The 60,619-nt window shown below is 37.5% G+C and overlaps 1 protein-coding gene across 5 annotated transcripts; it reads right to left on the bottom strand.

The window, feature by feature from the left end:
• Positions 1 to 4,397: 4,397 nt before the first annotated feature.
• On the bottom strand, positions 4,398 to 59,797 carry SHPRH (SNF2 histone linker PHD RING helicase). 5 transcript variants are annotated; one of them, XM_032682910.1, is made up of 31 exons: positions 59,691 to 59,797; positions 56,696 to 57,365; positions 56,188 to 56,317; positions 54,719 to 54,820; positions 49,231 to 49,449; positions 48,831 to 48,909; positions 47,907 to 48,057; positions 46,045 to 46,150; positions 45,277 to 45,533; positions 43,260 to 43,955; positions 40,485 to 40,736; positions 39,600 to 39,678; positions 37,501 to 37,664; positions 37,154 to 37,410; positions 34,445 to 34,566; positions 31,873 to 31,961; positions 30,011 to 30,100; positions 27,674 to 27,781; positions 26,519 to 26,661; positions 23,494 to 23,667; positions 23,107 to 23,169; positions 20,635 to 20,860; positions 18,585 to 18,728; positions 17,191 to 17,292; positions 16,300 to 16,371; positions 14,367 to 14,555; positions 10,896 to 10,988; positions 10,276 to 10,362; positions 9,663 to 9,841; positions 7,499 to 7,561; positions 4,398 to 6,323 (listed from the first exon to the last, which is right to left on the bottom strand). In XM_032682910.1, the coding sequence occupies exons 2-31, from the start codon at positions 57,332 to 57,334 to the stop codon at positions 6,227 to 6,229; spliced, it is 5,172 nt and encodes a 1,723-aa protein (XP_032538801.1). In that variant the 5' UTR covers positions 57,335 to 57,365; positions 59,691 to 59,797; the 3' UTR covers positions 4,398 to 6,226. The 5 variants fall into 5 exon arrangements, with proteins under 5 accessions (XP_032538801.1, XP_032538800.1, XP_032538802.1 ...); XM_032682909.1 differs by having other exon boundaries at positions 4,399 to 6,323; positions 7,499 to 7,579; positions 59,691 to 59,796; XM_032682911.1 differs by lacking the exon at positions 54,719 to 54,820 and having other exon boundaries at positions 4,399 to 6,323; positions 7,499 to 7,579; positions 59,691 to 59,794.
• Between the last annotated feature and the right edge of the window lie 822 nt (positions 59,798 to 60,619).

The following is a 60,619-nucleotide window of genomic DNA, read 5'->3' on the forward strand; positions in this document are numbered from 1 at the left end:
ACTAACAAGTCTGTAGTTCCCTGGGTCTTCCTTTATGTCCATCTTGTAAACTGGAACAACATTAGCTAGCTTCCAGTCAGCAGAAACCCTCCCAGATGTTTGGTAGATGATCAAGAGGAGTTCTTCCAAACCATATGCCAGCTCCTTCAGAATGCTGGGATGAATCCCATCAGGCCACATGGACTTGTGAACATTCAGCTGGTCTCCTAAAGTTTCAGCATCCATAAAAGGAATGTCACTGTCCCCACATTTGTGGTCCTCTGTTTCAGGAGACTCCAAGACTGCCAGGGCAGAACTCCATCATGATTAACAAGGAAGGTAGTCTAGATTTTCTTCCTTAACCAAATGACATAGTCAAGAGAAAGTCTGACCAATGATGAGAACCTGTTAGCATAGGGAGGGGACAATTCACAGCAATACGGACTGAATTTTACTAGCGCATTAACCCCCACAGGTAGGATGGAAGGAAAAGTGGCATAAAAATCTCCACAACTATCTAGGCCAGCCCACACCAACAATGTACATTTTGAGACACCCTGTAAGCAGTCAGACCTTAACACTTGGTAGAATTTGAAAAGGTAATTTCTAGCTGATGTGAAGGTTGCCATCAAACCAAGACATGTTACATCACGGAAAACGGACACCTGTTCCGAAACTGATCAAAATTTGATGTGTGTCCAGTTGAATTAATCGGGCTGGGCACTCACTTGTGTCAGTTCTATAAATACACGAAGCAAAGGAACTTGGAAGTTAAGCCCTGGAAGGCTGACATCTCATACAAAGAAGGAAACCAAGCCAGAGCATGGAGCCAAGCCAGAGGTTTACAGATATCTCACAATTCAATTGTCTAAGGAGAGTTATTCTAGTACTTGGAAACCCTACATCATTTACTTCTGCCCCAGATGACTTAATTCCTTAACGACACTTCAAAGCTATGAGTTCAACTAACTGTCCTCTTTACACAGTGTATGGCTGTAGAATATGTGGAGTGACTACCTGGGACTCGGGACACTGAATCAGTAGTTACCTATTCCCTCCTCCTCCTCTGAAGAGGAGAAGACAGTGGATGCAGCATGATTTGTGACAATGGTTCAGGTGCACTTTACGTAAATTCCCAAACCTATAGACTTGGCTAGTAAAAACTTGTAAGCCTCACTGATTACTCAGTAATTAGATTACTGCATCCTTTTTATATGTCAGATGTATAATATAAAACTAGAAATATAAAAGTTAATAGACTAAAATTCAACATCTGCTTCTACAGTGGTGAATAAAAGTGGTAAATGAAAATATTACAGATATAAAAAAGAATTTATACTAGGCTAAAATTCCCTTTACCTCACTTTTCCTGTGATACAGTAAGCTAGTTTTACTCTAGCTATTTCACTCTACTGCCACTGACTAACACAAATATTCTTTGTAACAAACTGAGCGAGATGGGGGTGGGTGGAGGGTGTGACAAGATGACTGACACAGAAAAATGGAAACACACAGACAGAGAGGGAGAGGTAGGGACATCTTGAACCTTATTTTTTCTCCGTTCTGAAATTCCTTTAATCTACATTCATAGCATATAATCTTGTAAAGACCTCACTTGTTTCAAGCAATCAAAAAAGGAAGAAAAATCACAGGCACAGTGGCTTTGTAAGTAGCCTTTTAGTGTATAGAAAAGCTTAAAATACAGATTTCAAGCACTAAGTCTTTAGATTAAGCTTCAGAAACAGGCTTTATTTACATCTAGAAACCCCCCCAGATTTCTAGGTTTTCCTTTAGAAACTCATCTAATTGCTTACCTTGAGAGGTATAAATTTCAAGGTTAATTTTTTCTTACGTTGGTCACAAGATTGACCAATACTGACCTTTTTCTCTCCAATTTAACTGAAACACAGTTCTAACTAAACAAATAATTCTGACTCCTAAAAAAGTTAACGCAGTCATAAGGACTGTAAAAGATAGTGGCAAAGAGCTGTTAACTGGTATTCAGTTACTAATCCAGACAGAATCTTACAGGAGGATGTATGTTTAATTATGGTTTTAACCGGAAACAACTATGGACTTTTTGTCTATGTAGGACCCCACTCACAGACAACTCTAATACATCTACAGACATTGGCAGACATGTGGTTTGGAAGGCCTATCTCATAAAAAGCATGAACTCTTATGTGCACTCCTTAGTATACAACTTGGAATATGCAAGAGAAGACTGAGGTAATATTCTTTTGTAGTATCTGACCTACATGAAAATGGGAGTGTGCTGGACTTTGATTAGTACGCTAAAAAGTTACCTAACAGGTCAAGATGAAAACCTTTTCCTGGCATAGCCTGATTTAGAGAACAAGGAGGATCTTAACTTACAAATTCATTTAAAGATCCACACTGAAATTCACAGAATTCAATTTAACACCCGAAGTTTAACACCTTATTTTCCAACACAATGATATTGCGTGGTTCAAGGAAGTTTACTATTTGCAGACACCAAAACAACAGCTCTGTTTTACAAAGCACTGAACTAAACAGGGAGAAAACCTGTCCTAAAACCCTCACCAACTACAGTCAAAAAAACTTTCAACATTTTTTGTCATAGAACTGAAAGAGATGAAAGGTCAACACTGAGGTCTTCGTAATCAGCTGAAGCCTCATTTTTAAAGGAGTGACTTCACTGGATAAATACTGGCACCTCAGATCATGTTTACATGTTTTAACAGGAGAACACATGAGAATCTGGTACATGACTCTTGGGTATGTCCACACAAATGTTATTTAAACACTGCAGTCAGTATTTATAGATTTCAGTCTTCTGTGAAAAATACCATTTCTATGAGTATGTCGGAAGCATTACAACACGGCAAACTGTTCTCAGCTAAGATACTGTCTTTTTAAAGAGTGTTCTGATAGAGAGCAAAACCATGACAGCACCATGAAATCTAGCTTACTGTGATTTGATAAGAGAAAAGCACTGCAGATGTACAAGCTGCACCCTTAGCAGGAAAGAAAAAAAAAGAATTCATCTCATGAGAAGTCCCGTAAGAAGTCTGAAAGAAAAACCTTTGTCAAAGAAACTAAATGTTGGAAAGGATGGCAAAAAGCATTTAGTCTCTTTATTTAGCATTATGTGAAACTTGAAGAATCTGTTTTACTGTTGACACTGGCTATATGCTCCAACAGTTCAACCTTCCAGTTTCAACAGGTGCTTTGACATGACTTTGTACACACTTTAATGTAATACTTCCAGAGCTCTAGGTCCTGGTGCTCCAGGGCAGTCAGGAGAGCACCTAGAATCAGATCTCAGTCATTCCATGCTGTTGTATGAGTATAAAAAAAATAAGCCAGGACTTAAGACTCACGCAGTGCTTGATGTGAAGATACGCTTTTGGTTAGGAATTCAAAAACTACATGTTTATAAATAAACAATGAAACCATTGTCTTTATATAAATAAGTCAAAAACTTGAAGAGCTTGGGAAGCAGATATTTTTCAGTTTGCCTCTCTTTCTTCACCTTCACTGACAACTATTCTTCCCACATGTAGTTAATTAAAGTGGGAGCTATGAATGTAAACACTATGTGCTTCCACAGTTTTTAACACAGATATATAATTTCTCAGAGTGAACAGCAGCTTCTTGTGCAATCACACTGTCATACAATATCAAAATTATCTGAAGATGATGAGGAAACTGGAATATTGCTGCTCTCAGAGTTCCTGGAATGTCTGTACAGCAAGATTGCCAGTACACTGTAAAATAATTTAGGCTGGAAGGGATCCCTGGAGGTCATCTGGTCCAACACACCACTTATAGCAGGACCAACTTCGAAGGTGGATCAGGTTGCTCAGGGTTATTTGAGTTCCCAGTATGTTCAAGGATGTAGATGTCTCAGTTTCTGTGTACACTGTTTAATCAATCTCATCTAAAGAAAGTCTACTATCTATTCTATTTGCCTTGCTGCAAACTGTAATCTGCAAAAAAAAAAAAAAAATCAATAACCTACAAAACCAAATGTACATACAGAATTGTAGTGTGGTTTGGCTTGGAAGGGACCAAACCACTGCCATGGGCAGGGACACTTTCCACTAGACCAAAGTCCCATCTAACCTGGCCTTGAACGCTTCCAGGGATGGAGAGTCCTTGACCTCTTTCAGCAAACTGTTCCAGTGCCTGACCACCCTCAAAGTAAAGAATTTTTTCCTAATATTCAGTATAAACCTGTCCTCCTTCAGCCATTCCCCCTTGTCCTATCACTGCATGCCCCTGTCAAAAGTCTGTCTCCAGCTCTTTTGCAGGCCCCCTTTGAGTACTGGAAGGCTGCTCTAGGGTCACCCAAGAGCCTTCTCTTCTCCAGGCTGAACAACACCAACTCTTTCAGCCTGCCTTCACAGGAGAGGTGCTCAAGCCACGTAATCAACTTAGTGGCCCTCCTCTGGACTGGCTCCAACAGGCCCATGTCCTTTCTGTGCTGGGGGTCCCACAACTGGATGCAGAACTCCAGGAGAGGTCTCATCAGAGCAGAGTAGAGGGGCAGAATCACCTCCCTCGACCTGCTGGACACACTGCTTCTGATGCAGCCCAGGATGCGGTTGGCTTTCTGGGCTAAGCCAACTAGCACATATTACAAATATGGGAAACAGATACATTGTCTGTAAAGTTACTCAAATAGTCTTTAGAAAAAAGTATCCAATTGGTCCAGAAGGCCAACAGAATATAAATGCGAAAACCCCACTTCTTGATACAGTATTATTCTTGCAAATTCCATTCACCTCTGTTGTCAGAAGCAGAAAACTTGCCTGTCATGTGGATAGGCTTAATACCTGACTGTGCAGCTCAAATGCTGGTATGACTGAAAACAAAACTCAAGAAGCTCAATAACTATAGAAATCTATGACGAATCAGCTGACATGATTAGAGTAAAAATTCTACAATGAGATTTCTTACAGGACTAATTTTAATTTCCACCTCAAGTAAGATTTTTAAAATATACAAAATACATTGCCTACTGAAACAGTAAATATTGTAATTTGAGGGACATAGCCTGTTGCTTATGCTCACTCTCTAAACACAAACTTGTGTTTAACATCAACTATGTAACTGAGCTTGCTTCTGTAACATCTTCAGAAACAAATGTTATATAAGTGTGAATCCATAACCTATGTCAAAAGGCTTAAAATTTATCTTGCCTACTTTTAGCAGTCTAAAAGTTAGCCTGCATTTGTTTTCCAAACTATCTGCTGTTAACAGAGATAGCGTAGAGTGATCTCGCATATCAGGACGAAGCTCCACAAAGTTCCACTGTTTATCTCACTTAGACCAGGCACCTAAGAATTAGACTGCCTACCTTAATTTCATCTATTTTATATATTTAAATTGCTGTATCTTTAAGGGGGAGAACTAGACAAAAATATCATAGTGAGAAAATGCAGACAAGCACATCATATGATTCCAAAGTGATCAGCGGCTTAACCAATTAATTTTTTGAAAATTCTGTAACAAATGCCTTTTTTTTAAACAGAGCACTAAATTAGTCACAGCTTCAAGTGAAAACATGTACAGCAAGTTCAAGTCTTTAACTGATCACCAGACCAACATATATACAAAAAGCATAATTTAATTATCATCTTTTTGCAATAAGTAAGCATTAACAATGAAATATTTAACTGTCACAAGTCTTTATGAATATCTAAAAGCCTAATACAAATATCCAAATTATTAGTAAAGATTAGTCATTTGAAGTTTTAACAATAAGACATTTAGTAACTCTGCATTAAATCTAACAAGCCCTTTCTAGAAGAATATTAATTTACACTCATTCTTTCTAACAACTCTTTGTACAGTAAAAAAAATTAGATTTGTATTTTTCTGCTTCCCTTTCCCACCCAACCACCCACATAGTTTTGCTCTCAGATAGAGCTACTAGCCAATCAAACCTGATGGTAAAAATCCTCTCAACCAAGGGTCCAAGATCTCAGTTTTAGCATCCAGCTCAAATGCTCTTTGGGAATAAAATCCATGTTTTTGTATAATGTGCAAAGTGCAACTTTTCTCCAGTGCCACCAGAAGTGTGTGCTGCTATGAGCTTCACCAAAGAATAAACCAGTAACAATTAAGACTTTTCAATTTCCAATCACTCTGTAACAAATGTTAGATGATGTTTACAGGAATGATAGATCAAGTGGATTATATCCTGGTGCTTATTAGGTCAGGTACTTTCTGATTTCATTAGGCCAAACCAATGTTTTTACTCAAGTTCTTCAGTTTCCTCTGTAAAAAGGTCAGCCAAATCTGCCACTGTCAACACCGAGGCTTCTGACTGTTTCATGGAAGAGCTCGTGTGACTGTGGGAAAAAAATTGCATGCAGGCATCAGAGAAAGAATCAATGTCAGTAACAAGCTGTGTGCACTGGAGACAGACCACACAGCTCAGAGTCAATAACTGCTCAGCTTTGAAACTCATCAGGAAAACCATGTACACTGATCAGCCACTGCTCTTGTACGTTCTAAGTAAGATACAAAGTCCATCTACTGTCCTTAACAGTAGTCAACACCAAACACTGCAAATGCAGCAAAAGCAGAACATAGGATAATCTGCTGTGCCCTTTTAACATTTAAGGGACTGTCTTCAGCTTCCATGCATAATGTTTAATATTACTTTCAAAACATTAGTTCTCATGGGATCATTCAACCACTGTACATTTATCCAAATTTTATATGTAAAATAGTGCTACTTCACAGATACGGAAACTGAATAAATCATTCTTCCAAAGCTAAAACTGAAATCTTTCGTAAGTACAACCAAAGATGTGCACATCCATTTTTAGTTTCATAATCTCTAACCAGCAAAATTTCCCTAAACTAAGGCCTCCTCCTAAATTTATCATGCGTATAAAATATATAAAAGGTACAAACCTCTTACACTTTCTGCATAAAGAACACCCTTTTTAGTCCAGGCCCAGTCCATCGTTGCTTATAGATTTCGGAAGGATAAACACAGTGAAAACTACTCCTGTGTCTACACAGCAGCCTGACCTATAAGCTAGCATCTGGGCAGTGCCTGAACAGACTGCAAAACCAACCAATGCGACAGAGCACCGTGGGACTAACTTGGTAGAACTTAAACGTAACGAAAGGAAGAATCCATGTCCTATATTAGAGCTTACAACACATGCCGTTGCTCCAGTGGCAGGCTTAGTATTACTCCATCAATTGCAATGTTTTTATACTCATGGAAGTATGTAAAGTGAAAAGACGAATCATAACACATAATTTATTAATTGGGCTTTTATAAGATAAAACGTAACCAAAATACTTTCCAGAGAATTAAAATACCTTAAGCTTCAAGTTACTGGAACCAGGTTAAAATTTTTCAAGTCTTAAAACTTTTTTGCCAATTTGAAGAACAGCTGAGTTTTATATACAAAGATATGCATGCCTAACTATAATAAAAGTATGGTTGAGAACCACCTTTTCATTTTCAGTGTAATAATGATGTTTTAAAAAATTCAACACATACCTTCTATCTACAGTTTTCAGCATAGTCTGCATTCTCTCTTCTATTGTTGCTTTTATCAGGAACCTGTGAACAATGGTAGATCTGAATGTGTTTAAAAAAAGAAAACAAGACCATAAGTGAGCAGAAGTTATACTGTTATTGATGAAGTTCATAACCATATTTTGTCTCACACTAATTCTTGTAAGAATGTTGAAAAAATGCCTCTATTTTAAGAAAGAAATCTTAAAGGTGATTAACAACTTCCACTGACATTTCAGGGTGTTTAGTGCCTCCCTGAGCACACTCACTTGGCTGACCACATACTAAATGAATATAAGCTGTATTACCTAAAATCCTAATGCAGATGCTGGGCAAAGTTCTGCTTTCTGTGTCCTTACTACAAATAAACCCTCCTCAAGAGCCTAAAGAAATTACTTTGGCCCACTGGTGATATACAATGTTCATCCTGCATTGCCACAAGTTGTTCCAAGAGACAAGAGCTCAGTGTGATGGATTATCAAAGCTGATTTCCAGAGTTTTAACAACATTATTTTTGAAGACAGCAAAATATTATAAATTTTTTTTTAAAAAGTCAGTAATTGTAGTCAGTAAACACGGAACTGTAAACACTGGTAAAACAAAAACAAAAATGTCAATAAACGTAACACAAAATGACAACTCCATTTATGAAATAAAATTTCAGAAAGAAAGCAGTAATAAAAAAAACCTGACAGGCACAAGAAAGTGAAATGGAAAAGAGTCAGCTCCAAAGATAAAAATGAAAAATCATCCCAGGCTCCCCAGTATAAACATTTTTCGAGACAAGAGCCCTTGAAAGTGCTTAGACGGTTTTCATATCTTCAGCTGAAACTTTGGCAGACAACATTTCACAGAAGAATGCAGGGGGAATACTTTGGGATTCATAGGCAAAGGTCTACCCCAAAAAAAGAGAAGTAAATAAGAACTCAACTAAAGTGGTAATAGTTGCGTACAGGAGTATTCCCTTATGCTCACTGTACTTAGAACACAGCCCTTTTTCAAATAAGCCTTGCTGAAGTCTTAATTCTTAAAAAGTACAGCACATTCTCGCTGCTTTTATTGCAAGGCTTTTGCCAGACCTTTTGTGCCAGCATCATGTAAAATTACAATCCAGGCTGTTGCAATCAGTCTTCCCTATGGCCTCACAGTTAATTCAAAATCTTTACCAACACACACAAATATCCACCTGTTCATAAACATTCTTTCACATACATGTTTCTTCATGTCCTCTCTTTGCCTTTATTTCCAGAACACAAAACCCACTATTATTCTAGAATATTATTATTCCAGAATTGACTCCAGCTATTTTTCTCCTTGATGTTCCAGGGTTTTAATTTTTTTTTCAAGTGACATGAGACCTAATGAAAAGCATATACATCTTATATGTTCAGGGCAAACGTTCCAAAACCTTTGTTAAGTCTTCACTACTACACGTGTAAAATCAACAACATTGAAACAAACAAGAGATATGCAAACTCATTAACATCTTCAAAGAGATCTAGATGGGAATGAGGGCAGAACTGTGATTCAAAAAACTAATCAGTTGTAAAGTGAGTGTGCTATAACACTCTTTTTGGAAAAAAACCCAAACAAACAACCCCCCAAAACAAGCAAACAGAAAACCCCCAACAATTTACGTGGCTCCTTATCTGGAGCTGAGAATGACCAGTTAGAAGGACCCTCTCAAGGAAACTCAGGCCATGCCTGAACTTACCCTCATAATATAAAGGATGAGTTGCTTGGACATGCAAAGCTAAAACATTTCTGGACATGTTTGCAAGCAGAGCTTCAAAGTTAAAAACTAAGGCATCAATGGCACACATAAAACAGGGCACCAGCTGAACAAGGTTTTTCAGAATTTCAGACTCAAGAGCTTACACTCTTCCTAAATGGCCCAAATGCAATTTGTTTCTTCATCTTACCCCTGCAGCACAAAACAACTCCCTAAAATACACAGTGAATTTTCAGCAAACATTTTTTAATTTAATCTTTCTGTCCCTTTTATGATTATCTTTAAAACCAGGGTTCCTATGAATAACCCCATCTCCAAAACTGAGAAGTTTGGCGAACTAGATTTATTCTGATTACAGTATGCAGATCTGTTCTGGACCATATCTAAACCATTTGACATAATTTTAAATCTTACTTTGTTTGGCCAATACGATGTACTCTGCCAATAGCCTGTAGCTCATGTGCTGGATTCAGAATGGGTTCCACAAGCAGAACGTGAGTTGCTTCGATGATGTTTAGTCCATTGGAACCAGTGTGAAGAGGCAGCAGCAAAATATTGATGTTGGGATCATATTTAAATGCAGAAAGATTTTCCTAAAAGGCAAACATCACAGCAGTGGGACAAAAGTTCCTCAATGAAGAGTGTGGAGGATATGACTATATTTTCTAGAAATTATAGCAGCTAATACAGGCTCCAGAGAAATAATGTTCATCCCGGAACAGATACTCAACAGATATCAGGAAGGCATGAACTTCTCGCAACACTGATCAGTGTGTCATCCTTAACAGACAGGCCAATGCTTCTTTCTCAAAAGTGAATGTACAGTTTAGCTTCAAAAGCTTTAAACTGGGGCTTTTTGTGATTATGATTTTTAGAATTAATGAGTTAGAGATCCAAGCTCTTGCCAAATAAATTTGCTGCTCTTTTAGTTTCTCAAATGAAGCAATGAAGTAAAAGGATCAAATTAACTTCTATGAACTATGATTTTCCCACTGAAAATAATTAAGTAAAAATATCCTTTATGTACCTGAAATTTACTAATTCCATTGATCTGAGAAAAAATCATGTTGTTGTCATACAAAGCTTTTGAAATTATATCCAATACATCTTGCCACTGTAAAAAAAAAAAACGAAACAAAAACACACAACAATAAAAGTAACTCAACATTACAAACAGCAATGACAACTAAAAAATACTAATTAACTTCCGTAAGAGAGGATAGATTAAAAACCTTTTCAAAATACTAGCATTTTTGCAATTAAAAAAAAAGAAATAATTGTGTGCTAGGAACCAAATCTTACATAAAACTAAGTAAGACATGTAATTAAAAAGATCAGCTGGAATAAAAGAAATTGGCAGCCATCATAAAAACAGTTTTACAATGTATCAAAAATATCTGCACATTACATTTAAAAATATCTAGAATTTCCAACACTCCCATACAAAACTGTGTTTGCCCTTTAAAGAAATAAGCTTTTACATCTGCTGACTATGATCGTTGTTCATGACTTGCCCTACAAATTCTCAAAACAATCAAGTGGCTGTAGAGAGTGATTCAGTATTTTGGGCTAAACTAATTCCTGTAAATATTATGAATGCTTTAAACTCACACACACAAAGACAAGACAGAAAATGATGATTAATACCGTTGAGAAAACTAAGGATTTAGCCCCTGGATCTTTAAATTGAATTCTCTTCAGTGTTCGGACCACAGCTTCCACTTTGGTGGAGTGACTTCCCTTTGAAAAGTGAAAGAAGAGCATTAGTAAAGTAGGATAGTAAACAACTTCCATATTCATGGCTTTATTAAATGATGTTATATTAGGTCTCTTACATATCCTACTCAAATTTAAAAACTGTAAAGGAGGAAGGGCAGGTTAAGTAGCACTGAACTCTTTTTACCTCTCCCTTATAATGCACTGCTATAGGATCAGCAGTGTATTACAGCATGTGCAGCACACTGAACAGTGAAGCTATGTGAGGCAGAACAGACAGCCCAAGCAATGCAGTTGCACCAAACATGCTCATTAGGCCTCCTGTGTCTTAACTTAGTGGCACAGTCTTTAGAGAATCTTCCAAATGCACATTTAAATTTCCCTACCTTCACACTTCTTGAAAACTGACTATGAAAAAAACCTGAATGTTTTTTCTGTCGCTTTTGTTTCTCATTCTGGCAACACCAAACTTATGTTCAGTACTATAAAGTTTGTTAATTATACTTAAAATAATAAGAAAAGTGTAAATATAAATAATTTTTGAAGAATTGTGCACTGCAATGAAAACATCTTCATATTCTGCATTCAGAAGTATTTCAGTGCTTAATTAATCCAATACTATATTCTACTTCTTGTCCACTTTGATTTATGTACTCTTCCCTTTCCCCTTAGCCTATAATTTCTTACTAGTTCCTACATGCATAGTAATTTCAAGCTGTGCTAGATTCAGCTGGACAAATACTGTTTTATTTCTGTCTGCACCTGTCTTTTGAACATTGAATTAACCATGTTGGCTTCCAACAATGACAGATCAAATTTACTGAAGTCACGCTGCTTGCAGAATTGGCTGGGAAGGATGTCAGCAGCCTAGGCACAAGCTGGGAACCAAGGCTGGGTTGCTTGATCATTCACACTTTAGGCAGATAAATGAATGCTCCAGAAATACATGTAAAAGACTTTGTGCAGACTGTTTTACCAAAGGCTGCAATAAGCAGTACCATTTTATTTCCCAGGGTCTTCCATAGGGATTCCAGACACAGAAATAATAGAAATGTCTATGTCACAGACATAGAAATAAGCCAGCTTTCTTCCATGTAATTTCTTTTGCATCTGATAGACATTAACACTGTTTCCAAAGTCAGATGGACAATTAATGTTGGCAGGTGTTATGATCTAAAAGGATGACACATTTGCAGCCCTAGGGCAGCTGCCTGCCAATCATAAATACCTATAGTTAGGAGAGAGTTAGAGACTAACTTTTAGTACTTCCTGTATAATTCTAGGGTCATTTATGTGCTTTTCCAATACCATTCATCTCTGATTCAGATGACAGTTCTGGCTAATCTGCTCTGTCTTTTCCTCAGAGATTGGTTTTAGACCTTATCACAGGTCCTATTTTTCCCTGCTATAACAGATAGTAGCTTTAGCCACTGTTGTTCATTTTTCCACCCTCCAGATTCCTGTGACTCAGGTGTCACACAGGTGACTTTGTACCAGATCAGTAAGAGGAACTATGGCAAAGAAAAGAACAGCACAATGATCAAAGTGGTCACAGTCTTTTTGCTTTATTTTTTAAACAGGAGAACTAAGTGTGCAAAGTTCTTTGTTCCTTTGCTTACATTATATTAGACAAACCATATTACTTATTGAACTAACAGTTGACTAAAGCTTTGGTTCACAACACACAAAAATTTCAATTTTGTTCTCAATTTTCATGGAGAGATGAAACTGACAAAAGTACCCTTGCTGTTATAAGTCCTTAGTTTTCAGTCTCTCTTAAAAAAAGTTATCCCACTCATTACTCCTATACCATCAGTCTGTCTTTTTGATGAATATCGAGATGAATATTTATAAAGAAATTAGGTATGAGTTATGGAACAACACACATTAGAACCAAAACTACCCTCTAACAAAGGGTCTCAGATGACAGGCTAGCAATATCCACTGTAATACTGACCAGACACGGGAAACTTTCACAGAACCAAAACACACAGAGATGTCAGTAATCTCTCAGTATAAAATGCTCCCATTTACAGTAGTCCTTTTGCATTTAAGGCATTAACTTAAGATGGTTAGTATTGGTACAATAAACAGTATGATGCAAAGAAAGAGACAGTGAATACTGAAAGAGACTGGAGGGATTAAGAAAGCTCAGATTAAAATAAAAACACTGAATAAATCACACACTTTTCGTATAAATACTGATAAAGTTATTGATCTTAACCTCAGTATTCTATAGAAACCATGCTAATTTATTCTTTGTTAACTGTTCATAAAGGAATATGAGGTAGAAATTTTTATTTTTAACAAAGCTACTTGTTTTGATAGTACATGAAGCTACAGCATAAATTTCTAATTTTTCATGAACTAAGAATGATCCTTATCATGTGAATTCACAAAGAATTCATATTTTTGCTTTTTTTCAAAGTTTTTGATGCAGAAATACTTCAAGAAAAAATTACAACCCTGTATGCAGGACAGCAGATGACAGGTTCCTTCTGTGTTCTATTTATGAAATTTTGTTATTCTAGTTATTTTATTTTTTAATGTGATTTATGAAACATATTTGGAATTTTGTTAGAAACAGAGTGATATCTCTAAACTCAGAGGAAATAATATGTAAAAAGCCTTGCATGAAGTGAGGTTCTAAGCAGCAGCACTTCAAAAATACAGCCTATTTACTCCCCCTGGTGCTACATACTGTCAACTACTTCAAATCTCATCATTTTAGTTAGGAAGCATCTACTCATAAAATGGAATTCCATTTGTCCCGAGAGGTTGAAATTACTAGTGTGAATGTGGTAGCAACTGTCTTCGATACAGGCCAGTGACCCTAGAAAACCTGCAAGATTTGAAGAGACTTGCACAGATATCACTGAAGTCTGTCAGTACAACTAGTTATTACTTTTAACTACTCTAATCAGATTAGATTGGTATATCCAGCTGTATTATAATCATATTTTAATTAAAGACAGCAGTACCATTTAAATCAAAATATTACCAATATGTCCTTTACCTTTGCATTTTAGTCTTCTATTTTTTCCACAGCTGCAATAACCACAGGGTTTTTTTTTGTTTAACACTATTCTATAACATACTCATGCAAAACAAAAATGTACCTATGCACTATGTCAGTATTGCTAAAGACTCATGGAGATGCTGCCTCTTCCTCCACCCCTGCCTTTAACACAACGAAAACCCCCCGTTAACAAGAAAAGTAGATAAAACAGTGCAATCAGGACTGAATTCCTCCACATTTGTGTCTAGAAGTTTTGTCATTACACATCCTATTTATAAAACTATCCAGTACACTTGTCTGCCTAAGTGCAGGATGCAAAAAAAAAAGACAACAAATATGCACTGCTGAAAGTTTGGACCACACAGCTCCTATAAACAACACACCTTTACAGGAATATCATCCTCCTGATTTGCAGCTTCTGCAGTAAAGACATACGATATTTCTTTGTGGGATGTTGTCTGCCTGCAGATGGCACACTTAATTGAGCTCCGGCGGGTGCCAACGCTGTACTGTTGGATGATGATGGCTATACACTCGTTACAAAAGCAATGTCCACATGTCAGCACTGCCCACTGTGTAGGAAATGAAAAAAAAAACCAAAAACCAACACAACACAGTATCAGTTTTGGACCAATTCAAAAGAAAACCAGTGTACTAATATATGATAAATTACATTTTCATAGAGAAATTGCTTTATTTTTATGACACTCATCAGATTAAAAATTGAAGAATTTTAGAATTTTTAGCATCCCAGCTGCTAAAAAACCTGAATTTCCAAGTTTTTCAGCACAGAAAGATTCATGACCCACAGAAATTTTCTGCATTTATTGTTCAATTTTTGCATTTTCTCAGTTTTGAACTTCAGTAAAGACATTACAGTCTTTCATTTCTATGAATGATGATTCTTAATGCCTAGGTTAAGCATGCAGATTAAATATTTATACAATTTTTAAAAAATTACAAAAATGTTAGCATTGGCCTCCTTTAAAAGTCTTTACCTATGCATTTATATTAGGCTGGTCTTTATTAAGTAAGTTGTAAATAAAGTGCTTTAATTTTTCCCTACTGTTAAGTCCTAGACAACAACTTTTGAACAGAGTGGCTTAATCTCTTTTAGACAGAATGCATTTTAAACAACAGATTGCATTGCAGAAGCTGTTCTCCTTTGTGAGCCTAGAACATCTACGTGTCAGCTACGACATTCTGTAACAGAGAAGCAATTTGTAGACCAGTGGTTTTGCACCCAGAAATAGTACCTGACACTGTACTAGTCTGCTCAATAGGCCATTCTAAGAGGAAAAATAAAACAGCTTTCACTGGACCAAGTAGCAGAGGGAATTGACTAAACAACTGATTATCAAGCAGAAGGTCTTTTAAGCTTCATGAAGTTCTTTTAATCATGCAGAAACAGGACATAAAGTATTTTAAAAGTTCCTTGCAACATGAAGGCTGCTACTATCTAAAGCAGCAGTCTCGCTATTAAGAAAAGATAAAGAAAGTTAAAAGAAAAGACTATTTTCCCTTTCAGTGAGCTCCCTCCAGCTCCAAGATAAAGCATAATGGCAGTGAACAGGACAAACAGGTGTTCTCTGTAAAAACCTGTACTACCCTTGGAAGAAAAGCACAGAGGGGATTTTGGAAACATAGTAGGACACCAGTTCACGCTTACAGATGTCTATGAAGTGGACAGAAGCTAAACCACTTTAAAATAGTTACCTAAAAAAAAAGAGACAATTTAGTTTGACTGTACAGGAGTCCTTTCATCCTTTTACCAAATGCATGGCAAGTCAAGTTTAAACTACAGTTTTGTATTTTATGACATAGATTAAGTCCCACTTAAATTTCAACTCCCACAGTTCAGCAGGTAAGTGGTGGGGAAAGAAATACAAATTGCCAGTCTTTAATCTATTGGATTTTACTACTGTTTAAGTAGAAATAAAAAATACTGTCAATAAGAGCAGTTACAGTAAAATAGAACAGTATACTACAAAAAGCTTATCTATTTCTTCAATCTATTGGCTTCTAAATGGCAAACAAATGTTTCTGACAAAAGTATAACTTCAGGGTTATAAAACAATCAGGAACTCACATTTTTGGAACAGTTAAGCACTGATGCCAAAAGCTAAAGGCAGTAGTGGTGCTTGTATCTGAGCAAGACATTACGTCACGGGGAGAGTCTGGTTAGTACATTACAGGAAAGGGCTTATTTCCTCTGTTTCAATATAATGTTAATTTTAAATCAGATGCTGAAAATTTGCTGACTCAGCTGTAGGTAAAGATGTTCTAAAGCTAAAACCTGCTGACAAAGTATCTTACCTGTCTTCCCAGTTGACGAGCACAGATTGGACACGGTTCTGGGTTAATTCCCCCAGTAGTTTTATCCTGAGACTATAAAGTAGAAGAAAAATATCAACTTTGTGTTTCAACAAATAAGAAGTTATTCTATGCTTAAAACAAGCTTCTAGAAAAAATGAATAATGAAGTCCTTAAAAAGAAACCCTACTGTGTGAACAAATTAAAAATATATTAATGAATAAAGCACATCTTGAGAAATTAAAAAAATATGCAACTGATGGTAAGTAAAAGGAGTACTTTTCATTCTGCAGTCCTTCATATAGCAGCTGGAGTTCTACAACAACTCTGAAAAAACCCAGTAAAATACAAGCTTCAAATAAGAAACTCCTCATATTTTTTATCAGCTTCATATGTTGTAGAAACAATTAAATCCTTGCTTCATCTATGTTACTTAAACATAAATGTACTTACTTGAACACTATGACTAAAATAACATATAATACATGGGGTTTGTCTGACTTTTTTTACACTTATTTAACCTCCTGACATGATTGTCCTGTTTAAGAAGGTAATCTCTTTGTAAAATAGCAAAGGTAAGTGGAAAGTTAAATCATTTTATAAAGCCTCTACTAAACATGGCCCATTAATTTTAATGAAAATTTTAAGCATTTCCAATGAGTTCATAGTTTTTTCAGTGTGTAATAGCAAATAACCAAAATATATAATGGAATAAGTAATTTTATGACTACACAGTAACATAAAGAACACGCTGAATTTCAGTATGCAATGAATCTTCACAGAAAATACAATTTCTTTAAGACGGAAGTTTTAAATAAAAATAACGGTAGGTTTCTTCCACTGGGTAAACAGAGTAGATCATTTGGGTAAAGACCGTGGAATCATTAATCTTACTTTCTCCAGATTAGTGAGATATAGAAGTTGTCCCAATTTCTTCTGAAGCTGTGATTTGGCAACAGCCTTGTCATTCAGAAGTTTCACTCGATTTTGCTCTACCTAAGAAAACAGTATTAAACACGTATTAACAAAGGAAAAAAAATAGTAAATTTTTACAATAAGGCTTAAATTAATTTTTTGGTGAAATTTAACTGAATAATTTACTGGGGACAGACAGAAGAACAGCTCATGGTGTAAATTTAAGATGTGCTTCTCCCCAAGCAAAAATGATTATCTATTCCTTTCCTGCACTCAGTATGAAGACAGCACTGTGAATGGGCTGAGACCCAGGCGGTACAGAAAATTGTTTTTTATCATTTTATTTGCATTATTGTTTCTTTACAGAGACAAAATCAAATTAAAAGCACTTATTTTTTTATAACTTTCTTTTGAATTGATCATCTATCTTCTTACAGCCATATATATCCTAGACTCAACTGCTCATTCCAAAAACAATGTGTAAGAAAAAATTATTTTCTTTATACTTCTCAGAAGTTTCCCCTTTTCATTTAACTTATACAAAGACACAAACATAAAACTGGCTTCTTTTTAGATTAATTACAGCTGATAGTGGAGTAGTTATTAATACTGCAGAAGAGGCAGGCACCTGAAGGATGAAAGGCAAAGCAATGGGTGTTTCTTTTGTGACTGCATATACATACATAAATCTTAAAACTTTGTGACATATTTGTTAAGCAAAGTGCTCTGTTTTAAAAATCGTTTCAACACACAGAAGAAATATCTATTTCCTTACAGAAAGAAGTACTTTTATCTAACACTCAATCTCACGGAAAAAAAGTACAAAATGTTTCTAGTGAAAACATATTTCTATTAGTGCAAAAAAAATATAAAAACTAAGAGTTTAAATCAACCCAGTATTTTCTCTATCATCATGAACAGAAATTCTCTCAGATGTAGCTCAGAAATTCTGGAGCATACTGAAATACTGACAAAAAGTTTTGTCTTCTAGGTGTTCACTGCTGTTTTATAGGTCCTTGTGGAAAGTAGCAATATGGGTAAGGAATCAGGTCAATCTAATTTTCCACCAGCTTGGAAAACTGGACAATTGTATTGGAAGGCACCAGAGCTATTTACCTTCTGCTTGAAGGACAGCAGGCTTTTGGAAAAATGCCACTCTGTCAGAAGGCCAACAAAAATATATCAAAATAAGAGTTACAATCTCAAAAAGGTCCATATACTGATATAGGACCTGTAAACTCCACCAACCCTTTCTGAAATTGAATGAGAGGCATATATTATACACCTTATACATAGATCACGGTACGGATTTTATTTTTGTAGGAGGTAGGTTCTTTCAGAAAAAACACATTCTTTCCTGCCCAGTACTTTACCTCATGTGGTTCTATGATGTGGAGAACTGGTGGATTTGGTTTTGGCTCATCAGGATGACGCACTCTCAGTCTTTCCGTAGCCATTGCCAGTTCATCAATAGCAGACACATGATCCCTAAGTACCATCCAATATTCATGAAGTAACTGTAAGAAAACCCCAAACAAATCAACAGCAGAACTGAGTTGAGTTCCTCTTATGTGATTGTGCCATACAATGGAAAATGTGAGAATTTTTTGGAGGAAGGGGTAATATTTCTTTGCATTATTCACCCACCACAACAACAAATCACAAAGGAAAACAAACAGTATAGACATTATCCTGCCGGCTATCTTTTCCAACCTCTTTGTATAAACAACTATAAACAGCTGTCTCTCATTTCTTCTACAACTATTAGTATTACAATAACTAATGCAACTTAACAGTCAGAAACAAATCTCTTACAAGACTAAACAAATGCTGAATAAAATAAGGCTTATTTCACAGAGTATCATCCTTGTAGCTTAATGTAGATTAGAGTAGTACAGACCATTCAATCAGCATTTCCAAGTATATTACAGATGGAATCATAATGACACCATTTTATTCTCATCGGCATATTAGTCTCATCTTTTTTTTCCTCATGTAAAGGCACATGAAGGGACTGTGTCCTTTCTTGCAGCAGAAACTTTCCAACACATAGCAATGCCTTGGTAACTGGTGTCCTCCTCCTTTTGTCAACTCTTACAAGCCGAGGACACAAAGAACAAAGCATGGGAACAGTCATGAGAATGGTCATTATTCTCCAATCAGCATTTTGGTACCATAAGCAAGTGACCTAACTTTGTGAGAGCAGCACAACCCTATTAGGCATTTAATAACTTTAACTACCAGACACCTAAATGCTGATTGAGACATCATTTTGTTTATAAAGTTTTTGCACTGTATTACACTGTAAACTAGCAATTTTTTAAGGCAGATCCAGATTAAGTTTTACTCCTAATGAGCACTACCAATTTGAGGAAGTAGGTGATCCATAACCAAGTTTGTTGAAAAACAAAGACAGACCGAATATCATTTGTTAATCTAAGATACAAAAAATAAATCACTCCATAGAGTATCTTCTCCTGCTCTTCTATAGATTAAAGCTAATAACAAATGCTTAAATTCTTGGATAGTAATAAGCATCTTTGCTTTTTCAAAACCTCCTAGGAAAAAGCAAGTTAGGTAACTTGTTGATTTCCTAGAATCATGAAACAGCAGACCTGGGAGATAGATCACATGGGCATAAACTCACCAGAACAGGAATTTATGCTGATGTCAGACCACACAAAAACCCACAAACAAAAAACACCAAAACGCCAACATTCCAGAAGAAAGTACAAAAGAATCAATAAACCTGGCACTAGTGTACCAAGTGTGTTCTACTGAACCTGATGTCCGTTCAGTTAATTGAAAATGAGGAGAAACGTTCAAGAGAAAACGTTTGATTACATCTAAGCTATAAGACAGGATGAGAGCCTTGTGTGTAATAGCTCTTCCCCCATCTCCATCACCAGTATGTATTCAAAGCAAGAAAACACAGAAACACAGGGATGGATAAAGAAAGGTGCAGAACAATTCTGTAGTTCTCTCTGATCCAAACAGGAAAGTATTATTTCAGGTTACATTATGTAGTAAACGAGATCCAGGAAATAAAGCAATAGTGAAAGTACATCTGTAGTTAGCACAAGACTGAAGATAAACTGAATTACAGAATGGAATAACACTGGATTTGCTGAGTCTTGCAACATTCTGACTTAAGTAAACAGATGAACACAATAATATCTGTATACTGTCTTAATAGGTGCAATTATATTGCTTAGTAATTTGATTAGTTGCCAGTATAGCTTTTAGAAACTCAAATCATATATAAACCGTTTTGAATCAAATCCTGTAATAAGCACTGTGGAAAAGCTTGGTGTAGGCAAAGCCTAATTTCAGGCATACAATTTAGATGTGTTAATATTCAGCTTCAACTTGTTTATAACAAATTAAATGACAACTGTTTTGTCACCATCTCATTTACTGTACCTTATATTCCTTTTTCCATGCTTCAAAGAGTTCCAGGAATATGCTCCCTTCTTCAGTTAGCCTAACATCCATTCGGTGAGCTTTGGCAAAGGAGAGAAGAGCTTTCAAGGCACGTTCGGTTTCACTGGTTGCCCACAGTCCTCTACTTGTAGTGGGCAAACGGTCATCAACAAGCCCCTCTTGGTCTTCTATCATCTCCTCGAATATTGCCATTTGGCCTTTAACACTTAAAAACAAACCCAGGACAGTATTTATCACTGATTTTGTACTTACACGTTCATTTCTACTTATTCATCATCTATTTCAGCCTTCTAGTAGTTGATTAAAGGATAATGCAAACCAAACAAGGATAAACAGCTGTCTGACTACCTAACGCCTCAAAAGGTTGCTTTGAACAGAGTGATCTCAGTATCAGCAACAAAACCACTATAAGGCCATTTTTGTCAGCTCAAAATCATCCCCAGCTTTTGTAAAGGCTTAAGCATCTAAATTATCTTTCAGGAGTTATTCATGTCATATTCATTTAAGAAAAAAAAAAATCAATTCTGGCCTTTTATACAAGCGAGACCTGCAGTTAAACTCTGACACAAAATTTGCTGTGTATTGCACTATTTAAGAACACTACAGCTTCCCATTTCCCTCCTTGACAAATAATGCTGATTTAGAAACGTGTTTCCTGATTCCAGCAATCACGAGGTAACAGAGCTCCCACTAGTAAAGACTTTTCAAAATGTTTTCTCATTGACCTCAAGACTTTTGAATCCAATTTTGACATTGTGAGGAATATGAGAGACAAAAGTAAAAGAGAAAGCATGCAAAGGACTGTAATCTATGCCTCTCAGTACTGTCCACCATGCATACTTCTCATACCACATGCTGGTGTCACCCTTCTTTCAGCTGCATTCCTGTCTGAGATCTCCTTTCTCATTGTAACATTGAATGAGGATGGTATTATACCACTTGCAACTGGACTGCAAATAAATATTTGCACAAAGAAGAATATGTATTTGTCATAGTTTGAGATTGCCCCCCCTGGAAGCTGGGAGGCCCAGAGGTGACTGGGTGCCAGGGCAGTCTTCCCTGGAGGGCCAATCACCATTCGTCTTGTTCGCTCCTGCTGAAAAATCATATACACACAACCGGCAGAAGCGGTTGGCAATCAGCCTGTGTCTGCTGCTGTGTGTGGGTGTAGAAGGCCAGGGGTGGCAGGGCCTCCTTCTTCCCCCTCCAGGGTGGGGAGGGGGGCCCTGCATCCCCACAACTCTACCTAAGCCAGGGTTGGAGGCAGCACTGGAGTGTGTGTTGTGAAGGAAGGGATTCACAACACCTGAAGGTAAGAGGGAGAGAGAAGGGCAAGCTCCTTGCGAGGAGGCCAGGCCCTCTTTTCCCCTGCCTTTCCAGTCAGACTGCAGAGCTTGGGACAGTTCGTAACTGGACTGAACACCTGTAGCAAAAGCTGAGCGGGAACTTTTTCCCCTCTCACTGTTAAGTGGGAGTGGATGTGAGGCCTAGTATTTTGAAGCTGAGCCAAAAGAGACAGGTTGATAACAAAAGCAGCTCAGTGCCAGGGGGAGAAAAAACCCCAGGCGAAACTGGAGAGGGACCAGAGGCAGGCCCAGAGGATGTCCTGCTGTGATTTAAATGCAGGACAACCAAAAACACGGAGGAGGAATGAAATTCCAGGACACGTACATTTGATAAGTTGACTACACTACAGCAGCCTACAAACGAAGGTATGAGAGAGAGAATGACACAGCAGAGACTGACACAGAACCAAGGAGGGCAGACTTGGAGCTATCTTCTTGGACTTCATGAGGAAGAAAGGACTTCAGCAAACAGCTGGAGGTTGGTGGGGGGAGCGTTCAGGTTCCCCGAACACTCCCACGAGAGAGAGAGACTGGGTACCTATCAGCCTAAGGGCTTTTCCTGGACTAAACTTAAAGGGAGAGGCTTGAAGGGACTGATAGAAGTGTATAATAATATATATATAGTTGCTTTTAGCTTGTATAGTATTTATCTGTGTAAAATAAATGTATATATACTTCCCCTTTCCCCCATAGAGGTGTCTGCCTGAAAATTTCTCTTTGGTGTTGAGATAAAATATTGGGAAGGGGTGGGGGAAGCCTGGAAATTGGATTTTGCATTTTTGTAGTGGTCCCAAACCACCACAGTATTAAATTAGCATACTTGTATTTATACACACACTTTCTGAACACTTCAAAACTTCATTTCAAATGTATGGTCATATTACAGCAGCTTGATAGAAAGTGGCATAAATCCCTTCCTTGTACACAGCTTGTTCAAATGACATTTACACAGAAAATTAAACCTAATAAAACCTTTATCAAGGCCATTAGTAAGAAGTTGCTGTAATTAGTTCATAAAGTTATTTCAGAAAACTTCAAGAAGAAAACATAAAACAATCCCACTTCCACTTTTCTAAGTGATAAATTTATAAAACTATGAACTTACCTATGCATAAAGAGCTTCGACTCATATTCTGTGAACAATTCGTCAGCCTTACAAAAGACACAGCTGCAATACAGAAAATTGAAAATGGATGCACTCAGAATTTCATCAGAAACCAACGTAATTACCATATATCTATTCCAACATACAAAACCACACAAAATCCTTAAAAAAGAACAAATTAACAGTCATATGTACACTCAATAAAATAACCGACAGGAAAAGATTTTCTAGGAATAAAACCAAAGGTCATGATTTTAACAAATGGATCTGTGATATCTGTGTGCATACAGACCCCGATTACATAATCAAGACCTCAACGTGTTATTTGAAATAAAGGAAAGTTTAATAATCCACTTCTAAAGTATATTTTCCATTTTCAGGACATACTTGTTGAGTGGAAGTCTAACAGGTCGCAAATGGCAGATAGTGGCAGCCTCAATAACCTGCTTAGAAGGAGGCCCTTCTAAGTTTTTCACTGCTTCTCTTACAATCTTTTGGAACTTCTTCACTTCATCCAGCTGGGTTGTGAGCAGGTATTGAAGGCCTCTGCAGTCACGGAATCTGATTTAAAGACACAGAGAAATAACTGTACACTGAGTCACCAAATCCAAACTTAATTAAGTATTTTAAAGTGTAAGAAAAATAGCTAAATAGCAATCTAGGACAACATATGAAGTTCATATCATAAGCAAATGCTTATTATTACTGCATGTAATGCTGTCAGAAATCACTCCATTGTATGCCCAGAGATGATGGTATTTGTAGAATAGAAAGATTCTTCCCAAGACTTGAGAGATGGGACCAAATATTAGTAGTGAACACCAACCCGCAACATTCTGGTCCACAATGCGAATCTACTAAAGGTAAACAACTGCACATACTCATAGTCTTACTTGTGTCTGTTGGCCAATAAAATGATTTGCAATGCACCTGTGCAATTCACAGCAGACAAATGCACCCATCACAAAAATATACTTCATTCTGCAAGTTAGGTTTCAAAGTTAAAATTATTAAATGGACATATCAGGAAACTATTTTCCTAAAACCTAGGTGTCTTTTGCAATTGGAGTGGAAACATGAAAACAAGTTAAGCACTTCCCATGTCGTGTTTTTCCTGTGAGCAGAGGTCTCTTGCTGAAAGTGCACAGTTCCTACAAGGTCTGACATTCATGGACAAGACTGTAGTTCTAGACCACAAGGAAAGTTTGATCCAAAACATTTGTTTTGTAAAGTGCGGAGATCAAAGCACAGGTTTAACACCACCACTAAAGCCTGGAATTTGATATGACCTACTTAAGTAATATGCATTTTTAAGTAACACAGACAAATCTGCCTAACAAGGTAGCTTGAAAATACATGTAAATTGCAATATCGAGTCTGCTGTTAATACCATCAGTTGCCAAACAATACCAGCTTTATAAAAATCTCCCACATTATACCATGGATTAATCATGTCTTATATTCAATTAGAGTACTTGCTGCTTTCACCACTGAACAGTAACACTCTATAAGACACTGTTTTTTAAGATGTCATCTCATATCCTAAAATAAATTGAAAAGGAATTAAATTTTATCCCTACTTTATAAAATAAACATTTAAGTTGCAGATAGCTTTTCCAAAGTTATAGAACCTATAAGCAGCAACAATTTAAGAAGATACTTTCTAAATACCTAATTTCAACTGAGGAAAAAAAAAAATCAGTATGACACTGGCAAACATACAGATAGATGCATATGCATACAAATTCTGCATGAATATACAAGCAATGCTGTCCTCTTATTTATTTTGACCAGAATGTGATGCTATCATTCTCAAATGAAAACTCAAACAGGAAACGTTTATATCCAGACTCACAGACCGGCTGAGATCGGAAGGGGCCTCTGGGTGTTGTCCAACTGCTCTCCTCAAGCAGGGTCACCTAGAGCTGGTTGCCCAGACCATGCCCAGACAGCTTTTGAGTATCTCCAAGGATGGAGACCCCACGACCTCTCTGGGCTACCTTTGCCAGTACCCAATCACCCTCACAGTAAAAGAGCATTTCCTGATGTTCACAGGGAACATCTTGTGTTTCAGTTTGTGCCCATTGCCTCTTGTGCTGAAAAAAAGAGCTATATGTATCTTTGTTTAGATTATTCAATAGAATTATGTTAAGTACTGAAAAGTAAAGGGTACGTTTACCTGCAGCAAGGGCAAGAAATTGCGACCTTTTGGGATCATGATAGCAGAATAATCATAGTGGAGGATACATCTTTATGCATTGAATGTGCATATCTTAAGTATTTAAACTTATACACACATACACATTTTATAAGCACATTAGATATTTGTATACATATGTATATGCATTTATATACATCTATTTATATATAATAAATATAAGAAAAATGTATTTAACTAAAAACATCATTCAGAAAGACTGTATTTAAGAGCCTAAGTTCATGTATCTGAGAAAACTGCCTGAAGTTAAACTACGAGAGCACTGTCCTTCCTATGTCTCCCTCTTCTGTGATAAACTTACAGAGCTTCAGCACAGAACATATGACAGGAGGCTGGGAGAAAAGGGTCTATTCAACCTTAAACTGAGAATGTTCACTTGTTGCTTTCTACATTTATCTCACTGGAAGGTACAGAGAAGACTGAGCCAAATATTTCTCAAAGGCACCTGGTGAAAGGACAAGAGACTGCACACAAAATGCAACACAGGAAATATTAACTAGATAAAAGGATTTTAATGTTTCTTTATTTTCAACAAGTAGATCATATACCAGAAACAGACCTCACATAGAGGCTATTGAATCTCCTCCTTGGAGATAACCTAAACTTAACAGGGTAAATCCCTGTGCAACCTGATTGGGTTGAATGAGCATAGGCCTGGACCTATAAGCTGGGGGTTGGCCTAGTGATCTCTCCAGATGTCCCTTCTGAATCCATTGTTCTGTAATTGAACCCAAAAAACAGTGGTACTGTTGTCTCTAACATGAAACTAACCCAAAATTCTTTGCTCAGAAAGAGAGTGGTGTTATTTTACGGTGCTACATAAGGATTTTCTGATATTGTCTGCCTACTTTCCATTTACGCAAGTCAATTTCTTTTATAGGTTAAATGCAATAAACTTTGAATCTTTCTTGATCAGCAGTTACATGAGTACAGAAGACTGTAAAACCACAGTTCACAATACAGAGAATTATTTCAAAGAATGCCCATCTAAGAGAAAATGGTAATTCTCCTACTTTTCTTTCCAAGTCTTCTATATAGCCAGCTTTTTCAGGGACTGGTTTTGAAACATAATTGCAGTCCAGATGCTCTGAAGCAAAAATGGCTGCTATTTAATTGCAACTGTTAGCACAAACTGATAAGAAGACTTGAACAGACTTAATTGTATTCATTAGCCTATTTTAGTTACTCTCTTACTTCTCTGCCATGGAGAGTTTATTAGTCTGCTGTTTGTAGTTGCAGGTTATTTCGTTTTGTACACGTTGAACAAGCTCCTCATCAATGGCATACTGTATTGCTGTCTGGATGACATCCAACCACCAAGGAGAACCAGAATGTATCTGTATGAAAAAGAATAGATTTATCCTTGAACATTCAACAAAGAAACAATTTAATCATTGCAGCAGAGGCGTAATGACTCTTTAGGGCTAACTGCTCTTTAGGCTACAGTCAAACAGACTGGTTAATTCCCTGAAAGTGGAGGATTAAGAGCATGATTAAAAAATAGCCCCTCTTCTGCTGAAGTGTAAGCACATGATTAAGAAACTTTCTACATTCTCATCTATTTCTACACCTTCAAAATGCTTCAGTAGTTAGATTCACCAAGACTACCTACAGAGAACAGCCTCATAGATATTGTGATCTCAAAGTTTCCTTCTTCTCTCTCTCTCAGAAGGAGATGAAAAGATCATTTAATGAGAGAAAGCAAAGTTCTCTGTGAAATTAACAGAGCAAGAACAGTGACCTTATAATTTTAACAGGTGAAAGAAGATGCGTAAATTTACTTCCTCGCGTGCTATTTGTCCTCATTTCTTTATTATTTATTTACTATTATGCGAATGCCAAGCACCCTTTTAACTCAGGTGTTGATCAATTCATTAAGAGTTTGCACCTTTCTCTGAAATCTGAACTGTCATATTGACTCAACACAATTAAGCCTTAAGCAGTGTGACTAAATGCATGCCAAAAATCAGTTCCCTTGAAAGCAACTGAAATACCATCTGATACACCACAGAAATGTTCCAAGGCCCAAATCTATACCTAAATTATGGGTGAAACAGTTAATTTAAAAATCAAGAATGGTGTTAAACTTTACTAGAATCATCCCCTACCATGTACTTCTGTTTTTAGTCATCTGTTTATCAAGTACTGTGTGCCTCTTTATATGGGGAACACAGAGTATGTTTTGGGTCTGTGGTAAGCGTGAAGTAAGCCTGTGGGAAGTCCCATTCCAAACAGGCCTTCAAAAAACTGTTAGAAGTAATAAACAGCTGGAGTTCTGCATATACAGATGAAAACAGCATTTTTTAAAAATCTCAAAATTCAGAGACAAAATATTTAAGAGGTGCCTGCCTTTCTCTGGAGCTCCCGAATGGTTTGAAGAACTGGCTGTAAGGCCTGATGGGCTTCTGCAACTTCTGCATTGGATTTACTCATATAATGTTGTCGAAGTTGTTCTGCCTGTATGGAAATAAGAGCTTAAATTATAGACAAATCATATTTAGGAGGAATAATGGAAAATGTAAAAACTCCCCAGCCACCAAAATGTTTTAAAATGGTTAGCTACCTATGTGCTACCCACTTTTGTTTGTAATATTTGGCAGTATTTTTTTTTCCTCTAGAATCTAGCACTCAGTAGTAAGTCCAAAAAACATTTGAGAAGACAAATTGGTTCAAAGATGCTAACTATGAAACTTCACTTTTGGACAAGCCCAAACAACACAACAGAAATACACTGCATTATGAAAGGGAACTGGAATTTAACTCACTATTCTTACTTATCTGTACAATAAATGTATTGCGCTGAATAAGCAAACAATACAAACATCTCAGAACAATCTGAGAACAGGAAAATTGAACTTGTCTACATATAAAACTTAGTCATGAAATAACAAGAATGGCTTACATTTCATTATTTTTAGGTGCATCAAATATAATTTTTTCATAGAAATTATGTAGAAATTACTTCTGACAGTGAAAACCTCTCTTAGTATACAAGTGCCTCTACCATGCAACCAGTACCAGTTTATTTCATATTTTAAAAACTGATGAACAAACAACTCACAAGTAACATTTATCTTTCATAATTTCATACTGATTTCACTAGGTACCTTAATTTAGTGCATTTTAGTGTGTGTTTAAGTCTTTCTTCTTTTTGTTTGCTACTATTAAGATAATTATATTGTTGTTACAGAGCCCAGTTTGCCTGGAGTGGACAGGACTCTTGGGGATTTAGATGAGCTACTGAAAAAACACCTCTGCTTCACATTTATAAAAAAAAATACAAATTTTCCAATCCCTTTTTTTATAACAATGCCAGGAGGTGACATTTTGAAAATTTCTAGAATTACAGATCAATAAAAAACAGGCAATATTTCTATATTATTTCTATGAAGGTGGCTAGAAACTTTAATTAGTTAAGAGAACAAGTCTCATTAAAACAAAAAAAAAAATGCTACCCATACCTACGATTTGTGTAAAAATGATAAAATACCACAAGATATCCAAATAATAAGACAGATACTGATCACCACTGCAAAACAGGAGAGGCTGTAAGAACTGGGCCTGTGCAGCTTTAAGGAGAGAGGCTTAGAGGGTACTAAAGAACAGCCTTGCAGCAGCCAGAAGGAAACCACCTAGATTGGCAGGTATTTTACTGAAGTACATAAGTGAACAAGGTACAACTGCTATTTGGAAAGGAATATTAGGTAAGCATGGTGTTGGAAAGGAATATTAGATTAGGCAAGCATGGTGTTGGAAACTGCAACGATAATGGTCGACTTCTGCTAGAATTCTGTGCGGAGCAACATTCCCAAATCTTTGTTCGCAAAGCTTAGCCATGATGATGACAACTGCTATAAATTGAAATAGGACGTTCTGTGTGAATTCTTTTCCCTACTATGAGAATTATGAAGTACTGAACAGGTTACTCAGCTGTGATATCTCTTTCCTTGGAGATTTTAATAGCCCAACTGGATAAAGCCCTGAGATACCTGGTCAGAAATCAATGTTGACCCTACTCTGAGGGGGAGATTCAGCTAGTGACATCCCAAGTCCCTTTCAACCCAAATAATGCCACAATAGACATTCCTTTCCAAATGGGGTCCATATTTCCACTACAAGTAACCAGTCAGGAAGAGTAATCCCACTATTTTGCTGGATATTTCCCAGTTAAGATTAAGGATATAGTCAAACAGGCTAATGAACACAGGAAATGATACACAGTGACTTGCTCATCTGGCCTAAGAAAAATAAAAAACTTCACCTAGAGAAAACTCTGACTATTTGCAGTTAAAAATGAGGAAAGCTAAAGAAAGTGGGAGGAAATAAAGGACTCAGAAGAATTCAGGATGATACATTCTTTATCATTAACATCTATGTAAGTGATTTTCATAGGAACATTGTGGGGACAGGGAAGCAACATTTTAGAGAGAAAAATTATTAAAAGCTCCGTAAAATACACAACATAACAGAGGCCACTAAGCATTCGGAACAGGAGTATTTTACTGGACATTTCTGCTCTCATCTCATACTCTAAACAACTCATGATTTTACCAAGTTGAAGGGAAATGTACACAGTTACCTTTAAAGCCATTTAATGTTATTTCCTTAGTTAGAGAAAATACTTTAGGACAAAAAATAAAAATGTGCTCTTCAAAATGTATTTATATAAAAACAAATTCTGCTTACCTCTTCTGCAAGTCGGCTATCACGCAAAGTTGGGGGAATTCCTGGGTGCTTTGCCAACAATTCCATCAAATTATGTGTAGAATGAAGTCTCTAAATATACACAAAGTCAACAGCAATCATGAAAAAAATCCATTGCAACATCTGTGACAGGAAAAGCTTGAACAGCAATGAAAGTTTACAGCAAGAAATTAGCATGCATTTAAAATTAGATTTATTTTTTCTCTGTTAATCTGGAAGCACCTTATAAAGAAAAGAAACATTCTTTTCCTCATTTTACTGAGACAGGAAACAATAAGAAATTAAAGACTTTCAACATCTCAAAAGTAAATCAGCAGCAAGTTTGATACCAGGTCATCAAATACTCTCCCATACTCACCCTACTAATTAAAACAGCCCTTGACTATTATGGAAGACAAACTATTTATTTCAGAGCACATTCTTTTGTAAATGTCTTTTAGAATATTCTAAGGAAACAATTCACTTAGCCCATCTACAGTAAAATAAAGTTTAAGGAAAATACCAGATCCCAAGAGCCTCATTTGTCATATTTTCACTATTCTGAAATAAATGACTGAATAAAACATGACTTTTTTGTTTATTTTTAGGAAAAATAAACTTGATTATTAATACAAGGCAACTCTGTTCCTCTTCCCTAGGTTCACCCTGCGTATCCCAAACCAGACCTCTACCAGCTCCCACAGACTCGTATTAATAACCTCCACTATATCTGAACTTGTACCCCTCTCACCTCCTGGACTGACTCTATCTTTGTCCTATTACTATCTTAACCACTGAAGAGGAATGGCCAGAGTGGTTTTCCGTTATCCTTAAGAGCTAAACCTACACAACTGAGAAGCATTCAACAGAAGTTTTATTAACAAAGCAATTATTAGGTAGCATGTATTTTGAGGGGGGGGGGGGAAGCTTTATTAGATTGTATAATCCAGTAAAACAGTTTAATTAACAACCCTGTTGTAAGTATCTTAACAAGTTTATGCTAATATGGCTATGATAAGAGAAAAAAGCCACCAGGAAGTCACAAAGAGAAGGAAAAATCAAAGAAGCATAACAGAGACATCAGATGACCACATGCAAGATAATCAAACAATAATTTATTTAGCAAAGCAAGCAAAGAGACAACTGATCACTTCTTATTTATCTATCATTAACATTTTAAATATCTTGTTAAGAGAATCTTGGCCAATTTAGAACTGATATTTCTTGAAGAAATCTGAAGACATTACTTAGATAACCACTGCTTTTATTACCAATAAAATATGTTCGTATTTTTAATATAGTATTCAAAATACATGAAGACAAATGTCTGAAGAGAAAATTCACTTTGATTCTTTTTTATGCTTTGATGCCTTTTTATCTTCTGCAGTGCAACAATTTTATTATTCTCTATCATTTGGCACATTAATATCACTCTCAGAGCAAACCCAGCATCCTGTATTTGCAGAATGCAATGTAGCACCATTAATGTGAGCAGTCACAGTCATATGCACAAGTCTAGGAATTCAGCTTGTTAAGTTTATTGCAGAACAGCAGGTGGAGATCACACACTGCTTCAGGGACATCATGAAGACTCACAAGCAAGTTTTTAGAAATATAGCATCTTTCTTCCTTTAAAAAAAAAGAAAGGAAACATGAAGGTCACTGGACCAATTCCTACCTAAATCACTGGACAGATTGCTATCTAAATCACTGGACAGATTCCTATCTAAAGACTGTGATCATGACAGCACGCTGAAATGATAATTCAGCACACCACTGTGAAGAAAAAAAGACTGACCTGTTAAGTTAAATCTAAAGTATTCCAGTTCTTAACTACATCTTTTTACATTTCAGTGCTCACTCACTTGCAAGGAATCTGTTTTGAGCTTTTCTTTGTGCTCTTCAGATGATCTTAATACTTCTCTGTATAGCTCCGCAGCCAATGCATATTCTCCTGATTAAAAAAAGAGTAACAAAAACATACACATATTGTGTTGGTTTTAAAATATACAAGCAGCCATGACTGACCTTGATGTAACAAGTTACATCACTTGAAACATACTAAGATGTTTACAGAGAGTCTGTATAACAAGTGCTTGTCTTCAAGAAAATCTTTTCTATTCCACACCCCTCCCACCACCCAAAAACAATGGTAAAAGGCAGAGTATTATATTCTACAAAAACTAAGCAATTTCCAAATTAAATATCTTTTGTGAGTGCAAGATCTGTAGACCTCTCAATCTTAAAATATGTATTCATGGTTGCATAAGTCCAAAAAATCTCACATGTTGCACTAAAAAAAAAAATCCTCTACAACTCACTGCAATGATGCATTGCTAAATTTGCACTGCAAATACATTATTCACTGCTCCAGTGAAAACAATGAAAGTTGTATAACACTTCAGAAATGCAGAAATGATTAGGTACATGCAAGGAGCATAACTTCTGATGTAAGCTACCAACATCACAATCACTTCTCAGAAAATAGATTACATAAATTAAAAAAGAAAAACAAAATTGAAACTGCATATGGAAAAGCAGGGAAAAAAAATTTTAATTTTCTTTTCTCAATTGATGAAAATTTACTTAGCAGTAATAGTCTTAGAGACTCTTAAAACATGGCGAAGGACAGGGACAAGAAATGAATAGACACATAACAGAGTAAAAAAACCATCATCTTCCTCCATATCTGGAAGCATGAAAATATTATGTCAACAAAATTTGTTGCTTCTTACATTGAAAGTATTGCCAGTTGTAAGGGTCCTGCAGTATAGAACTGCAGTGTAGTCCTGCAGTATAGAATTGTCCTTACTAGTAATAGGCGAAAAGCTATGTGCTGAATTTGCAAGGCCTCAAGCTTGAAGCTTGTCAGGCCTTCTTTGAATTTCGATTGACCCAGACCTTTTACTCAGTCTAGCTGGGATAGCAATTTCTGTCATTTGGTAGGTGTCTGTGGCTAATTTTTAATTTTTTTTTTAACTTTTGTTTATCTTTCTGTGGTACAAACCCAGTTTTACATAGATAGCAGTAACAAGCAGTTATTCCATGTAGAATGAGATATTTACAACTAACACAATGATGTAGTGTAAGGAAATACAGGCCTAGTAACAATTGGAGAGGTCTTGAGAAGTAAAGATATAGGATGCAGTGTAGGGTACAGCCATGGGATGCTAAGAGATGGTGCACAGGCTTGGCAGTGAATAAGAAAGCCATGGCTATAAACAACTCACCCACAGTCAAAGAAATGCAGGCTTAGAGCTGGACAAAACTGGTTTTAGGGGCAACAAAGAGAACAAAGAAAGAGTATGTAACATTCATAAAAGGCATTATGTACACTAAATTTGGTCTTTTCACGGAGCTGCAGACCAGTGAAGAAAGAGAAAGATGCGAACGTGCGCTAGCAAACATAAAAATGATCCTTGTGTGAGGAAGAAACTGTCAACACAAACATCTTATTCCTCCTGATGAAGGTAGTGACAACTAGTTGATAGCACTGCCACCACCTCTATGAAACCACTGACTTCAGGACCCAGAAGGGCCTAAGTAGAAAGGTGAGCATAAAAGCAGGACAAGCAGTATAAACACATAAGTGCGATTGTTACTCTTTTTTTGCCTGTAAGAATTAGATCTGGACTAATAACAGTTAGACCTATAAGATTTCAACTATAGGAAGAATAAATTTGTGGCTTCATGTATGTGTAAGGTGTGCTTCCTTCTCACTGATAAAGAAGACTGAGTGTAATACTAACACTGGGGAGGGAGTTACAGACCAGAACTCTGCCTCAGTCCTGCTTTTGTTTCTCACCAGATGAAATTGTCATTGATCTGCTTCTCAAATAAGCCAAGCTTAATTTTTGCTTCTAGTGTATTTTAGAAGTGTTTCATCTATAAATAAATCTTTTTAAGCACTTAATTCCATCTGAAACACTTATCTACATTCTGCAATCATAATGAAGTATTTCAAACCTAATAATTACTAACTACAGATCAGAGAATGTAGTCTTTCTGTAAGGCAAGTAACAGAAAAAGCAGTTTGTGGGTTTTCCTCTCTGAAGGAAGATTTTAACATGAGCTGGAAAACAGCTTGTCAACTTTAGAAGAACTTGGAAAAGAGGCATTTTTTCACATTCATAACTAAGTAACTTCAATTTATTTTCATTTTGTTTAATGACACTCAAGATTAATACAGTTATTTTTGCTTCCCATTCAGAGGTTTTTTTTCCTCATAATTCAGACAAAATCTACATTGACAGAGCTGTAGAGCAGGCAGCAGGGAAGAGATTCCACAGCCAGCATAGCAGTTTGCATGGCAGGGGGGTACAAGTAAGCCCAGAAAGCAGTACTGATAAAACAAAAGCAGGTTAAGTACAAACACACAAGTATAGCTTCTTTTATCCTCCCAGTACACACAGATGTACTACAGTCATCCAATCTTACCTTTAATGATATGGATACCAGCTAAGCCATTAAGAGCACACACTAGCTGTCGGTGAGCTTCTTCACACTCCGTTCGACATTTCTTTTGCAGAGATGCTAACAGTTCCTCCATGGTCATGGTGCTGAAAAGGAGAACAAATGGTTCAAATCTGAAACAAAATCACAATACTACAGAAATAAAACTGTCATGCTGTGCAGCATAAAAGATGGTTACATGCATCCAACATCCTGTACAATGGTTTTTTTGATATTTATTTACTTATTAAAAAAACCCTAGCTGTCAGCCTTGCTTTCTGCTAGAGCTTTCCCCTAACTTCACTGTGTTGAGAGGTTGACATCCCCTAAGAACAGAAAGAAATAAGCAAGAAGAAAATTAGAACTAGGTAAAATAATCTTTCACGAGGAAAAATATTTTGCTCTTTCTGTTACAGTGTGAACTAGAAACACGAGAAATCAGACCTCATTTTGCCAAAAGCTGTTCAGATGAAAACAGCTATGAGAGACTACATTTCTACCCTCTGCTACCAATCTAAACACGTAAAGCACATGACGTATCAATGTAAAGAGGAAAAATGTGTGAAATGAAAACAGGGAAAATTAGCAAAAACAATTTTAAACTTCTTTTTCTACTTTTGTCATTTTTATAAATTAGGAAAGGAATTTAGTCAGAAGAAAATTAACTTAATAAAAAATACAGGAAATGGAGAGGGAAGAGAGCGAAGTAGGAACAGAAATGAAAAAGAAGCAAGAAGGAAGCATGAAGGATAGGCTGGAGTAAGGCCACGGGACAAAGAATCTAAGCAGAAAGAGGACTGATAGAGACAGGAGAGTGAACAGCAGCAACAGCCTGCAACAGATGACCTGAGGCTGCTTCTATGACCAGCTACTGCTGTTAGACCAGACGCTACCCTTCTCCCCTGAAACTCTGCTCCTCAGTCTCATTCACCTTTAGAGAAGCATTTACTATTTGGCATTTAGCACTGTGGAACAGAGTTAAGAGGTGATGTAACTCCTGCGCAGACTGTGCCCAAATTATGCTGGAAGGATACACTTTCCTAGGCTTTATTTTACCCTCTTTTGCAACATAGTTCCAGTTGCAGCAACTCATTTTTGGCTTTATGCTACAGTGTTATACCAGAGCAGGTTTTAAATCAATATAATCACTATTTGTATATTCTGCAGAGGTAATGGCAAATACACATAGCACCTGCATACACTGATACTTCCACCATTGCTACTTACCTTTTATTTTCAGAACCAACAGCAATTTTAAGAAAAATTAAAAAAGCAGAAGGATGTAAATATAAAATATGCAATTTGATACACAGCCTGAGACTACCAATTAAGACAAAAAGAAGAGCTTTTTTACTCAGTTAAACTAGGAGAACCCTAGCAGTGAATTTCTTCATTATTTTCATACATATAACCAAAGCCAGGAGTCAAATCTTCTCTCTGATCTGGGAATGTCTACTGCTGCAGTCAAGTTTGGTTCACAAAAAAGATATGGAAATGGTGCTTTCTTAAGAAAGATTTAATTCTCATTGCTGGTTTTTCCACCACAGTTACTATGCAGCTGTCACTGTGCAACCATTCTACCAAAATCAACACAGGACTAAGAAGTGCCCAGCATATTCTGCTCAGTTTATACATTTCATTTATACTACACTGGCTCATTTTAATGCAAACAATCTTGTATGGGTGGAAATACCGATTTCTCCTATGTTTGAGTCCTTGTTTCCACACTAGCAGACTGTTCGACAGAAAGTGCTACAAGCACAGCATCTAACTATTCATCTCTGCTGAAGCAGGTGCAAAGCCAGTTTCAGGTGCTTAGGCACCACAGATGCCCTGTATGAGAAGAGGGAAGGAGTAAGACACAAAACTTCATAAAGCATAGAAAGAGATGGAATAGAATGGATGAACAAGACTAGGACACAGCAGAAATAACACTGGCAGTGCTAAAAGTTTAAGCTCTTCTCTGCCTGTAGCTTAAAAAAAAAACAGTCAGTGCTCTCAGAGTCTGGAATGGAAACAGCCTGTTCTTTCACAGCCTCCCTCTAATTGATTGAAAGTGTAGCAGCTACATTTTGCAATAGGGCTAGCAACATGCTTTTGGTCCAACAAATGCTGAGACCAAACTGATACTTGGAGGGCACTTGCGAAGATGATGATCTTGAAAGCATGCAAAAAAAAAAAAAAAAAGGAAAAAAGTGTTTGTACAACTTTCAAGTTTGGATCTACATTTAAAAATTCTGCAACCTCACGTTAACATTTTCTCTGAACTAAATAATTATTCTATTCTGTTGACTCATTTTGTCCATTTTTCTCATTCATGAACACGAGCTTTGTAAGAGACAAAAGAAAATCAGTGGGCTTATTTGAAACTGAAGAAGAATCTGGTTTGTTTCACCTTTAATCTGTCACCTGGAACACCCCAGTATCCATCAACATCGCAAGGTTAAAATACTACTGGAAAATCAAATTGCCTCTCGATACTATGTTCTTTAACACAAGAGTTACACTAACAACTCTACTGTACCCATTTGTCTTCTGAGATCAGATTAGCTTAGTGTACCATATTTGCACATTTAATTAAAGAAGCCTAAAATTAGGCTTGAGATGAGTACTGTGCAAGATCTTGCACTGCTGGGGGCAATCAGAGTTTTCCTCTGGATAAAGCAGGCCATTTAAGAAACAACAGAAATTCACCTTTTCTGTAATGGCAAGAACTCTCCCCGAACAGCTTGTGGATGACAGCAGGCCTGCCTCAGCCGTAGCAATGGGTATAGTATGGAAGTCACAGTCCTTCTATCTAGGCTGCTAAGCTTAAGAGTCCAGTCTGAAATCTTCCTGAGTTTTGCCAATGCATCCTGGCAGCACACCTCATGCTGGCGATGATAGAAGTGTCTCTCCACAGGAGAGAAGTGAAGCCAGTGTATATTTTCTGTCTGAGGGGGTATTTGAATCTGCAATTAAAGAAGAAAATAAGTAATTTTGCAAATAAAACTATTGATAAATAATGTTTACGAATTTTAAAACTCAAAACTCTTATTTACTTGGTCAATCACATCCTTCTTTGCTGATCTCCACATTATCTTCGCAATTAGACTGTAAAGAGGCCGGGGATTTTTCCTACAATAAGGTCGATATAAAAGTTGGTCCCACCAATGTTTGACCCAGTAAGGATCAACTCCAAGAAAAAGGACTAATCCATACAGATCTGCCAAGAAAAGAAAGTGTTTTAGTACAGTGTTTGTGTTTTAACACTTCACAATATGCCTCCAAAAAATTAACTTTCATACAAAGGCTACCAGGCATAATGACCTTCTGGTCATTATCTTCTGCATTTCTTTTCCAGTCATTTCCTCATCAAAATATTTAATTTTAGGCAAGGGACTGGGTAGAAGAAGGTGGGGGTTCTCTCCTTTAGCTAGCTGTTGATTTCCACATAACTTGCAAGAATATAGCTATTTGTGAGACACTTTCCCAATTTCAAGTTTAGCAGAAAAAAGCGACAAATTTAAACCTATTCAGAGCAGAGGCAAGAGGCAGAAATTACATGACTGCATATGGTTAACAGGGCCTGCCAGGATTTTCTAAAACAACATTGCTCAGTATCATTACTTCACAGCCTGCTGTGCACCAACTGTTTGCTGCCCACCATCTAGAAGGGGCTGCAATTCAGAAGACTTTCACTTCTCTGCTAAGACATAAAGAAGTAACAAAAGACACTTTGCTTTCTTGATAACTGAGAGAATACAATTTAATTGCTAATTCTGCCTAATTCAGAAATCCATCACTTTTTGGAATGAAATTTAAGGACATTCTGACTTTAAACTTGTGCCTAAATCTCACCAGAAAAATACAGAAGCACACATTTAAATGCTGCAAGCGGACAGTGCCAAAACAGAGATATGTGATGGTACCTTGTAGTTCCTAAAGATCTGGTGGCTACATTCCTTTTTCTGTTAGGTTTATGGTAATTTTGTATTCAGCTGAAAGCATCACGACATTCACCAAATACATCATAGACCAGGGGAAGAAAAATCCTGGGAATCATTTCTATGCAAGAAGCAAGTGTTTACCCAGAGGTCCTATTCAACTGTATTACAGCAGCAGTGTCACAGACTGAAATGAGTCAGCAGCTTTCATCCCCTAAGTGATGGGGGCTGCCTTAACATAGCCTGAGAGACTGTCAATACGTATTATGCACAATACGACATTTCAGATATTTATTAAATCAAGACTATCACACATAAGGACTTGAAGAAATTAACCATGACAATAAAATCTATCAGTTCCTTCTACAGGGTTTGACTTATTAACTACATCTTCTCACAACTATAGTGTGTATTTATAAATTTAATTCACAATTCCATAAGGAATTAATCTACAATATTGACTTTAGTAATTCGGTATCCATATAACAGTCCACAAATGCTTACACTGATTTATCCGCTTTAAAACTCACTGTCTCAGCATGTACTGTATATTCCTAAATCAATCAGAGAACAGGGAGACAGAGAAGTTAATCAGTTCCCTTTCTTTTTTCTATCTCTCTGAAGCCTGTCTACAGAAACTGAGTACCTCACAAAAATGACAAAATAAATGACACCTGCTAACATACAGCTACCTACTTCACACATCTCAATTCATTAAGTCCTTACATAAGGACTTAAGACAGTTTCATAAGCTTTAGCATGATTTCCAGAATTTATATTCATGGCAGTTGATGCCCACAGTAGCTCATACGGGGCTATGCAAAAAGCAAATACAGCTTTGCTTGCTGTATTTGACAGCTTAAAGGATTCTGTAACCAGAGCAGACTACCTATAGCTGCAATAGAGAAGGGTTAATATTTACCCACTCTAAGTGAACACTGAAGAACAGACTTGAATCAGCTGTTGGACACACAGCTTCTCTGCTGTCCAAAGTATCTGTCTAACTAAGGGAGACAAAAAGATTTCAGCTCTGCAATTTTTATATTGATAAAAGTATTGATGGCTTTATTACATGCTTAAAGTTTATGGCTTACCAAATCAGAGTACCTAATCAATTCAAAGTAAAACAAGCAGATGTTTTAACTGCTTCAAAGCACTACCTAATTATCAGCATAGGGAAATCCCACAGATGACACCACTACATAAAATCTCACCTTCTAATCCTCGCTGCACAGGAGTACCACTGACACACCAGCGATTGATTCCACTTAAACGGAGTGCCATTTCAGCAGCCTAGTAAAAGGAAATAGAACCAATGGTAGGAAATGGAAAACAAAGAGTAGAACACAGTCTGACAACACGTGGAGCTTATTTTTGAGAAGTCTGAACATCTTTTCAGTATGTAACATTAGCAGATTAGAAGCAGCATCAGTATAATATATTATGAAAATGTATATAAAATTTTGGAGCTTTCTTGAAGGTAATTGAGAACTGATAAAAGCCATGTCCTCTTCTGAGTAACCAAGTGCAATTAAGAGTTCACAGATGCCAAACAGATAGCAAAAGAAAATGTATGTTTAAAAAAAAATAAAAATTAAAGGCCATAAGCCATTATATAAGCAGCATTTTTGTCTTTCTGTCTTGGGTAAAAAGACTGGACGGACACTAATTAAAATAATCTCCCCCTGCAGACTGTATCTCTTGAGTTTGCAGACAGACTGCTGACTATTTTAGCTTCTAGACCCAAAGGACATGTCTATGCCTCTGAATCATACCACTGAACAGGCTAGTGTCTTGTTTGAAGCTATCAAACACTGTACACAACACAATGATCTAGTTCTTTAAACTGTCAGTATAGATTATATGTTAAGTATTTTTTGAGCTGGATAAACTTCACAGTCTGCCAGAATTCCAACAGGAGAACCATTTAATAGTAAATATCTCCAACAGAAAATTCACTCCTACAGAACAAGTGACAAGGACAAATTACTTGAGTGCACTGAACATTAAGAGGGGGAGAAGAAATCTACTGTATTATTAACAATAAACTTCTCAAAACCTTTTCAAGTTAAATAAACACACGACCAGGACTGTCATACCTTTGCAGTAGTGCATTCAACCATTTGTGCTTCATCGAGGCAGATCCTCCACCACTCCACTGCTACTAAGGGGCTTGGGATGGCCATGTACCGCTTCTGGTTCCTGAAGCGGCGCCCGTCTTCGCTGTTGCTGTGGGGGATGTCCACATAGTTCAGTTCAGTGCGCAGGACATCATACGTGGTGATAACCACCTCCTGCTCTGCCAACATGTGTGGCTGCAAAAAGCCATGCTTCTTCACACCTTGATACACCTACGTAGATTTATATTCAATTGCACAATAGCAAAGAAGAAAACATCAGAGATACTTTAACAAAAATGCCAAAATATCAGTACAGTTTAGTATATGCATGCTTCTAGCAGTGTTGCTCATTAATATGAAACCATTCATAAAATCTGTACTCATACACTAGCATGGTGGGAAATACATCTAAGTAGCATAATAATAAATACAATACAGTCACTGATGCAAAATTTTTATGTATAATTATTTATAACATTGTAAAACACTTTTTTCTCCTTTGAAGAAGAGAGGACTTCGTTATTTTCTTCAACAGTTAGTTGTTGTAATTTGTTGTTATGTGTTTGAAGATTAAGTATTCTGTAATGCTGTATGGCACATCATTATGTAAGTTACGTGTCTAGTTTTCTTTTCTCCTTTACTGTAGATGCATTACCTTTCTTCCCATTGCCACAAAAATTTAATGGATGATTAGGCAAAGACAGAGATATGCATCAAAATATATAATAATTAGAAATGATACTCTGAGTAAAGTTTTATCTACAAAAGGATTTCTGTGGAGACTTAGAGATGAAAAGAATACCCTAGTAAGATACGATCCGTGTGCACCAACAGAATATTTTTATAAACCTTTCATACTGACATTTGTTCTCTTATCAGAAGTACTTTTCTTATCTCCCTCATAATTTTAAGCCAAAACCTTTCAGAAGCATACAAAAAATAACTGCTCTTTACCCCTTAATGATCAGCACATGACTTCACTGTTAATCATACCTTTTCTTCCAGTAATAATCTTTCTCTACATTTGTGCATAAGGCAATGGTGTTTCTGTCAATTGAAAGAAACACCTGCAGAGAAGTTCCTTCTTTTCAACCCCAGAGTGGAACAACAAAGCATGTGCAACCAGGTCATTATACATGAAAAAAAAGAGAGAGAAGGGAGGGTGGGAGGGGAAGAAAAAAGAAACAAACAAACCAAAAGGAGCATGCTCACTGAAGCAAACAAGAAGAAATAAATAGCTGTCAAAGTCTAATGATTTCTTCAAGTATTTATTAACAGATTTTCTGGAGGTTTATAACTTGGCCAAGGTTTGGTTGTTTTCACAGCAGCAGGAAAAGACAACCTGCCACAAAGCAAGACCTACCGATGAATTTTAATTTCTTGTTTATTACATAAACCCATTAGAATTTCCCACGGGTTGTAGGCAGTTAGAAGAGTAAAAAGCACACTTCACATGCAATGCAAAAGCTGTTAACATATTTAAAAAAAACAGTTTCCCATCTCCACATTTTTAAACACCTCCACTACCTTCATTTTACCTCTAGAGAAAATAACTCCCCAAATTTTCACTTTGAAGCAACACTGAAAAGAAGTCTTGCTTACAGTTGGCAGTTAAAGGAAAATGAAAACAATCACTTAGAATCTAAGGTGTCACACAGTTTCAAGTAGTGACAGTCAGTATTTAAACTATTTTACTGTTACCATGTAAATCTATTTCTGACAATTTTCATCCAAGCTGGTATAAAATTCGGACTGGGCCCTAGAAAAACCATGTGAGTTTTACACATTTATGCACTAAATCTAATAAGACTGATCACACATATGGCACTGGAGGCCTAGAATTCATTTATACAGTGGGCATCTATGCATAACAGCTAAAGGTACAAGATATATCCCTGAATACAAAGTTATATCAACCTACTACTACTGTTATTTTATTCAAAACACATGGGATCTATGGTTTTTAAAGCACTAGATCATTACAAGGGTTCTTGACTACTAAAAATATGAAGGACAAAACTTGACTACATTGGTAGTAAAAGACAATGGCTACCCTTGAATACTGTGATAACTATATATTAAAAAATCCTGTATAGCCTTATTTACTGTAAGTATAATAAGGTTTATTTTAGTGACAGGGCTATTAGAAATAAAGTAAAAGGATAATACATGGTCTCCAAATAAATATAGCAGATGTTACAGAGGCAATGCCCAAGTTGTAAGGGTGTTGTTTTCAGTAAACACCAAGACACAAGACTTCTTTCATAAAGCCCAAGAACCAGAAATGCAAAACTACGCTCTTTACCTACTGAAACATTTTTTAGCCAGAACAAAACGAGAAGCAACAGTCAGAGAGCTGCTTAGGTGCAAGTGTACAGTGAGACAACACTCAAAACACCTCCAGTCAGGCCTTTTCAAGTTCCTTGGTGATCTTTCAAACAGCCTTCCCTCTCAGAGATCACTCGTTGTTGCAACTGCTCAAAATTTGCTTCCATTTTCTATAGATACCTAGTCCACTGTATTAGCTCCCAGTGACCAACTACAAAGGAAAAAAGTTAAAAACTAATTGCAGACATTCTTTCTGGGACACCAATGAACCATGTGATGCCAAAGCACAGATCTACAGCAGGAAATGCAGAATTCTAACACAGAGGACAAAGAGACCTCTGAACTTCAAGTAACGCAGAATGTCTGACAGGAAGCCCTAAGCTTTGATAAAATAACTCTCCAGAACATGAAGCTATATAATCTTACCAGAACGCGAAGAGAAGATGATCTTACATGCCTATTGATCTCATCTACCCACTGATGACAAATAGAACTCGGAGAAATTATCAGAGTCGCTCCTGTGGGAACTGGTTTCATTGCCACAAGGCAATGGGGACAGTAGAAGGGCCTGCTCTTCAGGTTCTCCTCTTTGTAGTTTACACATTCTGCATGCTGCCATAAGTAGCATTTCAGGCACTGCACACGAGCTTTGTAGTCGGCCAATCCAAGCTCACCACAGATGCATTCAAAACGATATTCAGAGGTATTAAATGGAAATACAGAACTGGTATGTTGTACACTACTGTCACCATGTTCTTGGGAATGTGAGGACGGGACCTTTGGGATTTCCTGCTGGACATCAGCTGTAGTTTTAGAAACATCAAAATCAGGATGACTACTCATGTCACTGGAGACAAGGAGGCTGCCGTGCAAATCAGGAGATTTTGGGATGACAGTTTCCTGCTTAACATTATTTTCTTTTACAGAGTTCTCATGATCTGGTTCAGATTTCTTGTTATTTTTGCTAGGTGTACAATAATCATGTTCTTCCATGGCAATATCCACCCGTGAAGCAGTTTTACAGATGTGTTCAGATGTGATACCACTATTTTTTGATTCTTTGGTTTGAGTTTTAGCATCAGTCAGCTGCTTCTTCTGAGTATTTTCTGAAGTCTTTGCTACCTACAAAGTAAAATTAACCAAGAATGTCAGACTTTACATACAGAATTGTCCAGTGCTGTTTAATGTCTACCACTGCTATTTAATATTTCCATTAATGACATAGACAAAGGGATCTAGTGTACCCTCAGCAAACATGCAGATGACACCAAGCTGAGTAGTGGCACACCTGAAGGGCAGGATGCCATCTGGAGGGACCTGGACAAGTTCGAGAAGTGGGTCCATGGGAACCTCATGAAGGTTAACAAGATCAAGTGCAAGTTACTGTGCGTGGGTTGGGATAACCCCCAGTATCAGTACAGGTTGGGGGATGAACAGATCGAGAGCAGCCCGAGGTAGAAGGACTTGCAGGTGCTGGTGGATGAGAGGCTTGACATGAGCTGCCAACATGCACCCACAGCCCAGAAAGCCAAACGTATCCTGGGCTGAGTTAAAAGCACTCCACTCAGGTGAGACCTCACATAGAGTACTACATCCAGCTCTGGGAACCCCAACATAAGAAGGTCATAGACCTGTTGGAGCAAATCCAGAAAAGGGCCACCAAGATGATTAGAGGGATGGAGCACCTCTCCCAATGAAGAAAGGCTAAGAAAATTGGGATTGTTCAGCCTGAAGAAGAAAAGGCTACAGGGTGACCTAATTTCAACCTTCCAGTACATGAAGGGACTATTTACAGGAGTGTGTAGTGACAGGATAAGGGGGAATAGTTTTAATCTGAAAGACAGTAGGTTTAGATTAGATACTAGGAAGAAATTATTTACTGTGAGGGTGGCAAGACACTGGAACAGTTTCCACAGAGAAGTCCCTGAAAGTGTTCCAGGCCAGGTTGGATGAGGCTTTGGGCAACCTGGTCCAGTGGAAGGTGTCTCCATGGCAGGAGGGGTTGGAAAATAGATGATTTTTAAGGGCTCTTCCAACCCAAATTACCTTCTCATCTTTTTTTTTTTTTTTTTTTATAAAAACATATAAACACATCAGGACATAGATATTACAGTTTTGTATCAATTTCCAGTTTGAGGATTTGGTTAATGTTTATCAGTGTTTAAAAAACACCTTCACAGTAACAATGCAACTTCCAGTGCCACTATTTTACAAGATTTATGACAGATGTAGTTAATACTTTAACATCAAATTTGATCTGTGTATGACTTCTGCTTCTTTACTCATGAATGTCAAAGCAAATGCTGCCGTTTTCTTCATTTTTACCAGTAAGTTAGCATCACTGAACTAGTGCACACACACAACACAGCTCCAACTAGCATGCAATCAGTAGAAAAAAGATCTGTCTTTGCAACATTGATGTAACTGTGGCAGTACATTTTACCTGCTCTTTGGTTCTTTCTCGCTTCTTCTGTTCCTTGTAATTCTTTCCCAGCTTGAAAGACCCAGCCAGACCATGTCCTTTGACTTGCTCTACTACATGTTCTGCAATTAGTTTTTCTAGAGTTCTTTTGAGAAGCCGTCTATTTCTCTGTGTGTCATACCTATAAATAGCACTGATGTACTTAAATATTGCAACGATGGATGCTCCTTTCTTCACATTCATTTCTTTTACAGCTGTTAATATCATCACTCGTAAGCCTGTATGTAGAATCAAAGCAAAACAACTTACAGTTCAGATAAAATGAAAGTTACCTCAGAGAATGCATATTAAGGGAACTCTAAACATAGTGTTCATCTAAAAAAATGCTAAACAAAGACAGACAGCAGTTTTGACAATGCTCGACTTGAGGCAGCTCTGCAAATTGCTATTTTGCAGTGAATCCAAGGCAATATTTGACAGTAATAGAAATAAGTCACTCCATTTTCTTACTGAGGCGTAAAAAAGATAGTGTATTTCAGTTAAATGCATAAACTCTTTTACAAAGACCTTTAGTTATATGGAGCTCTGTAGCTCAGAGTTCTGAGTTGCTAACTTACTTTTAACTGTGAATCACTTGTTTGTAGCATGCAATCTCACATGACAGCGCCCAGCAAAAGAATCATTTCATTCTGAAGAAGTGAAGAGTAACCTTGAGCTCATAGTCAGTGGCCAATATAAGACTTAATGCCAAAAGTAAAATGTATTTTAAAAGTCATCAGAAATACTTACTGGGATATTGTATTTTTTCCTTCAATTTAGGCTCCATTTCCTTTGGTTTTTTCTTTTTATTTCCTTCTAAAGGTTGAGGTGGAACAAAGAAGTTCACAAGCTTACCCTAAAGCAGAGAACATTAAATAGTTATTAGCTCACATCTCTTCACAGTCACTCTGACCTTCGTTAATGTTTTCACATTTGAAAATAAGCATGAGCTGCTACAGATATATGTTCTGATCTCACCAATTTGCTTAGATAGCTCATTTTTAATGTACAGAATGACACCTCATTCATCAGTTTCTTGGCAAATGGTGTTCAGCACCTACAGTGAGAACAGAAAGAGCAGCCCTGCAAGCCTTTTGGGGTCCTTCACTGCTTCGGAATTAAGTTGCATTAATCTATAGCTGTTAAGTGATCTAGGTTACTGATGAGGGAGGAAAATATATATTTAATATATAGTAAGAAACAAAAAAAGAGGTAAACAATACAGAGGAAAAGCCCTAGTTAGTTGTACAAAAAGTATGTTTTTCTTTTTAGAGTTGTCCTCCTCAATTTTACTCTATTATGAGTGATGCAGGAATAGTGAGTCAATCCAAGGGAATGTATACTCAAAAACTGGCATATAAAGAAGAATCTCAAAGCGGGGAAAAAACACAATGCCAATATTTCTATTACTGTTTTATAGCTATATCCATTGACACTTCACTCTGCCCTGTCTAATTAGTTGCTCTGTAGGATTCTTAAAAAGTAACTGCAATGAAATTCCAGATACTGTTTGAACCCTACAGAGAGTTGAAATAATTGGAGTAACTCTATCATTGGCTTACACAACCCAGGAGTCATCCAAAAAGTCTCTAGTGGAATAAAGCACTTCTGGTTTTACTTTTGTTTGGGGTTTTTTTAGGACATCATACAAAGACATTTTATATTTGAAGACAAGAAAAATACAAATGACGAGAGGCCTTCTGGATTAATGGAATACTAACTTTCAACCACAGGCAATGTCATATAATTTTGCTTTTAAAGGTCCCAAAATATTAGCTAAGATGTCTGTCCCAACTACTTGTATCATGAAACAGTTCCACTAACTCCAGCTTTCCAAAAGTTATGGTTTTTAGTTACTGCTGTCAGTAGATGTCCACATGCATTAGTGCTTATACTCCCCTCTTCACACTCCTCAGTGCTGACTCTCTTATACATTTAAGAATTATCTTATTCTCTCAGAGAATTGAGTATTTTTAACTGATAAAATTACAAGCAGAAAGGAGATCTTTATGAATAGATGTAAAATGAAACAGGCTGCCATGAATTCAAAGGTATGGAACCCATGAAGTGGTAAGAGTTTACTTAAGAATAACAGTTCTTTTCCTTCAGAAAGAATTTTTGGTTTCAGTGAGTGTGCTAAGTTTTTACAGTATGAGTGATGAGGAAAGTGAAAAGATGGAAAACTGTTGCTAAATAAGCCCATTTATTATACGAAATAGAGGGAGAGCAGAAATCTTTATTTACTGAGTGCAAATTGTCCCTATTTTAGCATAGAACATATGTCTAATGGATGTTTGATACTCATCAATACAAAGAAGTGAAGGAGAGAATGACATCCAACATAGTAAACTAACATATTTATAGACTCCTGAAGCCTGTGTAAACTATATAAGCAGTGCAGTTGCCTGACAACACCCTTGAACAATGGCAAACTATCAACTGCTTCTCATGCAAACTATTCCACCATTTATGCCACCAAAAAAATTGTCCTTGCAATACAGTTTTAAATACAGAGTTCTACAAACCAGAAAGCACTAAACTCAAGAGAAGTGTATTTGCATTAATTCTGAAAAGCACTTTTTTCATAATAACTTTCATCCTAGTTTCCTTACCTCAGGTAATGTCAGATCATCTTGTTTAATATCTGGTCCAGTATGATTCAGAATAAGAGCCAACACTTCTACTGTTTTTCCAAGACCCATCTCATCTGCCAAAATACCTCCAGGCCACTGGGGTCCAGCAGTTGGGTATTCACGGATAATACTAAAATTCAAGTGCATTCCCAAATGAAAGTCAATAACTACAGAATGGTGTGACAGAAGCACATGTTCAGGAACATGCAGCACAGCTTTAGCAAGGCAAAGTTTGTAGGGTGGGGCATTATCTTTGTTTAGTTTACATGAGATTAAGAAATGTTAAAAAGCTTTTTGGATGTATAAACCTGAAAAAGACAAATATGTATGCCAAAATTTTTAGAATTGTTTTACCTCCTAACAGGCCTTGCCCTGCTAACCTTGGCATATCATAATATTAGTCTCAAAAAATTGAAATATTTTTATATTCACATATCACAGATCTGACAGTTATATAGGGGAAAAACAGAATGCAAACTAGCAATCAAAAGGTTATATTCTAACCAGATTAACAAGAAAAAAGAAACAGATTTAGTAATGCAATACCCGGTTTTAATAAAAAGCATTATACTGCCCCCTTCCTTTAGACTTTAAACACAGTGGATAAGAAGGTCAAAGTCTCCAATGCCCTAATGTTAACATTAAACCACAAATTTATTGCAATTTAAAAAAAAAAAAAAAGAATTACGTCTTCAACTTGAGATTTACATATTTACCTGTGCACTATATATTCCAATTTGTCCTTTTTTTTCAAAATAAAGATATCACTGTTCTAATTCTTTAGTTGCTAACTGAAACACAAGATATTGATTATCTTATATCCTTCAGGATAAAGTTACCAATGAGGTTTTCACAAAGTACAACCCTGAGGTGTCCTCAGAAAGAGTAACTATAAAAACATACCAGCCAGTGAATGGATTATAGTAGATTTTTACTCCATCCAGAGTGATCACCTCTCGCCATAAGAAGTGCAGTGCATTTTCTACAAAGAAAGTGTTCATGTTACTATTGTGAGGTTTCTCTATAAACAGCACACTGTTTAGAATTGTTCAGCCTTATTGTGACATTTAGAGACAAAAAGCTGAAGTCTACCTCCACAGAGCTTCATGACCAACAAGGTACATCAACTGTTGTTCAGCAAGACCTAGCTTATCATTTAGTGTACTAAACAAACAACAGCTTGTATGGAAATAGTAAAGAAATAATTAACAAAACTTCTAATCAAACAGCAAGAAAACATTACTGCTGACAATACAATTACACTTTCCTCAATTATGCACGTTTTCCAGATCCATATACTTGCCACTGCTTGGAGCGTTTGTGTGGTTCTCTCGGTGAAGCATCCAATTCACAGCCTCACTTTGGTATGGCCTCAGAATGGGAATTAATGCAGGATGCTGCACGTCCTTTCTAAGTAACTGGATATCCTGCTGATGGGTGTGTCTTACAAAGTCATAAAGCTCTTCAATATTTTGTCGCTCTAGTTCCATGTCGGATTCTTCCTCATCTTCCTCCAGCTCATCTGCATACACCAAATAATTCAAGATGCTCATTATCAATCAAATTGGGACAACATTCCAGTAAATTTTGCTGCAACATATTTAGTTAACGGATGAAAGCAAGCAAAGCAAAATGTCATTTAAACATATGCCATGACTGCACCTAACTCAGCTAGCAGCAGTAGTAAACAATGAGCACTGCTTTACAGATTAATAACTGAAATAAAGTAAAACTATGTAAAATAATAACAACAGTAATAATAGTAAGAGCAATGAAAAAGAGAGGGATTAACAAAACCCAAGAAACACAAGTGATGCACAATACAATTGCTCGCTACCCACTGACTGATGCCCAGCCCATCCCCAAGTAGTGACTGGTGGTTCCCAGCCAACTCTCACCAGTTTATAAACTGAGTATGATGTTCTATGGTATGGAATATCCCTTCGGCCAGTTCAGGTCAGCTGTCCTGGCCAAGCTCCCTCCTGGCGTCTTTTGCATCTCCTCACTGGAAGAGCAAGGACTGAAACTGCGGAAAAAGTCCTTGACCTGGGGTAACCATTACTCAGCAACAAGTAACACATAATTGTGTTACAAACATTATTCTCACACTGAACCCAAACACATAGCACTGTACCAGCTACTAGGAGCAAAACTAACTCTATCTCAGCTGAAACCAGGACAGCTGAAAGTTAATTGCAGTGTGCTGTGGCGATCACAGATGTATACATAATCAGAAAAGCTCTTTCTTTAGAATTTAGGTATAGAATAACCAGATCTTATTTATTTGGTAAAGACCTTCCACTAAACATTTTCAACTAGTACGGAATCACAAATATCTCACATTTCACATTTAAATATTAATATGGGTCAATGACCTTACAGAAAGGAGAAAACCATAGTGAGTTGTCAAGCATTTGTCATTAATTTTTTATGAAATAAAGTCTTTCTTTATAAAATAACACATTTTAAAAAGCAATACAGGAGATTCTCTTCAGAGAGCTTTCATGTTAAACTTAAGTTATCCATCTGGATAAGAAAATTGTAGCAGTAGGACAACACTTAATTCTCACTACTTGCATCATTGTAAAAATTCAGACAAGGCATACTTCGGAAATTAAAAATCCACTTCAAGAGAAGTATGCACCCTTTAGGACAGAAGGCCTACCCTTCTTTTCTACCCTCTAGGAAAGAAGACTTTGTGCTTATGTATTTGGATATATGGGCATACAAAGAACTTAAGCACTGCAGAACAAAAATTCATGAAAAATTCAAAGGTCAGCATTCTAGGAAACTGACATAAAGTGAGAGAACAAAAGACTTAGAGGACAAGTTTTAACAGTGTTTTAGTTCTCAAATTAAAAACACTGGTACCAAAAAATTACAGAAAGATACTAACCCTAGCTAGCACTGGAGACAAAGTCACCTTGCAAAATTTTTCTAAAAAAAAAAAAAAAAATTGGAAGCAAGTCAGAGCCATCATTTCCAGCATAAAGTGACCTTAAAGTGACCTTAAAAACCCTAATAAAACAGCTAATGACAGGTACAATTAAATGAAATTATAATTCCTATGTCTTGGGCTAGCAAAGAAGAGAGGTACCTGGCACAAACAGTAGAGAACTTAATCTTAAAATAACGTTTGGGAGCTGCTAATAGACTCTTTCATGAAAAAAAAAAGCACTCTTTCATTCAAATGGATGGTGAAGGTGAAGAACAAAATGGTGTGCCTAAGTATGGCAGCCATCAGTGCTTTCCCCTAATCCTTTGAAATCAAAGAAACAATTCCAGTGCTTCACAAGGGAAAAGAGAATTCTGAAAGACATTGAGTTTATATATAGTCATGAAAACTATATACATATAAGACTTGCAGTGTAAACCAGGCAATCAGAGTACACATGCGGGGTTATTAATATTATGGCCAAATGAAAAGCACCAAGCAAAGCACTCAGCTTTATATATTAAAGAAACCATTCAAAGGCATCCTCTAACACACATCCCTCACTTTAGGAAAATAGCAGAAAATTAGAATGATTGCAAAGTATAACTTCAATCAATGAATTCAATCTACAATGACACCTATCATTATACTTGCTAAAATCACAGTTCTCAAATCTCACAGTTTTAAGCATAATAAATTGATTTCTATATAAACTAAGTCAATCCAGAATTTTACAGGGGAGTAAAGACTACAATATACTTTAGAGCAATTTTTTTTTCATACAATTGGGTATTTTTTTGTCCACACCTTTCTTGTTTTGTTCATTATTTCAAAGACTTTTTTTCCCTGATTAAATGGTTCTATGTACCACAGTGATTTTTTAAAGGATGCTAGGGAAGTTTACCCTTCTCTCAGTTACTTATTTAACAGTGAATATATAACTATGCTTTCAATCATTTCAAAATGTAATTCAAAGACACAGGTTTCATCTTAGTCTTTTTTATATTGAGAAACAGATGTATTGTACTATCTAAAAATTCAGTTTCTCTGACACTTTTCAAGTACTCTACTTAATTCCTTCAATGACTGAATTACAGTTCTGCTATTGCACCTGAAGAAGGATTTTTCCATTTCCAGATGGCTGTACCTGCATCAATGAAAACGTAATCTTTTTCCCCATTATTCCAGATTAATGGAAAACTTGTTGCTTTGCATTTGGTAGTAAATAACACATACAAATACCAAAACCATCTTTATACAAAGAATTTATTCTTCTTAAGAAAATTGAAGGCAAATGTTATGTAATATGACATTGCCAGCTACTATAGCTCCATGACACTGTAAACACTGGGAAAACAAAACCCAAACCATTTACCATTCACTAGAACAAACAGCAATTAAACAGTCATTTTAGTCTCCCTTTTTTTTATTTTAATTATAAAGACTATGGGTTTTTTCATATTAAGAAAGCAGTTTGCTGGATCTTTAAATAATTTATGTCTCTGTGTTCACTGAAGCTACAAGCAGCATGCAATATTATATGGCAGATATGGGATACAAGCTATTATAAAAACAGCTATTTATTAAAGCAAACAAAATAAATCTCTGCAAACAATTTCCTCAAAAAAGTAGTTAACTCTACTAATTAATTCTGCTAACTCATGAAGCTTCTCCATATTCTGCACAGTGACTGAACCATCTAGGGAAGGTGTCCTGCTGGATGCATTGTTCATGAACAAAGAAGGGCTGGCAGGTGATGTGATGACTGGAGGCCGTCTTGGGCATGGCGATCATGAAATGATAGTTTTTGGTTCTTGGAGAAGTAAGGAGGGGTGCCATCAGAACTGCTACCTTGGACTTCAAGAGGGCAGACTTTGGCCTGTTTAGGAGTGTGGTTAACGGAGTCCCTCAGGAGGCAGTCCTGAAAGGCAAAGGGGCTGGACATTCTTAAAGAATGAAATCTTAAGGTACAGGAGCAGGCTGTCCCCCTGTGCCAAAAGATAAGGTAGCAGGGAAGACCAGCCTGGCTGCACAGGGAGCTTTGGCTGGAACTCAGGGAAAAAAGAGAGGTTATGACTCTTGGAACAAGCGGCTCACAACTCCAGAGGACTACAAGGATATGGTGAGGTTACTGCATTCAATTTTGGGTCCCTCACTACAAGAAAGATACAGAGATGCTGGAGCATGTCCACAGCAGGGTAATAAAGGTGGTGAAGAGTCTGGAGCACAAGTCTTATGAGAAGCAACTGAGTTAGCTGGGATTGTTTAGCCTGGAGAAAAGGCAGACAAGGGGGGGGCCACAGTATTCTCTACAATTACCTGAAAGGACAGTGTAGTGAGGTAGGGGTCAGCCTGTTCTCCCAAGTAACTGAACAAGAGGAAGTAGCTTCAAGTTGCACCAGGGGAGGGTTAGATGGGATATCAGGAAAAATTTCTTCACCAAAAGGGTTGTCAAGCTTTGGAACAGGCTGCGCAGGGAAATGGTTTAGTAACTATCCCTAGAAGTATTTAAAAGATGTGTAAATGAGGCACTTAGGGACATGGTTTAGTGATGGACTTGGCCGTGCTGGGTTATAGGTTGGACTCAATGATCTTAAAGTTCTTTTCCAACCTAAGTGATTCAATGATTTTATGATTCCACATTAAATATTTTGTCGCCCTTTTTTTTTTTTTAGATTCCTTACTGCATCTATGCTATGCTTGCCATAACTTGAGATGGAATGCCTACCACAAAATCTCAAAACCATCTCTAGAAGGATATTAATGGAATGAGTACATAGAGGAAAACAAATATATAAAAATAAAATGCAGGGATTCAGAGGTCATGTCTCTTATTTGTGTAAAACCTTGTGCACAACTCCATCAACACAAGAATTTGCTTATCAGTGGGAAGAACAAGAAACCTCATCTTGGAATGTTGCTGCATGGAGTTCACTTTAGATGGATACTGACAAGTGTTCAAATACATAAGTACAAGCAATTAAAAAAAAAATCAACTATTTCTGTTAAACAGGTGGATTTTAAACATGATTAAGTTGCTAGAAGTGCTTAAAAGGAATACATTCATCAGCATACAATCAAGGCTATATTATTTTATGCTACATCAATAAGGAGGTGCTTAAAAACTGTTAGAAAATGAAACTAGTTTCACAGTGTGTGAAGACCTGGGGTCTTCCCACACAAATATTGTTCATTTGTGTGACACACTTTTTCTGAATTCAGAGCACAGTATAATGCACACTGTGGACTTACACAGTGGTTTAACGATCCTGTTTTGTTCTCCAATACTTCCAGGATAACTGTTTACCTTTGATTTGGTTTGACTAGCACTGAACACTAAGGTGATACATTATACTGAGCTCTACACCTACCTACTCAACTACAACCCAAGTTGCAACAATTAGCAAAGAGGTCATAATTTTTTTCTTCTGCATTGCTCTATATTTATCTATTGAATTTTTACTGAAGCTATACTGCCTAATCTGCTTGCAAGCTTCTGGTTGTTGTTCATCTCTGTTATGCTGAATAATATATTTAAACTTTGCTGATAGCATTTCATCAATCGCTCTTTTTCCTCAAAGCATACATTAAGCTGCACATGCCTTTGTAGGCCTTGACTGGTGATTACCAATCATTTATTTCTACTCTCCACAACAGCTATTTTACTTAGCCATTTAAACAGCATTCATTGGCATAAAATCAAGACTCTATTGTTATTTTATGCTACACCAAAACGTACATGGTGAAAAATGGTCAGAACATTTACCATTTGGCAACACAGCTGCTTCATGAACCTGAGCTGGTTACATGGCTTCTGAAAAGTTAAGACATAGCAACTAGCAACCCAATCACTCACATCCACATTCTTGCTTCAGTAACTTTGAGGCGCACGTCTTCCCTTCCAGCAAATGCCTCTTCACTTGTAAGCACTGAACCACGTAGTCCATAAAAATATATCCTTTAGAGTAGTGAAGACAGATGCCTCAGATTCCAGGAGAAAATTATTCTGGATCTCAGAATAAGTCACTGGTCATTTTCTTTACAAACAATCTCTTTCCCCAACTCTTCCTCAATGAGAAGATACGCAGAGAAGAAAAATGTGCTTTCTGCTATAGCATTACTTTATTTCAGCATTCTATCATATGCCTTAGTCATCTCAAGTCTGTGAATTCTCTGGCAAATATTCTGCTTCTAATGCATGTATGATGACGTATTTCTCCTAATACATTTAAAACCATTACTATTTATTTCTATACCTTAAACTATTTATACTTCAGACTTCTTGGATCTGCTTTATTGTGTTTTTAAACTTGACATGTCTGCATCAGTCAGATTACTTCAGTTTTTGGAAGGATGACTTCTTATGTGCAATATCTTCCCTTCCCCACATACTTAGCTATACTGGCCCATCCCTTGGTACACCTCAAGTCTCTTCTTACAGTTCCACGTTTGTTCTTCGCAGCAAGTAAGGATGTTCAGATTTTATTCTGTTAGCATTCACTTTAAGCTTCTCTTTAGCAAGTTGCCTAATTTTTTACACAATTCTGCCTTTTCAAATTAAGTACAATTGTATGTGGGTGCTAGGCTTCTCTTGCTCTGCAAGAACCCTCAAACTCAGAATACTACAGTCACTGTTATTGAATCAGTCTTCAGCTCAAATTTTGAATCAATACTACACTCAGGAACAAGACTGGTTTTTTTCACAAGTTTCCTAAGCCATCATTTATCACTCTATAAATCTGTATTACTACTGACTATATTCTGGCAAACATATCTTCAATTCCAAAATGACAACAAGGCTCGAAGTTGCAAATCTTTAGCGGTATATTTTCAGAACTGTCATAAAGCTGCATTTTGTAGTGGTTTACATTATAACTGCTATACAATATAAACCACACAGAAATCTATTCCAGAGTTTTGTGATAGGCACCAACCTGGGAACAAAATTTTTCCAAATTTAATTCCTGGTTCGTTTAAATAGTTCCGGTGTAACTCAGAGAAGCTACTTTAGATCTGTTCAATCAACCCACAAGAATCAGTGAAAACTGTATTTACTCCCAAAAAGGTAAGGACTCAAACATCTCTGTGTTTCAGTGCCTTATCTGTACAGAAGAAATATTATCACCTCTAATTTCAGCATACGCTAATTAGCATACGATTAATGGTCAGATAATAATATTGACATACCTAATAACATTACCTTGAACGTAAAAGTCAGTCTAGATGGCAGGAATAATTACCATTTCTCCTTACATTTAAAACTACCACACAAGACACACTTTAATAACAAAAACTGCTTGTCAACAATCAACTTTATTGCATTACCTGGAATTAAAAAACTGTAGAACTTTTCCATGAGTTTTTGAATCAGCTGATTGGCTTTTTTGGGCCTTCCACCTCCATCACTGAGAAACTCTGGTTTACTTAGCCCAGCTTCAAGAAGGTAAATTCCAACCTGTGAAAGGGTTATACAGTTAATAATTTAATTAGCTGTTAAAATTACAAGAATATTATAAACAGAAGAACATGAAAATATCAACAGTGCTTTGAAAATCAGCAAGTATAGACAGATATAATAAATCTACTAAAAATACCATATAGAGGAATTGTAACTAAAAGCTTCTGCGATTCCTTTGGGTAATGCATTGCTAATAGTGAAAAAGTAAAAAGTCATTTTCAGAAAAAAACACACTGAAAACATTACAAAAGCATGTAGAAACTATACACTTTCATCACATTATAAAATATATGGTAGCTGCCAGACTTTGTTGTTCAGAGGTTTCTATTTTACATTTCAAACAGAAAAACTTTCAAAATGTGTACAAATGCATACCTTTAAAGTCTGAGCCTCTCCAGGTCTTTGATAAAGTCCAATTATCTTTTTCTTTTGCAACCATCTCAAGCCTTCCAATATTTCACCACTTAAAGTTGGTTCCACCAAAATACGTTGTTCATAAGCACCCAGGTATTCTTTAGTTTCATTACTATACTCTTCTTCACTTCTTTCATGAACACAGACCTGCAGCTGATCGTCAGAGTCTCCTCTCATTAAAGTAAAGCTCCTTTCATGGAATTCGTCAGCTAGAATTTGCTCAGAAGGAAGATGTAGAGCAAATTCTCCCAACAAAACCTTCCAGGACCCATCTGCACGGTATGGCAAGACTATAATATTTAGCTGTACAGACACAGGAGTCAAGATGGAATAAGAGTCTTCTTCATCATTAACTGTCAAAAACTTAACAGATTTTGAGCCACTGCCTTCTTTTTGTACAAGATCTTCATCAGTGCTATCATCATTTATAACAATGAAGGATGCAGAAGTGCTTGGAACTGGAACATGGTCCTCATTAGTCACTTCATCATCTAATGTTACTATCTCATTTCTCCGGTCTTCATGCATGTTCCAGCAGAGCTTTTTCTTCTTCTCCTCATCTACTTTCGATGGAGGTGCACGTTTTCGTCGACTACTCATTTTGTTGTTTTCTCAACAGTACTTTCAGTCCCTGCAAGATGAAGTAAATCAGTCAGCAACAAGCATTATAAAATCAAATGCCCACACTAAAATTTTACCATGCAACAGTAGCTAAACTTGCAAAATGTTCAGACACAAACATATGCAGTAAAAACTCTAATTGTTCAAAAGTATTAGTTTTACAGAGCCTCTCCTATTCCTGTGCCATCACACAAAACTGGACAGGAAGCACTGCCTTGTGCTAGATCTTACAATTTTGCCAGACAGCAACAGACAGAGATCAACAAGAATGCTTCATTTCACAGCTGTTGATCAGACTCTGTGGGACAGATATAAACCAAGAAGCAGAGGAATCCTCAAAGACGGGGGTGGAGTGAGACAGCAAAAGAAACTCCACAAACAAAAGTGCAGGAAGTACAGGAGATTTTGAGGTGGGTGTGGGGAAAACACACAAAAAATTCCTCTTTCCTTTCAAAGCCTACATAGGCATGAAATTTTAAGCAAACTTGACACAGGGCTAGTCTGAAGCTGCCATTACATAAAATATGGTTTAGAGCCTAAGGTATCAAGCTCTATCCTTCGAAGTCTCCAGTGACCTTCCTACTAGTATTCAATACTTTATTTTCCCAGAAAACTGTGCATCCTGGACCTGAATACACAGACTGTTTACAGAAGAGCCTTTAGTTATTCTACTGCATTTCAGTGGGACCAATCATCAAACTAAATGGATAGTCTTATTGATTTTGACTAACTGCAAAGTCAAGTCAAGACACACATCTAAATTCTTGACTAAACCTGGGCATAGAACAGACTTTGTGGATAAAATATCAGAAAATAAAGTACACATGCTAAACAATACATAGGAGGAAGCAGATTATGGAATATTAGACCCATCTGAGAAACTAATAACTACATACTCAAAACTACATGCTCATAATTAAATATTAGAATAAGTAGTAACTTTCTTTTTAAAAAGAGACTTTTTATAAGGAGCCTGAACCCAATAGATCTATGACCTCATTTTATACTCTGTCAGTAAAGACGGGAAAATATTTAGATATCCGTGTCAATTCAGCTTCTGCATACAACTTATAAAGGAATGTAGGAAGATGAGAGGAAAGTATTCCAAGCTACTAAATCCAGCACGTCACATCCTAATGTTAAAGGCATTTATGCTGGAATAGGACAGACTTCTTATAACTCTGAATAATTTTAGAAGGGTCTTGAGGAAAAAAAAAACAACAAAAACCAAAACAATAAAGAAACACTATTTGATGATTTATGAAAGCCGAAGGAAACATCCTGGAATACAGAAATCTTGCCTATTTGAATTTCAAACACAGAATCACAGAATCAATTAGGTTGGAAAAGACGTCAGAGATCACTGAGTCCAACCTATGACCGAGCACCACCATGTCAAGTAGACCTAAGTGGCACTAAGTGCCACGTCCAGACTTTCCTTAAACACCTCCAGGGACGGTGACTCCACCACCTCCCTGGGCAGTCCATTCCAGTGTCTAATCACCCTTTCTGTGAAGAAATGCTTCCTAATGTTCAATCTAAACCTCCCCTGGCACAGCTTGAGGCCATGTCCTCTCGTCCTGTCGCTGGCTGCCTGGGAGAAGAGGCCGATTCCCACCTTGCCACAACATTCTTTCAGGTAGTTATAGACAACAGAATTGAGGGAAGGTGAGTTTTTCAAAGTAATGCCCATGCACACGAAGCGATGCTGACATTAATCGGAGCCAACCCTGACGGGAGCAACCACCGCACTTCACCCAGAGGCAGAGGGATCCCCACGGCATACCGGAATGCACGTGGACGCCAGCCTGGGCACCGCACTCTGACGAGCAAAGCGGGAGAACCGCTCTGTGTGAGTGAGAGGCGTTTAAAACTCCCGCGACCTGGAGACGACCGTGCCCACACCCCGCAGCAGCAGCAGCCCTGCACAGTGGGGCCTGTGAGGCGACCTGGGGCTGAACACGGCACCGAGCGCCCCAGAACACCGGGCCAGGGGCCTCCCCCCCCGCGCCACACCGCCGGAACGCGGGCACAGCTCGTTGTCTCGAGCGAGGAAAGTGACTTGAAGGCTGGGAAGGCGAGGCCAGCGGGATGAGACACTCCGCGACAGCCCCTGCAGGGGTCCACGCGGCCGCGGTGACCCGGCCCCGCCGCACCCCCGGTCACCGCGCAGTTGGCCCGCGGCACCCACTGCTCCCCGCACAGGCGACTCGCCCAGGCCCCGGGCCGCCCAGCCCCGCCGCCCGCGGCACGGCCGCTCACCCCCCGGGTGGTGATCCCTCGGAGCCGCGAGGGTGAGGGGCGAGGAGAGTGGGGCTCGGAGCCCCGGACGTACCTAAGCGGTGACGCTGCGGCCCCGGCGGCCGTGGCTGCTCCCGGCTCGGGCGGGCCCCCCCGCACAGCGGCGGCGGCGGCGGGGGGGCGGTGCGAGGGGGACGGTGCGGGGGTCGCGACCCTTCGGCCCCGGGCGGTGCCCGACGGAGCCCCCGGCGGGGAGCGGAGGGCGGGGTCAATGGGGAGGGGGCGGGCACGAGAGTGCGCGCGCACCCGCGCTGGCCCGGCCGGCAGCCAATGGGTTCCGGGAACAGTGACATTTGCTCCGCCCACCCCGCCCGCCGGCGGAAAAAAGCAACAGGAAGGGTGGAGAGTAGCGCAGGCGCAGTGGGTGCACCCCGTGAGGGGGCGGGGAAAACGCCTTTGCCCTCAGTGGGGCGGGGCCGGGCGGGCACGGGTTGTGACATCACGGGCGGTGGGCGGGTGCGGTGCGGGGAGGTGGATCCTCAGGGAGGAGTGGAGGTGAGAAACCGTGTGTGATCCAAGTAGTGCACGGGAAGTTTCTCTTGAACGTGAGGAAGAACTGTACTGTGCGGATGACCGAACGCTGGAACAGGTTGCCGAAAGAGACTGTGGAGTCTCCCTCACTGGAGGTACTTAAGAACCATCTGGAAGCAATCCTGTGCCGTCCGGTCTGGGATGACCCTGTTTGAGCAGGGGAATTGGACCAGATGACCCACTGTGGTCCCTTCTGACCTCACCCATTCTGTGATTCTATGGGTGAAACGCTTGGGAGGAGAGAGGACACCCTAAGGGCTGTTAAGACTGTGTGAGAAGAGCAATGTAAAGAATGAGTTTCTGGGCTGTCAGCGCTGCGGAAAGGCAAAATCAGGTCAACCAATTTTTAATGATAAATACCACTTCAGTAAAACCTGTGGAAATATTTGATCCTCTCGTGAAGCAGTTGAAGGACTGCCAAGCCAGTGGTTT

The sequence above is a fragment of the Chiroxiphia lanceolata genome, chromosome 3 (assembly GCF_009829145.1).
Source record: "Chiroxiphia lanceolata isolate bChiLan1 chromosome 3, bChiLan1.pri, whole genome shotgun sequence".
In the NCBI taxonomy this organism is placed as follows: Eukaryota; Metazoa; Chordata; class Aves; order Passeriformes; family Pipridae; genus Chiroxiphia; species Chiroxiphia lanceolata.

Coding starts and splice junctions, on each gene's coding strand:
- SHPRH (XM_032682909.1), bottom strand. CDS start 57,334: ATGAGTAGTCGACGAAAACGTGCACCTCCATCGAAAGTAGATGAGGAG. Junction 10,989..14,366: donor AGGATGATATTCCTGTAAAG/GTGTGTTGTTTA, acceptor CACTTTTCAAAG/GGAAGTCACTCCACCAAAGT. Junction 7,580..9,662: donor CATCGTATTGGCCAAACAAA/GTAAGATTTAAA, acceptor AAACACATTCAG/ATCTACCATTGTTCACAGGT.